We start from the raw sequence: 72,089 nt of genomic DNA, 5'->3' as shown, positions 1-72,089 counted from the left end.
TCTGAACAACCATCAACATCCAGGACTGTATCATCCGATGCAGTAGTAGTAGAGCCTCCTGCTGCTACTCCAATGATGTTTGATGGTATACCAACTGTCCCGGCAAGTTATCAACAACAAGCCGGAGTCCAATCGGGGACTGTTTCGACGTCATGGTCAGTTCCTATTTCTTCATCTGGATTATCATCTGGTATTTCTTATGTTGCAACTCAACAAGTTGATCCAATGTGTCTTCAAAGGCCAATTTACCCTTTAAGTACTGGATTTCCACCATATGGAGGGCAGTATGCCTTTTCATTGTTCCCTCCCGGAGAATAAACATATGGGAGTTTACAACAAAGTTCAGGTCAAACTGGAATTACATCCAGTGGTTGGGTACCAATACTGCCTCAGCAACCAAGGGTTGTATATTCAATGCAACCAGTCCACCCTGTGTCGAATATTCCCACTATACCTGCTATGGTGACTGCATCGCAAGTACAAGCATTACCTGTTGTATGTCAACCCCAAGTTTCTCAGGTTGCAATACAATAGCCTCTTGTCTCAACGACTCAATCACAACCTCAAGTTAGTGCCTCCTTATCTGGAGCGACTCAGGCTTAGACAAGTACTATGAATCCTCATCTTGGTCAATCATCCAGTATTGGACAACAGCAAATGGTCCAACAACCAGGGCTGGTTCAATCTCAACAACCGCCAGTCCAGCAATCATATCAAGGACCTGAGCAACAAGTATTTGTAAGTAATGGGCAACCGCATTCCCAAAGCGGTTATCAACAACCATATTATAATGGTTATGCACATCAACCTTGTCAAAGTTTCCAACATCAAATAAATTATGCTGGTATGCAAAGACCCATTTCTCAGGCGATTCCATCTTATCCTGGGTATGCTTCGCCTAACCTGAATCAACAGTTTCCCTTTGTAGCAACTCTAGAATTACCAGATCTAAACCGGCTGACGAATGATCCAATTGCTTATGCCCCTTGGTGGCCAGCGATTCCGCATAAACATCCATCAGATATTCCTAAATTTAATGGAAATCCGGGTGAAGATCCGTCGAATCATGTGATGACATTTCATCTGTGGTGTTCATAAAACACCCTAAAAGATGATTCGATAAGACTTCGCCTCTTTTAGAGGACGTTAACGGGTCCGACGGCAAAATGGTACATCGAATTGCCTAGAGCTTCGTTCGACAACTTCAGTACCTTAGCCACAACCTTTTCAACCCATTTTCAGTTACCAATAAGGTACGAAACGGGAACCGAACTTCTTACCAACTTCAAACAGACAACGACCACTCACATATCTGATCATATACATGAGTGGCGACGTCGTCGTAGGATGGTAAAAACGTACGTCCCTGATCAGCTCTTAGCTGAATGGTTTATCAAGTCATTACTACCTTCCATCACAGAAGATGTGGCAAAGGGGGGAGTTGTAACAGAAGAGCAAGTTATCGCTCGTGCACAATATCTGGACTTGATTTACACTCAGTCCGACACGCTCTACGACAAAATACCTGACGCCCCTACACCGGAATTCTCAATTCCTCCTCCTCCTAAATCAAACAATGACTCTCATGCCGGCGATGGCGTGATTGGCACGACAGACACGAAATCGACAAAGGCTACATCTAAAAAGGCCTGTAAGATTTCTAGTCATAATGCAAATGAGGAACTTCTTGCCTCGGAAGTAAATGTCGTGTCGGCCGACAAGGGAAAACAACTGAAGCAACCAAGGGGAAAGAAGAAAAAGAAAGGGAGAAAAAGGAAGAAGGATGAGTCATCTCCTGGAAAAGCTTCTGCAAACCCTTCTGGGCAAAGAAAACCCCTGCGGGGTGTCATATATGCGATGAGGATCATCGGACGAGAGATTGTCCACATAAAGCTGAAGTTAAGAAACTCTTTAAGAGTTCAAAAACCTCAGCAGTATTGACTGATCCGTTTCCAAACCCGAGAACCAAACTGGTTGCTAATCAAAATGATTCCCGATCCCAAGTGCTTATGTTGTCTATCTCAAAGCAGCAAAGTGATGCTTTGACAAGGAATAAAGATTACGGGAATCCACAGCTGTCGAATAACAAGGCTAATGAACAACCTAGTAGTTCGACAACAACTTTGACTGAAGTTGTGCCACCCATCATTACTGAACCAATGATAAAGTCACCAAAGGGAGTAGTACACAAATCGACATTTAATCCTCGTGCAAAAGTAGCACAGAATTATAATATAATAGAGGACCTGGCTCAATCGCCGTCCGCTATGTCGACACTTGAGGTATCACAAAATTTCCCCTCCCAAAAGCAAGCTTTATTATCAACAATAGGTGGGATTGGCCCAATGGATTCAAATCTTGTGGCCTTTGATCATAAAGGATATGACCCTCAGTTACCAGCTCAACTAGCTTTCCTTATTCAAGTAAAAACCCTCAACAAAACTGTTCATCGAACAATTATTGATGAGGGGGCATCTACATGTATTATGTCGATGAGTTGCTGGAAAAATTTAGGGTCACCACCCTTGTCGAGATCATCAACGACATTAAAAGCATTTGATGGACGATCATACACTCCATACGGGATTTTAAGTAACTTGCAAGTTGAACTGGGGGGCAAAACAGTAGAAATTGATGTGAAAGTAATCCATGAAGACCTTGATTACAACATCCTACTGGGTAGGCCCTGGATATATGCCATGGCCGCAGTTGTGTCGACCTACTTCAGGAAGATTGCATTTCCCTTTCAAGGAAGAATTACAATCGTCGACCAACAAACATTTCTCCCCAACAGTTCACAAGTTAGAGGAAGCATTCCAATGATCCATGGAAGCAATCATTCGCTTCAAAATATTGGAGTAGGCCTCCTAAAAGACCCTGCCTTAATGGGTACTTTTTCCCTACCGCCTCCGAGTAATTTGGCGGAAGTGGCCACAGTGGAAACCTACAATATGAAATCTTCTATATCTAATGGATTCAAAAGATTCCTAAACATTTTGTCAGAATGGATCATTACCATTTTAGAAATATTGTAGCAATCAATTTTCTTGGCCTGGGGGGCAAACCCAAATCAATGCTCATCGAGTGTTTGGATAGATAGGTCTAAAGAATATGATACCTCTTCAGATCCTTGGTCGCATGTACATTCTACAGACGAAGGAATCAATCAATCAATGATGATAGGAGAGGCACCATGGGAAGATTACCACCATCTCTCCCGTCTTCCCGATTACCACAAAGATTATTCCAGCAACCTTAATCATCCATCAGTTTTTTGATTTCCTATCAAATACTGTAAATATGGTGGATTTCGAGGATGGTTCTTATCTCGTGTCAACCTCGTTAAAAAATGAAACAAGGAATCATGAGGATAGTTCTTTTACTGTGTCAACCTCATTAAAAAATGAAACAACTCCCCTATCCAAATCTCAAAGGTAAACCTTCATTCCAACCACCGAGTTGAATGCAATGAAGCTTGGGGGGAATGTACCTCGATTTGTGTTATTATGCTGGGGGCATGCAAACTCGCCACGAGAAGTGTTACTGTAGGGTTCAAGCTTGTTAAAAAATAAACCCGCATCGAGCAGTTTTAGCGCATAGTTCAAGCTCATTAAAAAATAAACATAAGCCATGAGCAATTGTTTCCCCCCGCGTTTAAGCTCATTAAAAAATGAACTATTCCCCGATAAATAACCACCGTGAATGCAATACTTCAACCATTAAAGCCTTGGTTGTGTTTGCACCGTCACCTCCACTTTTTCATTGGCCGATCATTCACCTCCACTTGATTGTTTACCCATTTTGAGGAACAGCTGCGAAGTGTGATTTCACTAGCCATCCTTGTGACACTGTCGTGATTGGAAAATTCCAAACCTTACCTGGAATCAGCTGCTACCTGTTTTATCACTCGTTCCTCAAAAGACGAGTCTTCTTTAAGCTCTTTTCAACTGACTCATAAAATATGAAAAGATTGCTGAGTCCTTGGCCTTCCAGCTCGTTAAAGGGACAGGAAGTGCTATCCCTCCTCTAGATTTTAATCTTTTTGGACCTGAGGGATTATTGCAAAAAAAGATCGAGCGCTTGTTTTGTTCGGCTCGTTAAAGCTATCGAAAATTCATCCCTTCTGTATTGTTTTATACTTTTTCGGACTTAAGGGATTAGATGACGAAAAAGGAATTTTGGAGTTACCTTTACGTACCTTTCCAGACTCTCTAAAAATGAAAAGGACCGAGTTATCTTTGTCATTAAACTCGTTAAAAAGGTTAATAGCGACAAACTTGTCTTTAGACGAGAACGAGTTTCACTATTGCTAGGCTCGTTAAAACATAGTGATGGGTTTGCCCGAAGGGAAAATTATAGAACAAGCATATGTTATCCTCCTCAAGCTTCACAAAAATAAAGAGGTACTGGTCAGTAATGACTGGGGACAAATTGGGAAGAAAACTCAAAGAATCTTTATTGGTCGCAAGTCGCTCTTGAACATGACACTTCCACTCCGTGCCCGAGTCGGGTTGGGTTGTTTCATTCACCGGTCACATCGCCATGGTCACACCATACCATCCACATTTGGGGTTAATGCTACCAATCCATCACATCAGTGTCGCCGACATGTTCAAGACAAGTCATCCAGAAAGGCCACCTGTGTCCCGCCCACTACCATACATTATACTCCATTCTTTCATGACCGCCACCCTAAACCATATATCATCAGATCGTTTTCACCTCCATCAAAATCATTTTCTCTGTTCCGTGTCATTGATGTGGGATTCATCAAGGCCCTCCTATGACGGATCACTTCTTGTCGACATCAGCTCATTATCCAAGAAGTTTGTCTAGGAACACCCCATTCAGTACTTTGAAGCTTGCATGCCTCAATGGCAAGTTTCTCACTTCCGGTGACAGGTTTACATCAATGACCTTCGACCGAAAGATTTTGTGTGGTGTTCGACGCCAAGTCCTTTATTCACACCACGTGAATTGTACTGCAGTACCTTGAGGATCATTATCATTATCGGTGATTCCTCTCGCACTTGTTAACAATTTACATCATTGACTGGTAATCAAGCGATGTCCTTCCATGTTCGACTTCAAAACATTTCTCACATGGATCGACTTGTACTTCGAGTGAAGATCAGACGAGATTGAAGACCCCAGATCTAGTTTCATCCATCCGAGCTGCGATATATATTCAAGGAAATAAAGACATTGAAATGTACAGCATTGCAGCACAGATAATCATCCTACCAAAAGGATGATGGCTCTATCAGAATCATCAGTCTACCATCAGATGATTGTCTGTCCTATGTACATGAAAATGAATTTATAAAGCTGAGCATGGGAATGCCCGCCTCAGCTAGATCATGAAAACAGTATGAAGATAATGTATTGTATTGTATCTTATTACAGGTCTCCTCCCAGCATTGAAAGAACTTCGGATCCTCATAATAAATCATTTCACCCGATAAACGGCCTCATACTTTAGGGGGCAACTGTTATAGACATTTTTGTGCCTTACAGCTCTAAGCATGAAATGTCCATAAACCAAGGGCTCCTAAGTCCCTAAAAGTGTTGTTCTAACCCCTAAAGGAACAAGGTCAACAGATTACAGCTTCTCCCAGAAGTTCTCCATGAAAAACTACTCAAAATTGGTCAAAACTAGATCAATGCACTTGCTCCATGGCCAGGGTGCGATGCATCGCACCTTGTACACACGGGAAGTGCATTGAAGTGCACCTAAATACACTGTGAGGGTGTGATGGATGGGAAAAGACAAGTGGCGGAGATAGTTTGCGAGGTGGATGATCATGGAATCTTCCAGAAACTTCTCCTGGGACACTTGCCTCTCAAAATCGCCCAAGGATGAGTAAGAGATCAATGAGATCTCCAAGTGGCATCAAGAACTATCAGAGAGAAGACACTAATCAAAAACCCAGAGCTGACTCACACCTCTGCAGATATCTATATATAGATCTCTCATCCCAGAGATCCAGAGGTTAGAGGCTGGAATTTTGCACATTGTAAGGAATTGCTGTTGGTTTTGAGACAAATATCAGAGAATTGGGTGATCTATGCTTTGTTGGAGGTGAAGAGGGGATTCTTTGCTGGGAGGTTGATGTTGGGTCAGGAATCATCAGTTGTAACTCCTCCTGGATCTTCTTGTATATCAATAAAAAACTATTTGAGTTTCTCCTCCATGCTTTTGTATCATTGATTCTTGTTACATTTGTATGGTTAACTTAAATCTGATCCTAAGTTATTTATGAATATAAATCCATGTCTTTGTATAGTTTTCTTCTTCTGTGATCTTACAGGTACTTGGTGAAGCCGGGCAAGTAAGGGAGCAGATAGCTGGAAGCTGTCAAAGAGGAGAGAGATTGGATCAAAGGACTAGCACAAGACACAGGTTGGTTCTTCCTATTCCTCTTTATTTATAGTTCATAAAGGAGATACAAAAGTAGTTTTCTCTGTTTGTTTCTAAGGCAGTTGTCACACCTTAGTGGGATAGAGCAGTTCTAAATAGACACTTTTCCTGGTAACAATACCACTCTTAGTCTTGATTTTCAGCTATCCAATAAGATTCCAAATAACATAATATTAAACCAAAATTAGATTCTTACAACAATTTAAGTTTCTACATTTTATTTTATGCTAACGCTATACTATAAGTTTAGGACAATAAAAATTATACTTGAAGATATACTCAACTCCAATCGTTGAGAATATGATCTATCTTTGGTCCCTTAACCAACTCATTTGAACTATCTAGTTTTCCACCCAACCATATCCAGGGAGAATTTCCCCCCTATAACCCCTGAGTTGTAAGAGCACACAAGAAGTACTAGAATATACCAGTAGAGAGATATACAAGGCAAGTTGAGGAAGATAAGTTTTGCTTCCTCTGAATACCACTCATGTTCAACTCCATTGGGTAGATATACTTATTAATTTGGATTAGCATTTGGCTACTCTCCAAATCACTCCCTCTCACAATATTCTTCAAATCTCTGAAACTCTTCGTATCACCATGCACCTCCCCAAGTGAGAATACATGAGACACATATATAGGAGGAGTAACAAATTATTATCATAAAGGAGGAGTAATATGCATGCCTTGTATTTCATTTAGAAGAGTGTCACTCATGCCATTAAGGAGAGGTATGCATGCCTTAGTTAAGGAGAGTGTAACATATGCAATAAAGAGAGCGTAAGAGGAATCTTTTATGACATGTATTTAATGAGTGTAAGAGTAATATGCTATTATTTTATGAGTGCATAAAAGCAAGTGTAATGTTTCATTAAAAGAGAGAGAGAGTTACATAGATCCATGAAAATCATCAAGGAGAGAGGAGTGAATTGATTGAGGAGATGAAGGTGACTTATAATTCCTTTTTTAATAATAATATGATAGTCTCATAAAACATTATATTATATTAATAATATTGAGGATTAAGTCGAGATTGAAATATTAGGATTAATTAATGATAAGTTAAGTGATTTTCCTTTAATTGTGCTTGATTACCCATTGGTTGAAGGTGATTTACTATTTTTGTAAAGTCATACTTGAAGCTAGACATGACTTTCTATTTTTACAAAGTCACTCCAAAATTGTTAGAAATGAGATTTTATTAAGGAAATCCCTCTCTGAGTTGCCCATGGGTGGTATTTTTTTCTTTTGTAGAATATGGATTCTGCATCCCTATTCTATACATTGTTGGCTCACTAATATGTCCTTTTACATGCAATCTTAATCCCTACATTAGTTGTCAACCCGAGGTAAGTCTTTTTATCTCAAGAGTGCCAACATAATATATGTAGTGAATCTAGAGGTCATCTAATGATGAATCGTTGCAATCACTAATGGTTAATTCTTCAATTCAATTAACACAATTCTGGAAAGAATTATCTATGGAAGAAATACTCTTAACACACTATGCAATTCTATGCAACTTGTTCTGAAATCAATTGAAACTGAATACAAATAAGAATTATACTTGGAATTGTTCAAATAAACTTAAGGCTAATCATACTCAATCAAGTAAAGAAACTATAACTATCTAACAACACTGTTAATTTATAACAACCCAAATCAACTTGCAATTCCCAACTGAACAACAATAATAATTGAACAACAATCGGTAATTGAACAACAATAGGTAGTTGAACAACAAATAGCGGTAAAGGATTCCTAAATAGCAAACGATCTATTTTGCAATCTGTAGAAGTTAATCAGTCTTATCTCCAAGATCTATGATGACATCTATTCAAATGAACAACAATCTGCTATTAACACTAATTCACTCATTCCAATCAAAGTGCTACTTAAGTATGTCACACGACTTCACTCTGAATCTAATTGAACAGCAGTATGAATCAATATCACAAACCTTTATGATAAATGAAGTAACTGAACATTAAATCAATAGAAAAGACTAAATATAAAAACTATAACACAAGGGAGCAGTAGAACTTCTTGTGATTGGGCCCAGAGTTGCCAGAAGCCTCTGCTTAATAAGAAATGAGAATATGAAGATGTATCAAATACAAACTCCTTTCATTAATTGCAAGTAACAACTGACAAAGTCACTGATATAACAACATATATGTTTTCAAAAAGAATAATTACAAATTATCAAAGTATGCAATGTATCTAATTGCTCTTCGACCTTATATATAACATAAAAGAGTAACTGGATAAAAGCAAATCCTCGGGATTAGGGGATCCTGAGGATTTCACAATACATAATCTGATCATGTGATAAAATATCATTGTTTGAATTTATCTCCCGCTTCCTTGTCTGCCTAAGACGTTGTAGCTTTTCCCTTTTATAGCCTCATGCTTTTCTGTCAACTGAATGGCTTTTTCCCATTCCACATCTCTGCACACAAAGATAGCAAAAAATCAGTTTCTTGTATTAGATTTTCCTATTCTATCACCAAATGATTTCATCCAACCTTAGCCGATATTTTCCTCATTTTAATCTATAAACAGAGATAATTGTATAAGGGTGAATGGTAAATGAAGCATTTTAGAAAGAGAAATCATACATTTTTCCTATCCCAACATACTCCCCATCTTACCTTGTTGTGCGTCCTCATGCAAGTGAATAATTTAGATGCAACTGAGTTAGGGAATAATCATGATATACTTCCTGCTTGTAATTCCCAAAACCATTTTTTTGCTTGAGGACAACAAAAGCCTCAGTTACCTCATGATCCTTCAAGTTATAGTCACTGTGATATTGATCAGGAGGATACCACATGATTGGGGTTCTGTAATGACATCCTATCCAATCTGGCCCCATTGTTAAAATCATATTACTATATTTATAAAAACGAGAAGAGGCAACTTCGAAGTTTCAATATCCAAATGGCTCTCGGCCCCTCACAGTGTTACTGGAGACTTCCCACCTTTGCCTTGATGCAGATAAGGCTTCTTCCTTAATGTGCTAGAAATATTCCTTTTTGGCCTGAATAATATTAGTATGGAGTGGCCCCAATTTTCCTACAACACATGTTCGTTGCATAAACTATTTATGCCTGACAAATAGGAGTAATGGATATGTAGGCTCCCCTTTGACCCATAGGTCAATGCCATACTCACGTCTTCTGAAAGTGTTGCGAGCCTTGGCCCATTTTAGGTGGTTGGAAGCGAATGAGAGGAACACCTGAAATTAGATGTCTCCTATAAAAGGGCCAGGGTGGCTGTCCCTGTCATCTTCTAAAACAAAATTATGCATATAGAGTTCATAAAGGAGGCGTTGAACCTTCTCATCGTGCTCTCTAAAGCATTTGATAAAGTCAGGAGTGGTTTTGATCTCTATCGGTTTGCGAGCCCTAGTGGCCTTAACTTTTAATAGGAGGTATCTTTCCATGAGAAATAAAGCATAATTTGTGGCAGGGGATCAACAAGATAGAGTGTCTGAAATAGAGAGCAAATAGTCTCCATTTTCTCTCTAGCTTTTTGCAATTGACCCTTTAATATTTCAACCTTCTTTTTCTCAACCTTATACTGAGCAAAGGTCTCATCTTCAGTCCTGGTAAGTGCTTCAAACTTCTTCCTTAACCCTTGATGTTCATGCAGAGGGACCACCTTTTCCTTGTGCTGATCGAGTTCCTATTGAACCATCAGTATCTCATTCTGCAATTTTCTGATGATGGCCTCTCTTACCAAGGGGGTGTAAAGGGATGTTTCATCTGTTTGGGCCTCTTCATCCTGGGTCTCCATAGGGTAAATTTGCACAAAAACTTCAGCTACTTCTTGAATTATACAATCAAATCAAACATCTTCTTCAACATCTGTTTGGACAACAACATCTGCAGTGGGGTGGTCCGATTGAGTTCCCTACAAAAAGATACATGGGTCCTTAGTTTTCATGGCAGTGTCTTCTATCATAGCTGACTTTGTCTGGGTTTCTTTTGGATAGACCACAAGAAACTTTGTCTGAGTCTCATCATCCTTCCCAGAACATTGTTCTGTTTGCGTTCCTGTAGTTTCCATTTCCACTTTCAATTTCTTGGTTCTGGTTGCCTCTTTTAACCAACATTTCAGTTGCCTGATTACTTGCTTTTGTTTTCTTTACTTTCTGAGCATCTTTCTAAGCCTATCTATGTAGGACTTATCTACTCCATGGCCTTCATCTGAATTAGGTTAGCTATGTTATCTTCTATTCCCTATACAGGCTATACTATGTCATCATCAGGGATTTTCCAAATTGGAACCGTGTCTTAGGGTGGATTTTCTCCTTCTAACTCATTGTTATTATGTATTTCGTTTCAGGAGATCCCAATGAAATGGTATCTCCTAAAAAATTATCATTCTCGTGGTCTTCTCCTTGGTAGGCCTTGTCCGTAGGGGACTTCGAAAAGGGAGTATCACTTGGTTGATTGGCGTCTCTCAATTTTTCATCTTCACGGTTTCCTTCTATTAGGGGGTCCACTGTACCGGTGCCTACTATCTAAGTTTCTTTTCTGTTGGCTTCTCCTTCATGTAGCTCAGCTTCAAGGGGTGTTTCCATAGAAGGAATTAACTCCCTATGTTCCTCCATGGAATCAGTGCATGGCTGGGTTTTCTCATGACTAGGGCTATCAGCAAGGACCGACCGGTCATAGGTACAATTCTGTGTTTTGATGCTCCCTAGTTGTTCTTTACCTTCAACAAAAATTCCCATGCTTCCCAATACTCTGGCCACTTCCTCCTCATACTCTTGTAAAGTAGGGTCTTGCGGACTACGAGGAGGTGTGCAGGATGGTCCAGATTCCTCTGCTTGGATTGGGATGCGCCACTAGGCTTTCACTTGCACAGAGTGCCTACGTTTTGCTGATTCTAAGGGTGTAGAGGGATTCTTTCTCTTTAGTGTTCTCTTTGGGCCTGGGGTTCTTGGCCCTTGCTTCACTATTTCTACATTTTTTGGGGTGGAGCCAAGGTAGGATTTATGATATTGTCCCATGTTAATTGTTGCTAGGCCAATATATTTGTGATAATTAATTTCATTAACCCATGATGGCTGACTACACTATGTAGGTCCTTGGCTGTCCTTACTCGTTGGGTGACATCATGTAACAGGTAATTTAGATAAAATGTTAAATTAACTGAAATTATTTGCTTTAAAATGGCTAAAAGTTTTAGTTGTTGGGGCTTTACCACATCGTGTTGGCTATCGCAGGTGATGTATCTTTGGACGATGACTGCCAGTTCTTGCCATGTTTATTGTAACACTTAAGGATGAATTCCTTTCCCTATTCGTACCAGCCATTCACCTAAGTCTTGGAATACTTTAATTGCGCTATATAAAAGGATGCATTTATCTACCCATTTTACCCCTTCTGCCGGAAGTACGGTGACTTCGACTAGGACTTTTTTAGAAACCATCATGCTTATACCTTTTACCACTGTGCTATTGTTCTGCAGATTCTGCAGAAATTCCAGCATTAACTCATCATGAGATCCCTGCAATCTGTTTAAATATTGCAGCCAGCAAGTGTGTTCAAGGATTTTTCGAGCTTGATCTGACACCATCAACACTGGAGGTTCACTTTGGATAGCTCTTCAGCCCATCGCTATTGCACCTGAGGCTGGTTCACCTGTATGCAATTGTGTTTTACCTATGTAATTGAGGACAATAGCAATCCATGTTACAACAATTAATAGGGAAATGATGTTTTTTGGACAATTATTATCATTTTCAGTTAAGTAATTCGTCTTGTCAGCCATACTTAATGTAGGATTGTAAGTTCACATGCCCACCATAATGGTTTCCATTCTTCGACCAATCAGTAGTTCCTGCTAATTATTACACATTCATACTCATCATGCATTTCGTACTTCGGAGGTAATCCGAATGATTGTCACACAATTATCCATAACTGTGATATGTGTCGTGCATATGTAGGCCATCCCCCATGTGACAAGAAAAGGGCATCCACGTCCTTTCAACATGCGAAAAGCAAGAAAATATACTAATGCGAAATAAATGCTAACAACCAATCTAAAAAAATACAGCACTCAACTCAGTAAATCATTTAAGAAATATTTGTCATAAGATGTGAATTGGCAAAATCAAATAAAAACAACAGTTTTAATTCATTATGTCAGAGATCTTCACCGTGAGCCGAATTAATCACATCAACATAATCGGCGGTATGTGTTTAATGACTATCATTTAATGATTGAACGTATGGAATATAATGAATATATATTAAAGTCACCATGCTATTCGGCTTGTAAAAGTGCTACTCAAATGGGAAGTGTCGTTAGAAGTAAATACATAGCTTATAAGAGCTAGATGACATATGGCAATATAAGATGATACTCCAATACCACAAGCAGAACCACTGCTACCAGCAAGTGTTCATAGCCTTGGTAGGGTTGCTTTTTAACCCACCCCCCCAAATGAGCCAGAGTCCTTCTTATAGTCCATTCTTCTTTTCTTTGTCATAAAGAGACCACTATGTTGGCATGGTGACAAGATAACCATAGTGCCACTCACCAGGGTGTAACAAAGTGATCAAGCTGGCTAGTGATGAGACCCCCTATTCTTCTAACATATTAATTATCAAGAAGGTCATTGCCTTGGTTTGATAGCCAAATTGGAATGTCACCTATTACATCCTTATGATCATGGTAGGTTGGCTCATGATGAAACCCCCTATCTATTTTAGACAATGTTTTAAGAATTTTCATATTCTATTTTTCTTTTGGAATTCTTATTGTAGAAAAAGGGCAGCTCATTTGCTCCTTAAGAGTCAGGGATGGTGTAAGAAGTAAAAAGATGCCAATGAAAGTGTTATACTCTTATCCCCTTATCATTATATCAATGAGTTTTATCCATTTGGGAGTATAAACATAAGCCAGCATGGATTAAGGATAATGAATCATTTCATGATATGTCCAAAAGAAAAGGTGTTTAGGCAATCATTCTAAAGATACACCGTATTACCTTATGAATAAAGATAACCATCAAAAGGCTTGTAGAAGCCATAATGATATTATTATTACCATTTTTCCTTAGAAGAGGCAAAAATAGATTCAAATGGTGCTTATTTGCAATACAAAAGAAGAAGAGAAAATGGCATAATGATCAAGAAAGAAAGAAAAATGAGAAAAATTCACAATTTAGCTTCTTAAAAGGTGTTGTTCAATCGATTGAATGGAAATTGTTCAATCGTTTGAGCAAAAAAATCAAAATAGAAAATGAAAAGTGTTGTTCAATCGATTAAACGACAATCGTTCAATCATTTGCAGAGCGAAATCAATAAAAAAAAAGTGTTGTTCAATCAATTGAACGACAGTCATCCAATTGTTCAAATGGAAAAATCAAAATAACAACAAAATGTGTTGTTCAATCAATTGAACGATAGTCGTTCAATTGTTTGAACAGTGAAAACAAATGAAAACAAATTGTGACGTTTGATCAATTGAACAACAATCGTTCACTAGTTCGAATAGCAAAAATAAATGAAAACAAATTGTGTTGTTCAATCAATTGAACGACGGTCGTTCAATGGTTTGAACAATGAAAATAAATTGTGTTGTTCAATCAATTGAACGGTAGTCATTCAATGGTTTGAACAACAAAATCACTCAAAAACAAAAAGTTCTTTTCAATTAATTGAATGACAATCATTCAATTGTTTGGGCAACGAAAACAAAAAGAGGAAAATGTGTTGTTCAATCAATTGAATGACAGTTGTTCAATAGTTTGAACAACAAAAAAGGAAATTGTGTTGTTCAATCAATTGAACAAAAACATTAAATTTCTTGAACAACGAAAAAAAAAACAAGGAAAAAAATGTGTTGTTCAATCAATTAAACAGAAAACGTTCAATTGTTTGAATCAACAAAAACAAAAAAGAAAATGTGTTGTTCAATCAATTTAATGGCAAACATTCAATTGTTTAAATAACAAAAACAAAAAATAAAATGTGTTGTTCAATCAATTGAACGACAAACGTTAAATTGTTTGAACATCAAAAAACAAAAAAGAGGAAAATGAAACTTCCTAAAAAATCATATTTACATGGTAATGCCTACAGAGGTATGTACATTATTTTCAATTTCTTAAGAAATTTCAATTTTTTAAAGGAAAAGTTGTTGGGTTATCATTCCCTGTAGCTAGAATTTTCATGGAGGGGTCCTCACGTACCTACTCGTAGAAAGACTCCTTGGTAAGCGGTTGATGATAGAGGTGCACTCATTGCCTGTTTACCTTAAAACAATGGTCGGATATGTCTATGGTAGTCAAGGTAAGAGTACCATTATTATGCACTTCTTAAATCTCATAAGGGCCAAGCCATGTTGTTTGCAACTTGCCCGGGAAGTCCTGGAATCTGGAATTGTACAAAAGTGTTGAATCCCCTTTTAGAAACATTTTTTTCTTGATAAGGTTGTCATGCCATTTTGCCCTTTGTTGCTGGATTATTGCAGTTCATTGCAAAGCAAGCAATTGAGCCTCATCTAGTTTGTTAATCTGTTGAAGATGCTTGGTTTGGGTTTCTGTTAAATCCAACCCCACTTCCTAGGCTATTCTGTTATGAAACCAACTCAAGAAAAAATAGAAAAGATAGATCAATGCCTTAGAATTCAGCCTCTTCGAGGGGGAAACCTCCTTTACATTACATAAATGAACAATTCTTGGATGATTCAAATGACAAAACCTCCTTTCTGTATATAGGAGTCTAAGGAGTCACAATATAATCCAGCCGACCTAACAATAATAATATAAAGCCACAAAAATAACAATAGAGGGATTCTATGGGGCATAGAAATAACAATATGGGGGTAACAGGGGCACAACAATATAAATAAGGGGTATAACTACAATAGTAATGGGGTAATCACTAGTATTATAGGGACCCAACATGCCCCTCTCCTTCAAAAAAGTGTTGTCCTCAACGCTTGAGTAGTTCTGGATACTTCTGCATAAAATTCTCATCCTCCCATGTGGAATCTTCAGCGGATAAGTTCTTCCACTTGATAAGATACTCTAAAATTGATCGATTTCGTAGCTGTCGAATTCTTGTTTCTGTGACTGCTTCCGGTTCCAATATAATTTTTCCTTCCTTGTCAAGTTCTGGCAATATTGTTTGAATTGGGAGCTTGTTGCCTATAACCTTCTTTAAACATGAAACATGGAAAACTGGGTGCAATCGAGAAGATGCAGGAAGCTCCAATTTGTATGCCATAGTACCAATCTTTTGCAACACCTTGTACGGACCATAATACTTTCGTGATAATTTATTATCCTTCTTAGCTTGCTTTAGGGACATTTTCTTATATGGTTGTAGCCGTAGGAATACCCAATCACCTACATCAGAACTTCTTTCACTGGGATGTTGATCTGCCTGTTGTTTCATTCTATTTTGTGCCAACACGAGGTTATCCTTTAAGAGTTGGAGGACTTGTTGTTGATGTTCGATGTGATGTTCCATTGCCTGAACCTTAGAATTTTCTCTTAAATATGATGTGATGGATGGTGGTTGATACCCATAAAGTGCCATAAATGGGGTCATTTTTGTTGCTGTATGGAAGGAAGTGTTATACCACCATTCAGCCAGAGGCAACCATTTGACCCATTGTGTCTGTTTATCAGATACAAAGCAACGAAGATATCCTTCCAAACATTTGTTTACTATCTCAGTTTGCCCATCAAATTGAGGATGATAAGATGAGCTATGAGCTAACAGAGTACCAAGACAAGAAAATAATTCTGTCCAAAAATTTCCAGTGAAAATGGGATCTCTGTCACTTACAATAATCTTTGGGTGTCCATGTAGTTTTTGAACTATTTCCATAAATGCAGTAGAAACTGTACTGGCTTTAAATGGATGTGATAATGCACAAAAGTGTGCATACTTGGTAAGTCTGTCAACTACCACCATGATGACACTCTTTCCCTCAAACTTGGGTAAACCTGTGATAAAATCCATTGAAACCTCCTCCCAACATTGGCTTGGAATGGATAAAGGTTGTAATAGACCCGGTGTCTTAATTGTTTCAACTTCATTTTGTTGGCAAACCAAACATTCCGCCACAAACTTTTGAATATCTGATTTAAGGCCATCCCAAAAAAATTCCTTCTTAACCCTGTGGTAAGTTTTTAAAAATCCTGAGTGCCCTCCTAAGGGAGAAGTGTGAAATTCCATAAGAATCTTTTGTTTTAGTTGGGAATTCTTACAGAGGTATAAGCGATCTTTGTACCATAATGAATCATTTTTCCAGTTAAATGTATCAGAAGTACTGGAATCTTGTTGTAGCTTTTGAATAAGTGCCCACACTTCTTCGTCATTCTTCCATTCCTCCCTTGCTTCGTTTATCCAATCTGGTTGGATAATAGAAATGGCACACAACAATGCTTCCACATCCTCATCCTTTCTTGAGAGTGCATCTGCCACCAAATTTTGCTTCCCTTTTTTGTAGATGATTTCAAAGTCATAACCCAACATCTTTGTGACCCACTTTTGTTGCTCTTCAGAGGATAATCTTTGTTCTAAAAAGTATTTAAGGCTATCATGATCCATTTTTACCTTGAAGTGTCTTCCCATTAGGTAGGGTCGCCATTTCTTAAGTGCATGGAGTATTGCCAACATTTCCTTCTCATAAATAGCTTTGCTTAAAAACTTTCCCTTGATTGGACGACTTTCAAAAGCAATGGGTCTTTCATCTTGCATTAGAACAGCACCAATTCCATTTCCTGAAGCATCACATTCCACAATAAAGGTTTTTGTGAAGTCCGGTGTAGCTAAGAGCGGTGCTTGGCACATTGCCTCTTTAAGATGTTCAAAGGCCTTTGTTGCTTCCAGAGTCCATGAAAATGAATCTTTCTTCAATAATGTTGTTAGAGGTGCTGCTATTCTCCCATAATTCTTAACAAACTTGTGATAATACCCTGTCAACCCAAGAAATCCTCGCAGATGCTTTATGGATGTGGGGATTTTCCATTCCTTAATGGCTTTAATTTTGCTAGGGTCTACCTTAACTCCTTCATGAGATACAATATGACCCAAATATTCCACCTCCTGGACTCCAAAGAAACATTTGGATCTTTTTGCATATAATTGTTTCTCCTCCAATAGTTGTAGCACCCTGTCAACATGTTCAACATGATCCTTCCAAGACTTGCTGTAGATTAGTATATCATCAAAAAATACTAACACAAATTTTCTAAGGAATGGTTTGAAAATTGAATTCATCAAACCTTGAAATGTTGAAGGTGCATTGGTAAGGCCAAAAGGCATGACCAAAAATTCATAATGACCCTCATGAGTTCTAAATGTCGTTTTCGGAATGTCTTCAATCTTCATTCTGATTTGATGATATCCCGAACGAAGATCCAACTTGGTGAAGTAAATTGATCCATGCAATTCATCCAGTAATTCATCAATGACAGGAATGGGGAACTTATCTTTAATAGTGAGCTTGTTGAGCTCCCTATAATCCGGACACATGCGCCATGATCCATCCTTCTTGTGCACCAATACTACTGGAGTTGAGAAAGAACTTTGACTCGGTTGAATTATACCATCCTCTAGCATTTCTGCAACCATACATTCAATTTCACTTTTTTGGACATAGGGATATATGTACGGCCTGATGTTTGGAGGAACACTTCCTGGAATCAGATGAATAGCATGATCATGATCACGCATAGGTGGGAGACCTTTGGGAGTCTCAAATACCTTGGAATGATTGTCCAGGACTTTTTGGAGATCTGGAGAAATAGATGATTCCAATGTGGAAACATCTAGCGAACATAATTGTGCAATTACACCTCTTTGCTCCTTTTTTAGAAGCTTAGTCATGCCATTGGAGCTGATTATCTTTCCTGGTTTCCCTGCAATACCCCTTAATTCAACTTCCTTTCCTTCTGTAGAAAATTTGATGAAAAGTTCTTGAAAATTAAAAGCTATTGTACCCAAGGATTGTAGCCATTGGACTCCTAGTACAACATCAGCACCTCCCATTGGAATGGAAAGCATTGGGCTAGTCAATACATATTCTCCCATGGATAGCTTGATATTATGGCACTTTCTAGAGCAATTTATTGTTCCTCCATTTGCAATCATCACTTGACACTCTGGTGCTAGATATAGGAAGCAATTCAATTCTTTTGCTACCCTACAATGAATAAAATTGTGGGTGCTTCCTGAATCAATCAACACTATTACCTTTTTCTTCTTGATTTGTCCTTCTATCTTGATGGTTTGAGGAGTGGTAATTCCCGCCAATGCATTACAAGATATGGTCGGATTTATTTGTTCTTCATCTAGGATTTGTTCCTGGAGTATATCCTCTTCTTTTGACCTTTCTTGCTCCTTTTCTTCTTCCTCTTCACAATCTATGTAGAATAATTTCTTCTCAACACACTTATGACCTTCTGTGTATTTGCTATCACAACTGTAACAAAGCCCTTTTTCTCTTTTTTCTTCCAATTGTTTTGGTGTCAACCTTGTAGGTTGTGGAAGACTAGGGGCAACAACACTTCCGTCTTTATAGTTGAGAGTGGTATGCTTCCTAGTTGCCATAATTTTGCTTTCCACTTTTCTTGCTAACCTGAATGCCTTCTCTAATGAATCAGGTTCCCAAAGGTGAACATCATGTTGGATATTATCCTTTAAAGACCCTATGAACACATCAATCCTATGCTCCTCTGGAATATCTTTTACCCTTATGTTCAATTTTTAGAACTCCTCAATGTGCTCCATTATTGAACCCTTTTGTTTGAGACTTATCAATTGGCTAAAAAAAGTGTTGCTTTTTGTATCCTCATAATGTGCTATCAATTATTCTGTAAAAATTGCCCAAGTGATAAATTGTTTACAAGAACAAAGCCATTGATACCATACAAACTGATTTGGTTCCAAATATACAGTTTCCATACGTACCTTTTGTGCATTTTGCACATTATTGAGATCGAAGAATTGCTCCATCTGTAATATCCATGTGGCGGGATCCTTGCCATCAAACTTCCGCATATCGATTTTTGGAACATCGTGAGTCTTTGACCCAACATTAGAGTCTATGGAATCATGATTAACATTTATTTTGTTCTCATCATGAGTTTCCTTTAGTACCCTTTCACCCTTAGTGACCATTTCTTGTAGCAACTTATTCATATTTATCTTCAATTCTTCCATCTTATCATCCATGCCTTCAATTTTAGCATCCATGCCATTCACCTTAGCTTCCATGCCATCCATATTAGCTTCTACACCTTTCTTTAAACCATCCATCTTAGCTTCTACATCTTTCCTTAAACCATCCATTTTAGATTCTGTTGCTTTTTGTGCAAGTGACACTCGTTGCACTTGTTCTTGTAATTTTGATATATCATATAGCATTTCTTCTTCTTCTTCATGAGTCATGCTAGATATTTCAGGTTCCTTACTAGGTGTTTGCATTTTCTTTCCTCAGGGCATCAGTTATCGATAATAATGCTCTATTATGCCCTTTGAATTCCTTCAAAATAAATTTTCAAACCAAGCTTAAGCAAAAATTTAAGAAAATCTACACACCTTTTTTCACTTTGTAGGAGCTTGATATTGCCTCTGATGTATCTCTGTACTTTTCGATCATCTAGTTCTTAATTTGTGATCTGCAGTAGCCCTTTGTGTCCTCTTTCTAATGCCACAAGTCTGACCCAAATTGGATTCTCCAAGGAAGAGTTATGCGAAATGTCCCACAGTGACCTGATTACAGACTAGTTCAGTAGAGCGAACTTGTACGACGTGCCACGAGTCACTGTTTCGATCTTTGGATCTGAAAAATGCATACAAGAAACTACAGTCTGTCCTCTTTCTGTACCTTCTGACTAAATTTCAATCCGATCCTCAGAGAGAAAGTTATGACGATTTTCCCCAGGTCACCTGTTTTGAATGTAATTCAGGAGTCTGCAAAAAGACCAACTTCCTCAGATCATATCTCCGCAAATATCGCGCGAAAAACTCTGAAATTCGGACCCAAGGTTCAACGCGATTTCTTCTCAAATGGATTTTTTTTTCGAATTCTGAAACATCATAGAAAAAAAGTTATAGCGAAAATTCCACCATGACCTGTTTGGAGTAGCGAAACCCTAGAATCCAAAGCTCTGATACCAAATGTTATGAAACCAGCTCAAGAAAAGATAGAAAAGATAGATCAACGCCTTAGAATTCAGCCTCCTCAAGGGGGAAATCTCCTTTACATTACATAAATGAACAATTCTTGGATGATTCAAATGACAAAACCTCCTTTCTATATATAGGAGTCTTCACAATATAATCCAACGACCTAACAATAATAATATAAAGCCACAAAAATAACAATATGGGGGTAATAGGGGCACAACAATATAAATAAGGGGTAGAACTACAATAGTTATGGGGTAATCACTAGTATTATAGGGACCCAACATGTTCTTAGAGTCTTTATTTCCAATTCGATTGGAAAAATTGGTTATTTACCAAACACAATCTGGTATGGAGAGTATCCAGTATTATTCCTCCAAGTCATACGATAGGCCCACAAGGCCTCTAGTAATTTCGTAGCCCAATCTCACTGATGTGTTGAGACTGTCTTAGTCATAATTTCTTCTATAACCTTATTGGTGCTTTCAACTTGCCCATTCACCTGTGGGTGATACAGAGAAGTGATTCTGTGCATAATATGATGGTTTCTGAGAGTGGCAATGATCTTGTGCCCTGTGAATTTCTTTCCCCAATCTGCAATCACTTCTCGTGGTAACCCATACCACACAAATAGCCCAAAAAGGAAGTTAATCACTGCTTCCTCTTTGGCTCTTGGTAAATCTATTGTTTCCACCCATTTTTTCACATAATCCATGGCTACCAGTATGTAAGATTTCTGATTGGATGGTGGATGGAATGGAATGAAGTCTAATGCCTAATTCTTGAAGGGTTCTATGACTAATTGGGGCTACAGAGGCATTTCATCAGATTGGCCAAGCTAGCCCATCCTTTGGTAATTATTGCAGGCCTAGGCATATTTTTTAGCATCCTTAAAAATAGTGGGCCAATAATAACCCATTTGTAATACCTTATGTCATGTCCTTCGAACTACGAAATGTCCCCCGCAAGGTTTGTCATGGAAAGCCTTCAGAATGTCATCGATCTCATCCTCACGGATACATATACATATACACATGTCGGCCCCTATATGAAAAAGATATCCGCCTATCCAAGAGAACTAGGCATTGCGCTAAACAATCAATTTTCTTTCTCTTGTCATTAAATGTTTAGGTAGCTTCCCTACTGCCATATAATTTTCCACATCTGCGTACCATGACATCTTAAGTGCCACGAAAAACAAGTGTTCATCTGGAAATTGGTCATCTACCAGCAATGGATCATTCACCTTCGGGATTCAAGATAGAAAATCAACAACTGGATTTTCCTTCCCTGGATGATCTTTAACGGTAATGTCGAACTACTCCAAAAGAAATAGCCACTGTGTTACTTGACCATTTGTGATTGTTTTATTAGCTAGATACCAAATGGAAGAGTGATCAATGTACAAGAAGACTTGGTAGTCAGTTATATAGTGTCTAAATTTGTTTGTTACATAAATAACAACTAAGAATTATTTTTCTGTCACTGTATAATTAAGTTCTGCAGAAGTGAGATTTTTGCTAATATAATATATAGCATAAGGTTTCGTGTCCTCCTACTAGTCAAGGACAATGCCTATAGCTACATCTGATGCATCCATGGAGATGTGGAAAGGAAACTCCCAGTTTGGTCCATGTAATACCGGTGTTGTTGAGACTAGTTTCTTTAAAACTACAAAAGTTGTGTCACACTTGTCAAACAAGCTGAAATCAACATTTCCAGTTAGGTCATATAAGGGTGTCGCAATCTGTGAAAAATTCTTGATAAACCTATGATAATAACATGCATATCCTAGGAAGTTGCATACCTTTGTTTGAGTGCAGGGGGTAGGCAGTAAAAGAATTACATGTATTTTTGCTAGATCTACCTATATTCTTGCTGCAAATATGTAATGTCCCAAGATCACGCCCTCAGTCATCATCATGTGATGCTTGACATTGTTTAAACATAAGCTGGTAGCAATGCTTTGTTCTAATACCTTTTCTAGCATTTATAATGCTTGATCGAAGTCATCCCCATATCGAGTAAAGTCATCCATATATACCTCCAGTCCTTCATTTATTAGATCAACAAAGATGTTGAGTATAGCTCTCTGGAACGTGGCTTGGGCATTACACAAGCCAAATGGCAATACCATTTATGCGAATGTGTCCCAAGGATAGGTGAAGGTTGTTTTATCCTGGTCTTCAGGGGCAATCTGAATTTGATTGTAACCATTAAAGTCGTCTAAAAATGAGAAGAACTACTTCCCTGCCAACATATCGAGGACCTGATCAATGAATGGGAGGGGGAAGTGATCTTTTTGTGTTGCCTTGTTCAGCTCCCGTTAGTCTACACAAATACACCACTTCCCATTTTTCTTAGGGACAACCACCAATGGAGAGACCCATTTACGGTCTGAGATAGGATAAATAAAATTTACATCTAGCAGCTTCTGCAATTCCTCTTTCACGATATCCTTGAGGTGTGGGTTCAACCTCCATTGAGGCTATCAGATGGGTAGAGCATCCTTCTCTATATAAATGTGGTGTGTACATAGTTGTGGGTCTATCTCTTTCATATCAGGATAATCCCCAGCAAAAGCCCCTTTATTTTTTTCTAATACCTAGATAAGCTTTTGATGTTGTTCACTATCCAGATTATCATTGATATTTAGAACTTTGCCTAGTTCGATCTAAATTGGTTTGTTGTTATGAACAACAGTCATCTGAATATGATGTTCATCTATATCCTTCAAGGGATCTTCCATGGCTTCGTTATCAAGGATTGCTTTCAACATCTAACATTGTACATTACTCACATTAGCTGGCTGATTTATAAAATTGTTGATAATGTCATCTTTAGTCTGATCTTTAAATTCCAATGCCTCTGCTACTGTGAGTGGTGAACGGATGCTCTCTTCTAGGTGCGCTGGTGGCTGCTTACATATTTTTGCAATGGGAAAACTTGGCCTGGCGGGAGGATATAACACCAGATTTTTTATAGCATCACCCTTTGTAATAGTCATGTTGTCTTCTCAGTAACCAATATATGCATCAACTGTTGCCAGCCAAGGTCGGCCCAGAATCAAAGGATACCCATCCAACCTACTCCTTGAGTTTATAACCATGAAATCTATTGGATATTCCCATGAGTCAACAAGAACTGTGATATCTTGTAAAGTCCTTCTGGTCTTACCACTAATCAGTCAACAAGTTCTAATAAAGTGGTGGTTGGTTCCAAGGCTGTAATACCAAGTGCTTGACAAGTTTCTATTGTTAATATGTTAATGGTGGCTCCTAGATCAACTAGTGTATTTGGAAAAGAGCAACCATATATCTAAGCTCTTAGTATGGGGTTTCAAGGATCTTCGTACTTTATTGGAGTTTCCTCTCCTAAGAGTAAATCGGATAAGGTTCCTACAACATGGATAGTAGGTGAGTTTTTTACCTTCCTCACAGGCTTCCTTACACACAATTCTTTGATTGCTTTGGCATAGATGGGAATGTCTTGAATGGCCGAGAGGAGAGGGATCTTCACACACAATCTTTTAGTTCCCCTACAAGATCGAAATCAAAGTAGGCAATCAGTTTAGGTATCATTAGTCTTTCGGGGAATGGAGGAGAAGTGACTATAAGTTTTTTAGGGTCATCATGCTCATCTGTTTCTTCCCCTTGCTTTGGTTCAGCATTATATACAAGCGGTGGAATATGTATAGGTGGAGTTACATTTTCAATTGAAGGCTGGTCCCTGTTTTCCTCAGGGGTGATGACACATCCTGACCTCAATCTGAGCTCACTACATTTTTTCTGCTCAATGTCATACTTTGGGTTTTCAATAATCTGTACCAACTAGACTCATCTGTTGTTAGGATTCGGGTTCAACTGAGCTGGTAACTGTGGTCGTAGAAGAGGTTGAGAATTTTGTTGTAATGAATAAGGAGCTGACAATGTAGGCTGAGGCTGAGGGCCTATCCCCATAGGTACATTAGATATCCCCAGAGGTCGCTGCTAATTTGTAGACCAATTCGGATCTTGAGAGGTGGAAGCAGACCACTGGAATTGATAGGGATTGCCTTTCCAAACAGAAGTAAAATGAGAATTCAGCCAGCCATTTCCTGGAAAAGATGTCTTGGCCAGGATGTCATAGGGAATGGTGAGCTCTGCCAATTTGGGTAGGGTGATTGGCCTTGCCAAGCTGCCCCAAGGTTCTTCTGTTTATTAATCTACAAGGAAGGAAAGAAATGGGGTGTGTCTTGTGACATACCTGTAGGTTTAGCTTGCCATTGTCGACATCGGTTCATCAGATATAGCGGTTTTGTTTCTTCCTCTGCTTCTTTGAATACTACTTTCAGCCCAAGTAATGATGTACATTGTTCAGTTTCATGATATTTAGTATAGATGGCGCACGTTTGAACCATGTCTAATGGGAATTCCTGTTGGTTGTGCTTCTTTCGATAACATGGGTAGAAGATGGCCAAATTTTATTCTCCTAAAGGATGTTTTTGTTTAGCCTATAGGACATCCAGCTATGTTGTAAGAGTGCCTTGGATGTCTCTCTTAAAATCTTCCAGGAGGTTACCGATCTACATCTGTGTTACACCTCCACTATATGGTTTGCTTCCTCTGCTCATGGGATCTCGACTAGTTGCTCTTGTGCATGTGCCTCCCCACGAACACCTGATACACAAACGAATAATTTCATCATAATCTTCCTGAAAAATATCTCCTTGTCCCATTAAGTTTAGAGTTTCTACCCATTCCTCTTTCATTCCTTTAATTAAGATAGCTCTTAGGACTTCTTTTGGTAAGGCAGTGTGTGGAGACTTCTACAAATTATAATTAAATTGTTCAACATATTCTTCTAGTGTTTCATTATCTTTTGCAGTCATCTTGAAAATCTCATCTTTCAGTTCCCTAGTTTTACAAAACTCCTGGTATCTTTTGAGGAAGGAGGTTTTCATTTCATCCCAAAAATTGATAGTTCGCCCACCTAGACCCATAAACCATATTAGAGCTACCCCTTTCAGAGTGGAAGGGAATAGTTTTAGCTTTTGGGGGTTGGTGGTATAGTCATACCCTCTATAGAGGACATCAAACTCAAATAGGAAAGAATCGGGATCCTTTGTGATGATCCCATGGAAGGTTGGGATGCTCTACAGAGGAATAGCCTTCACAGGAGCATTGGCCACCTAGTCGACTATGGGGTACTCTAATGTTGAGGTTTGACCTTTGGGTGGCTGGTTTGCCATTTGATCAAAGATGTGCGAATAATCTTCGGGGATTTCAAGGGGTGCTTTTGGAGTAAGCATAGAGTTAGCAACCTGATCTGGCTTTACATCACTACCTAGGTTTGGGATCTCAGGAGATCCTTGTTTAGACAGTTGTGGTTCTGATTGAGTAGCCCCACTAGTTTCTCCTTTTCCTTCTCTTAAGTTACAAGATTTTCCCTCCTGTAGAGGATTAGAATGTAAAATTATTGTAGCTTGAATACTCTATTCCAATCCTCCTACTTGGTTTTGAATATTAGTGTAAGCTGAAGATGGTGAGCCTGCTGCTTGAGGGATAACAGTAGAACTTTTTCCAGGTATAGCCTGGAGTCTTACTGATGCTTGAAACTCTGCTCTTCTTACGATTTCGACTAGAAAGGTAGTTCTCCCAAGGTTCACTGATCCTTTGGGTTTTGTGGGTTTTGGTGGAGGATTTTTCTCTCTTTCTCTTTTTCTATTTCTAGTCATTCATATAAACAAATCCCTATTTAACCTCTAAGGTTTTGCTGTAAAGTGGGCAAGTAAGAACGCACTTTAATTGCTAGGTATTCAGGTTCTTACCTTCTATTTTTAAAACCCAATTCTTCCATAGAAAAATTAAAAAAAATCACTTGAAACACTCTCCCCAGCAATGACACCAAAATGTTGGCTCATTAAGATGTCTTTTTACAGGCAATCTTAATCCCTACATTAGTTGTCAACCCGAGGTAAGTCTTTTTATCTCAAGAGTTCCAGCACAGTATATGCAGTGAATCTAGAGGTTATCTAATGATGAATCATTGCAATCATTAATGGTTAATTCTTCAATTCAATTCACACAATTCTAGAAAGAACTATCTATGGAAGAAATACTCTTAACACACTATGCAATTCTATGCAACTTATTCTGAAATCAATTGAAACTGAATGCAAATAAGAATTACACTTGGAATTGTTCAAATAAACTTAAGGCTAACCATACTCAATAAAGTAAAGAAACTATAACTATTGAACAACACTATTAATCTATAACAACCTAAGTCAACTTGCAATTCTCAATTGAATAGCAACAGTAATTGAATAACAATTGGTAATTGAACAACAATCGGTAATTGAACAATAATTGGTAGTTGAACAACAAATAATGGTAGAGGTTTCCTAAATAGCAAATAATCTATATTGCAATATGTAGAAGTTAATCAGTCTTATCTCCAAGATCTATGATAACATCTATTCAAATGAACAACAATATGCTATTAACACTAATTCACTCATTCCAATCAAAGCGCTACTTAAGTATGTCACATGGCTTCACTCTGAATCTAATTGAACAACAATATGAATCAATATCACAAAGCTTGATGATAAATGAAGTAACTGAACACTAAATCAATAGAAAAGACTAAATATAAAAACTATAACATAAGGGAGTAGTAGAAATTCTTGTGATTGGGGCCAGAGTCACCAGAAGCCTCTACGTAATAAGTACTCAGAATATGAAGATGTATCAAATGCAACCTCCTTTCATTAATTACAAGTAACAGCTGACAAAGTCACTGATATAACAACATATATTTTTTCAAAAATAATAATTACATATTTTCAAAGTCTACACTCTATCTCATTTCCCTTCAACCCTATATATAACATAAAAGAGAGTCCTCAGGATCAGGGGATCTTGAGGATTTCGCAATACATAATCTGATCATGTGATAAAATAACATTGTTCGAGCTGATCTCCCGCTTCCTTGTCTGACCAAGGCACTGTAGATTTTTCCTTTCATGGCATCGTGATGTTCTATCAACTGAATAACTTTTTCCCAATCCACATCTCTGCACACAAAGATAGCAAAAAATCAGTTTCTTGTATTAGATTTCCCTATTCTATCACCAAATGCTTTCATCCAACTTTAGCCGATATTTTCCTCATTTTAATCTATAAATGGAGATAATTGTATAAGGATGAATGGTAAATGAATAATTTTACGAAGAGAAATCGTACCTTTTTCCTGTCCCAACATACATCTCCATGGCTTAGTAGATTGAGGACTCTGCACCCTAATCTACTTCAAGGATCCAAGGTTCCACACCTTGATCTTTTAAATATTTAGGACTCTGTGTCCCAATAATTTTATTATAGATCTAAGACTCCGCATCTTTATCTTTCATGGATTTTGGACTCTGCACCCTTAAATTTTACTATAGATACAAGACTCCACATCCTTATACTTCATGGATTTTGGAATTTGTGCCCTAATTTCCATGGCTTCTCATCTACTCTGCTTTGAAACTTTGTGCTTCACCTTAAGGTGCTGATTGTGATATCATACCCATCTAATTGTTCATTTGTAAGGCCTTGTTCTAAGATCTACACACATCAAAATCTCATAGATCTAATGAATCAAATGAATTTCATAATTAACTTATTCACATTTTACCAAAGATTGTGCATGACTTCCACAATCATTTTAGTTCTAGAGAAATGAACTCTGCAACCATTTATAAATTGAATATCCTTGTTTGCAAATAACTACATCCCCTGTCACATCCCGCTTAATACACGATTAAGCATATATAATCATAAAAATCATGTATCATGACTTCCACAATCATTTATAGTTTGAGAATCCTTGTTTGCAAATAACCATGTACCCTCCCACATATTTCTCAATACAAGATTAAGAATATATAATCAAACAAATCATGTATCATGACTTCCACAGTCATTTATAATTTGAGAATCCTTGTTTGCAAATAACTAGCTCCCCTACCACTTCTTGACCAATACAAGATTATGAATATATAATCATACAAATCATATATCATCCATAAATCACAATTAAACATATGCTCTACATAACCATGATCATCCATGGATATTTTTTTCTCAATCCTGGATTATCGTCTATGTCATACACATATGTCCAAACTAAGACACCAAAAGAGAAAACATTGATAATATGCTCTTAACCAAAATCAGTTCTTATACACGCAACCATAGATATTATTAGAAGCACATAGAAACAGTGTGACCTAAACCAAGTCTATAGAATACAATCATATACATAAGTATAACATGCATAATATTTATATCACTACATCAAAATCACCCTATCCAAGTGTCATCAATGTTATCTCACCAAGAAGGGACACTACATACTCCCCCTCTTGGGCTAAACTTGGCCCGAAGTTTTTCCTACAATCATAAGATACTTATTTCTTTTTTATTCTCCTATCAACAAGGTGTTACCCTTATGTATATTTATTTGATTTCTTTTTCTTCATGCCAATCCATAGTTTAATGTTTGCTAAATTGGAAGCAACTCCATGAAAACTAAAACATACCATTCTTGAGAAACTGAGTTAAGATATTCCACAATCTTCATCTTTAATTTGTTGATATTTCAATTCTAGACCAAGACTCATCATCAGGACTGATTTACAAAGAAGAGGAGCGGGGGCCACAAATATGGTTAGGTGAGTTTTCAAGTTAGGAAGCCGACGATTCTAAATGATTTTAATTTTAATTTTAATTTTTTTTTTTTTTTTTTATTATTATTATTATTATTATTATTATTATTATTATTATTATTATTATTATTATTATTGTTAATACATTTACTCCTAATATTTAATTGTTTTAATGAATTATTAAAATTTCTTTGAATTTCTCCATTTATATTCTTAGTTTTAATTATAATGATTTTTTTTATTTATAATGATTTTTTATTCTAATTAAATACAATTCTTCATGTTTATAAATTGATTTTGTTATTTTTGAATTATTGCTTAATTTAACGTTATTAGTTTGTTTATTCAACTAATGCACTTCCCTTTCTTTCTACCTTTCATTAACCCCTTTATAGGTCAAACCAACTCCTCTCCTAACCATGAAAATACCATTAAGCATTGTAAAGAATAAATTCGTTCTTCAAGATAGTAACCAGACGTCATATTAAACTTAGGTAAGATTCAATTTAGAACACTTTAACAATAATCTAGAAACATAGACACATAGGAGGTTAGAATCCAATTATTGATATTACACCAATCTCCTACAAATTAAACTATCAAAATTAATTAAATAAAACTGTTGTAAAACAAAAAACTTATTACAATAAAATAAAAAAAACTAAAAAACATAAGAATTTCAAAGTAAACCTAGAAACAAGCCAATTGCATAAATCAATGATCAAAGTATTAAAATAAACTATTTGCTCAAACACCTCTCCCTTAAAACATAGATAAATAAAAACTTAATTAAAAATAATCAAAAATAAATAAACATATTACAATAGTTGAGGTAACACTCTAAAATACAAATTAAACTATTAGAATTAATCCCTTACAAATTAAACTATTAAAAAAATCAAAATAAAAACTTATTAAAATAAAATAATAAACCTAAAAACATAATAATTTTAAAGAAAACCTAGAAACAAACTAATTACATAAACTTAAACTAATTAATAATCAAAGTATTAAAAAACAATTTACTAAACCCCTCTCCCTTAAAAACATAGACAAATAAAAAACTTAATGATTAATAAAAATTTAGAGTAAAGTAAATATACCTATTACATTAGTTGAATAAACAAACTAATAACATTAAATTAAGTAATAATTCAAAAATAACAAAATCAATTTATAAACATGAAGAATTGTATTTAATTAGAATAAAAAATCATTATAATTAAAACTAAGAATATAAAGGGAGAAATTCAAAGCAATTTTAATAATTTATTAAAATAATTAAATATTAGGAGTAAATGTATTAACAATAATAATAATAATAATAATAATAATAAATTTAAATTAAAATCATTTAGAATCGTCGGCTTCCCAACTTGAAAACTCACCTAACCATATTTATGGCTCCCACTCCTCTTCTTTGTAAATCAGTCCTGATGATGAGTCTTGGTCTAGACTCGAAATGTCAACAAATTAAAGATGAAGACTATGGAATATCTGAATTCAGTTTCTCAAAAACCACACCACAGAAATCTGCAAACCATTATCATACCATTCTTAATTAGATAGAGAATATATCCATGCCATATTAGGCATGTTTTGATATAAAATGCCAAATATTTCTATATAAAAACCAGCCATATGATTTATAATACCACATCAAAATAGTATTTTATGTAATTGATATGACATCTACTTAAGTTGTCTATAATAATTTGATATTCTACATGTTTTTCTTTCTCGTAGTCAACATGAATCCTACATGTGTCATCTTCTTTGTTCTATAGTATGTTGAGCTTTCCAAGCTATAAATAACTCACACATTGGTTGTATAAACAACAATTATGGTGCATCCGATCTCACAATAAAAGTTTCATACAAGAAGCATAAAGTCATCCACATACAATTACCAATGAAACTACACAACAAAAAATGATGTCATGTATAAAACCCACTCTTACATCCCACTTGATTTATGTATTCCCAATCCAAGTTTTCCCTTCTCATTCCATAAGACATCCTTTCAATCAAAATATTTAGGATCTACCTATAGTTTTTACTAAATGTTTAATCTTTAGGAAAAATCACAATTTGAGGTTCAAGACACCAATTTTTTAATTTATTTTTAACTAACAAGCTAAAGTTCCATACAATCCTCATTGACCCACTTATGTAGTATAGATCATTCCTTTGTTCCATAGTATTCATTATTATTCACTTCTCTTACTAGAGAAACAACTATGAATGACTTTGTTAGAAGGTCTTCATTCTCAAAGGACATTAATGATATATTTTCGAAAGTGGCTTCTAATAAAGAACAACTCTCATAATTATGCAATTGTAGTATTTATATTATTGAATCTACCTTGATAACTATAAGTCAATTTGTTTTCCAACTATAAAATCGCTCATGATTTCTATTCATTACATAATCAATTCATTTGGTTTCAGGTCTTATTCCTTACTATTAATACACACGCAAAAACAAGCTATGAAACCATACATTTCTCAAAATATGAAGAATCTTGTTGAATTTGAATAAGATTTAGACTATCACAAAGGAATTTCCAGCCTAAAGCTAAGCCCTTCTTTTAAGGATAATTACCACCCTCTCAAAACAATACAACCATTTGTAGGACTAATAACTACTCATACAACTATACATCCAAACATAAATTACTAATTCCAACATCTCTTCCATTACACATATAATACAATCATCTTAGGTTTCTAAATCATGAAACAATTCCAATGCATCAAAATCTGATCTTACTCTCCTTCAATTTCTCCCTCAAAAAATTTCATAAGCACATATTATTGTAAAACAAGAACTCAAATAAGCTTTTAATTAGTCACATACCATTTTCCTTTAAGTTCAATTAAAACAAAGTTCTCACCACAAAAAATGTTATTACAAGTTAATCGAATTTCAAGAAAGAAGTACATCAAGTTCATAAACAATATGAATTTTGACTTGATCGCCTAACTAACAATAGTTTAGAGCAGTTCATGAGTTCAATCCTCATAATTTCTCAGATTAATTTAGTTAAATATAATTCCACCAATATGAAATTGATAAATCATTAAGGAGACTATTATGGCATTTCCTAGACCTAATTTGTCTTAAGCCAATAGAAAAGATATTTCATCAACTTATCACAATAATATTTTTTCTACATTTCAAGAATTTGAAAATTAATTTAATTCTACCTAAATCCAACATACACAAAAGAATTACAATACTATAGGATAGATACCTAGTTCACACTTGACTCCATATATCAAAATCATTTATTCCAAACATTCTAAACCATCTAATGGTGTTCATTATACCAATCTTAGTATATTCATTTGTAATAAAATGAAAATAAGGGATTTAAGTCTCAAGCAAATTCATGATACAAACCTCTATCCATTTAACTTTAATTACACATAATCTATCCTCCTTAATCATTTCTATGATATTTCATCAAAATAATGTGTTCATTCTAACTAGAAGAAATACTTAGCTCATAGATATATGTTAGTATGGACTCCACACACATACCTTACTTGATAGATATATGCTAGTACAAATTCCACACCCATACATTAGCTCATAGATATATGCTAGTATGGATTCCACACCCATACATAACTTGAGGAAAACATAACCTTCAAGTGTTCCTTAAAATGGCTTCCACAACCATTCATGCACAAGTCATTTAAGCCTCTTGTTTATTAGGAAGGCCATACCACAACCTGGTATCTGAGTAATTTCAAGTTATATAATGTCAACCCAAACTACACAAAATCATGTCAAAGAAATCATAGGAATTTCATTCTTACTCATTAAGAATGTATTCCCAAATCATATTTTAACACATCAAATTAATGCACATACATTACTCGTGAATCTACATTCACAGTTAAAAGTGACATCCTTCAAGGTAGCTTATGTTAAGTTTCCATTAGTGTAGATAAGAAAAGATTCAAAATTAACATAATGAACTCAATCATCATGTTAATTGAATCTTAGCCTTCCACTTGTAACAAATTCCCAAAGCATACACACCAAGTTCATCATACTATAGTCCAGATTAAGTGAATATTTTTCTTGGTAGATATGATTTCAGCTAGTAAAGATGGCTACTAAGCCCATATCACATTGATAATTATGCATTCAACATATATGCAACCATGCATGCACTCAACCTATCTCACCCATTGATTGAAAATCAATCCATTCACATGCTTGGGTTTAACCACAACTTTCTCAAGCACATCCTTTCCCAACTTTTCTTTAAGTATTTTAACATAATTATAATAATTTGTCTTAAAAATATATAAAGGAATATAAGAAAGCATTATTTTTCTTTCATGAGTTTCTAAATGACATAATAATAATAATATCCCCTATGCAACCAATATGCGTCCAGGTCAACATATAGAACAGTGCAACATGCATGCAAAATCAACATTCATACATCATCAAGCTACAAGTAAGGATGTTGGCCCATTAGGCCCTAGTGTTGTAGCTTGCTCTGATACCATATGCAAGGTATCACCTTACCAACCATCAATAATTTAAATAAGTAGGATAAATTTCAATATAAGAATATCACATAAGAAGTCAAGGATAAATTTCCCTTAGAAACAATTCCAAAACACATTTCCTCTCAATTTTAAAAGATGATAACATGTGCTCTTTTCATACTTATACATGAGATCTACGTAAGGCTAGAAATAAATTCCACCATAATTCCATGTTGGGTCCATATAATACTAGTGATTACCCCATTAATATTGTAGTTATACCCCTTATTTATATTGTTGTGCCCCTATTGCCCCCATATTGTTATTAATGTGCCCCATAGAATCCCTCTATTGTTATTTTTGTGGCTTTATATTATTATTGTTAGGTCGGCTGGATTATATTGTGACTCCTTAGACTCCTATATATAGAAAGGAGGTTTTGTCATTTGAATCATGGAAGAAGTGTTCATTTATGTAATGTAAAGGAGGTTGCCCCCTCGAAGAGGCTGAATTCTAAGGCGTTGATCTATCTTTTCTATCTTTTCTTGAGCTGGTTTCATAACATTTGGTATCAGAGCTTTGGATTCTAGGGTTTCGCTGCTCCAAACAGGTCATCGTGAAATTTTCGCTATAACTTTCTTTTCTGTGACGTTTCAGAAGTCGCAAAAAAAAACAACTTGAGAAGAAATCGCGCGGAACCTCAGGTCCAAATTTCAGAGCTTTTCGCGCTATATTTGTGGAGATATGATCTGAGGACGTTGGTCTTTTTGCAGACTCCTGAATTACATTCCAAACAGGTGACCTGGGAAAAATCGTCATAACTTTCTCTCTGGGGATCGGATTGAAATTTCGTAAGAAGGTACAGAAAGAGGACGGACTATAGTTTCTTGTATACATTTTTCAGATCCATAGGTCGAAACAGTGACTCATGGCACGTCGTACAAGTTTGATCTACTGAACTAGTCTATAAGCAAGTCACTGTGGGAGATTTTTCATAACTCTTCCTTGGAGAAACCAATTTGGATCAGACTTGTGGCATTGGAAAGAGGACTCAGAAGGCTACTACAGGTCAAAATTTCAGAACTGGATGATCCAAAATTACAGAGATACATCAGATTCAATATCAGGCTTCTACAAAGTGAAAAAAGGTGTGTAGTTTTTTTTTTTAATTTTTGCATAAGCTTGGTTTGAAGGAATTCAAAGGGCATAGTAAAGCATTATTATCGGTAACTGATGCCCCGAGGAAAGAAAATGCAAACTCCTAGTAAGGAACCTAAAAGTTCTAGCATGACTCATGAAGAAGAGGAAGAAATGCTACATGATATATCAAAATTACAAGAACAAGTGCAACAAATGTCACGCTCACAAAAGCTAACAAACGCTAAGATAAATGGCGTGGAATCTAAGATAAATGGTGTGGAATCTAAGATAAATGGCATGGAAGCTAAGATGGATGATTTGAAGACAGATTTGAGGACAAATTTGAAGACAGACATGGCAGATTTGAAGACAGATTTGACAAATTTTCTACAAGAAATACTTACTAATGGTGAAAAGGTTGTAAAGGAAACTCATGATGTGAACAAAAGAAATGTTAATCATGATTCCATAGACTCTAATGTTGGATCAAAGACCCACCATATTCCAAAAATCGATATGAGGAAGTTTGATGGCAAGGATCCCGCCACATGGATATTACAGATAGAGCAGTTCTTCGATCTCAATAATGTGCAAAACATACAAAAGGTACGTATGGAAACTTTATATTTGGAACCAAATCAGTTTGTATGGTATCAATGGCTTTGCTCTCGTAAACAATTTATCACTTGGGCAATTTTTACGGAAGAATTGATAGCACATTATGAGGATACAAAAAGCAACACTTTTTTTAGCCAATTGATAAGTCTCAAACAAAAGGGTTCAATAATGGAGCACATTGAGGAGTTCCAAAAATTGAACATAAGGGTAAAATATATTCCAGAGGAGCATAGGATTGATGTGTTCATAGGGTCTTTAAAGGATAATATCCAACATGATTTTCGCCTTTGGGAACCTGATTCATTAGAGAAGGCATTCAGGTTAGCAAGAAAAATGGAAAGCAAAATTATGGCAACCAGGAAGCATACCACTCACAACTATAAAGACGGAAGTGCAGTTGCCCCTAGTCTTCAACAACCTATAAGGTTGACACCAAAACAATTGGAAGAAAAAAGAGCAAAAGGGCTTTGTTACAGTTGTGATAGCAAATACACTAAAGGTCATAAGTGTGCTGAGAAGAAATTATTCTACATAGATTGTGAAGAGGAAGAAGAAAAGGAGCAAGAAAGGTCAAAAGAAGAGGATATGCTCCAGGAACAAAGCCTAGATGAAGAACAAATAAATCCAACCATATCTTGTAATGCATTGGCGGGAATTACCACTCCTCAAACCATCAAGATAGAAGGACAAATCAAGAAGAAAAAGGTAATAGTGTTGATTGATTCAGGAAGCACCCACAATTTTATTCACTGTAGGGTAGCAAAAGAATTGAATTGCTTCCTATATCCAGCACCAGAGTGTCAAGTGATGATTGCAAATGGAGGAACAATAAATTGCTCTGGAAGGTGCCATAATATCAAGTTATCCATGGGAGAATATGTATTGACTATCCTGATGCTTTCCGTTCCAATGGGAGGTGCTGATGTTGTACTAGGAGTCCAATGGCTACAATCCTTGGGTACAATAGCTTTTAATTTTCAAGAACTTTTCATCAAATTTTCTACGGAAGGAAAGGAAGTTGAACTAAGGGGTATTGCAGGGAAACTAGGAAAGACAATCAGCTCTAATGGTATGACAAAGCTTCTAAAAAAGGAGCAAAGGGGTGTAATTGCACAATTATGTTCGCTAGATGTTTCCACATTAGAATCGTCTATTTCTCCAGATCTCCAAAAGGTCCTGGACAATCATTACAAGGTATTTGAGACTCCCAAAGGTCTCCCACCTATGCGTGATCATGATCATGCTATTCATCTGATTCCAGGAAGTTTTCCTCCAAACATCAGGCCATACAGATATCCCTATGTCCAAAAAAGTGAAATTGAACGTAAGGTTGCAGAAATGCTAGAGGCTGGTATAATTCAACCGAGTCAAAGTTCTTTCTCTGCTCCAGTAGTATTGGTGCATAAGAAGGATGGATCATGGCGCATGTGTCTGGATTATAGGGAGCTCAACAAGCTCACTATTAAAGATAAGTTCCCCATTCCTGTCATTGATGAATTACAGGATGAATTGCATGGATCAATTTACTTCACCAAGTTGGATCTTCGTTCGAGATATCATCAAATCAGAATGAAGATTGAAGACATTCCGAAAACGGCATTTAGAACTCATGAGGGTCATTATGAATTTTTGGTCATGCCTTTTGGCCTTACCAATGCACCTTCAACATTTCAAGGTTTGATGAACTCAATTTTCAAACCATTCCTTAGAAAATTTGTGTTAGTATTTTTTGATGATATACTTATCTACAGCAAGTCTTAGAAGGATCATGTTGAACATGTTGACAGGGTGCTACAACTATTGGAGGAGAAACAATTATATGCAAAAAGATCCAAATGTTTCTTTGGAGTCCAGGAGGTGGAATATTTGGGTCATATTGTATCTCATGAAGGAGTTAAGGTAGACCCTAGCAAAATTAAAGCCATTAAGGAATGGAAAATCACCACATCCATAAAGCATCTGCGCAGATTTCTTGGGTTGACAGGGTATTATCGCAAGTTTTTAAGAATTATGGGAGAATAGTAGCACCTCTAACGACATTATTGAAGAAAGATGCATTTTCATGGACTCCGGAAGTAACAAAGGCCTTTGAACATCTTAAAGAGGCAATGTGCCAAGCACCGGTATTAGCTACACCGGACTTCACAAAAACATTTATTGTGGAATGTGATGCTTCAGGAAATGGAATTGGTGCTGTTCTAATGCAAGATGAAAGACCCATTGCTTTTGAAAGTCGTCCAATCAAGGGAAAGTTTTTAAGCAAAGCTATTTATGAGAAGGAAATGTTGGCAATACTCCATGCACTTAAGAAATGGCGACCCTACCTAATGGGAAGACACTTCAAGGTAAAAACGGATCCTGATAGCCTTAAATACTTTTTAGAACAAAGATTATCCTCTGAAGAGCAACAAAAGTGGGTCACAAAGATGTTGGGTTATGACTTTGAAATCATCTACAAAAAAGGGAAGCAAAATGTGGTGGCAGATGCACTCTCAAGAAAGGATGAGGATGTGGAAGCTTTGTTGTGAGCTATTTCTATTATCCAACCAGATTGGATAAATGAAGCAAGGGAGGAATGGAAGAATGACGAAGAAGTGTGGGCACTTATTCGAAAGCTACAACAAGATTCTAGTACGTCTGATACATTTAGCTGGAAAAATGATTCGTTATGGTACAAAGATCGCTTATACCTCTGTAAGAATTCCCAGCTAAAACAAAAGATTCTTATGGAATTACACACTTCTCCCTTAGGAGGGCACTCAGGATTTTTAAAAACTTACCACAGGGTTAAGAAGGAATTTTTTTGGGATGGCCTTAAATCAGATATTCAAAAGTTTGTGGCAGAATGTTTGGTTTGCCAACAAAATAAAGTTGAAACAATTAAGACACCGGGTTTATTACAACCTTTATCCATTCCAAGCCAACGTTGGGAGGAGGTTTCAATGGATTTTATCACAGGTTTACCCAAGTCTGAGGGAAAGAGTGTCATCATGGTGGTAGTTGACAGACTTACCAAGTATGCACACTTTTGTGCATTATCACATCCATTTAAAGCCAGTACAGTTTCTACTGCATTTATGGAAACAATTCAAAAGCTACATGGAAACCCAAATATTATTGTAAGTGATAGAGATCCCATTTTCACTGGAAATTTTTGGACAAAATTATTTTCTTGTCTTGGTACTTAGTTAGCTCATAGCTCATCTTATCATCCTCAATCTGATGGGCAAACTGAGATAGTAAACAAATGTTTGGAAGGATATCTTCGTTGCTTTGTATCCGATAAACAGACACAATGGGTCAAATGGTTGCCTCTGGTTGAATGGTGGTATAACACTTCCTTTCATACATCAACAAAAATGACCCCATTTATGGCACTTTATGGGTATCAACCACCATCCATCACATCATATTTAAGAGAAAATTCTAAGGTTCAGGCAGTGGAACATCACATCGAACATCAACAACAAGTCCTCCAACTCTTAAAGGATAACCTCGTGTTGGCACAGGATAGAATGAAACAACAGGCAGATCAACATCGCAGTGAAAGAAGTTTTGATGTAGGTGATTGGGTATTCCTACGGCTACAACCATATAAGCAAATGTCCCTCAAGCAAGCTAAGAAGGATAACAAATTATCACCAAAGTATTATGGTCCGTACAAGGTGTTGCAAAAGATTAGTACTATGGCATACAAATTGGAGCTTCCTGCAACTTCTCGATTGCACCCATTTTTCCATGTTTCATGTTTAAAGAAGGTTATAGGCAACAAGCTCCCAGTTAAAACAATATTGCCAGAACTTGACGAGGAAGGAAAAATTATATTGGAACCAGAAGCAGTTATAGAAACAAGAACTCGACAGCTACGAAATCGATCAATTTCAGAGTATCTTATCAAGTGGAAGAACTTATCCGCTGAATATTCCACATGGGAGGATGAGAATTTTATGCAGAAGTATCCAGAACTACTCAAGCGTTGAGGACAACACTTTTTTGAAGGTGAGGGGCATGTTGGGTCCCTATAATACTAGTGATTACCCCATTAATATTGTGGTTATACCCCTTATTTATATTGTTTTGCCCTATTTCCCCCATATTGTTATTAATGTGCCCCATAGAATCCCTCTATTGTTATTTTTGTGGCTTTATATTATTATTGTTAGGTCGGCTGGATTATATTGTGACTCCTTAGACTCCTATATATAGAAAGGAGGTTTTGTCATTTGAATCATGGAAGAATTGTTCATTTATGTAATGTAAAGGAGGTTGCCCCCTCGAAGAGGCTAAATTCTAAGGCGTTGATCTATCTTTTCTATCTTTTCTTGAGCTGGTTTCTAACATTCCATGTGTGAACCTTAAGTTATATCAATCTATTTCATTTCCTATATTATGCTAAATAAGATTCATCTATTGTCTCTTGATATCATAACTACAAAAATATCATGCTTCTATTACAAAAATCACATATAAGTGTATGAGTACTAACCTACCTATAACAAGGTAACTGAGGGAAGAATATGCCTCTCTTCATCAGTAAATCTAATAAATATGATATTTTTATGAAATGGAATCACACAATATGTTAACCCAACAAAATTTCCAAATTCATCATTTAAAAATTCTCAATATTAATTATTAAGGAAATGCTTCAATCATGACTTGTGTAATGAATGTTGCAGCACGAGCAACTATTGTTACCAATCTAGAAGCATATTATTTTGAAAAAGTGCCAAGTAAAATAATGGACCTACATAAATTTGGCACAAGTAGTTGTTTTCTACAATCATTGAAGCACAAGAATTCACCCATGTATATATGCATCTTAGATGAAACTTATTATGCTCACTTGCACAAAATCCTATAGAATTACTCACTCTAAAATTGTTTCTAGCAACCAGCCCGTTTTTTTCATGAAAGCTTTAGATAATAAAAGTAACAATTGTCCCATTCTCTATTCACACTTCAAAAAATTATTAAATTCATTTTTCACATTCATACCAAAAACTTATAGACATAGGAAGCTACATCCATTAAATACTATACTCATAGATTTCTTATACATAAAAAGAAACTACGGTAGTAAAACTTTTACTCTAACACTTTATATGCACAAAATATTCAACCCTTCAGGCCTTTTGACAAACACTTATCAAACACACAATCTGCATCCATTGCAGCCTTTTGAAAAACATTTTGCAAGCATGCAATCAAAAGTCATTGAGGCATTTTGTCAAAGACTTGGCAACAATGAATTTGAGATTGTTCTTCAACCTATTTATCTCATAATATTCAGAGATTGAAACTTCAAATATTGGCATCTTCAAACAGGGAATAAATAATCTTAGTATTTCATCAAAGCCTCGATAACTTGTGCACATAACTAACCATGAAAATCTTCAAAATCGCCTAGATTTACGATGATCCAAATTTAAACAAGAACACAACAAATTACAACGATAACCACAAATATAGAGATGTAGCAGAAATAATACTTCATTTCATTAATATAAAATACTGAAATATGCTTACAAACAGAAATGGAAATAAAGTAGCTTGGGCGATGGTAGCTTATCTCTCAGAATAGATGTGGCAGCTACATGCCTCTGAACTGTGTTAAAATGAGGCTCAAGGGAATTTTTATTGTTGAACAATAAGAGAAAACCCTAAACAACCAAAAACCTAACCCGAGGAGATGTAACACCAAGAGTTTATGGGCCCTGTTGTAGTATACCTAGGGGATAATATGGGGTACAAAGGGAGGTAGCCAAGGGAATAATGTAATAATGGGATGGGCCATAGTAATAAATAAGGTGGTTAACCCATACCATCGTTCCCTCAATGCCATCTATAATGTAATAAGCCCATGGTATTAGATAGATGGTATTGAGGGAACCATGGTATGGGTTAACCACCTTATTTATTACCATGGCCCATCCCATTATTACATTATTCCCTTGGCTACCTCCCTTTGTACCCCATATTATCCCCCCTAGGTATACTACACCCATTGGGGTTAGTTGGAAAGCCAACTTCCCAGGGTCGTGACTTGGTCATATTATCTCTATTTGACGTGTATGATACACTATTGGAAAGGTTTCCCCGATGAATACAAGGGAAAAGACATTTTTTACAAAAAAAAGTTGGCGGTAGATTTCCAAAAAAACATCGTTTAGGGCCTCAATACGGCTTCGGAACTTTAGGACTTGAAAAACTGCTAAAAATTAGTAAATTGTGCTACAATTAAGGAAACTGAAAAAATAAAAGGGAAAGTTGTGGGGTTCCAAGTGAGATAGGCGGGTGGCCACCAACATCCACCTGGATAATTCCTCCCCCCTTAGGAAGTAATGGTCCCCATTGCTTTGAGTGCCTCCATAAGATGGGGAAACTTTTGCTGAACTTGGCCCCTGGTGAGCTGTTTTACAATATCTAATGGGTCCAATAATGGTGGGAAGCACAATCGATGGCATTCCACATTGAACACTCGGTGCAAGCCAAGGAATGGGGGAATTCTATGCTCCAAAGCATTGCTTCCCACAACCTTGGTAATGGTGTAAGGACCATATCGGAGTGGTCTGAGCTTTTGATGGGCTCTTGTAAGGCATTCTTTCTACAGATGCAACTAAACTTTGTCGCCCACTTGAAACTTGTGTGGCACCGGATGTTGATCGTGTCGCTGCTTGAACTTGGAATTTTCTAGAATGGAGTGGCAATATATCGACCCGTTGCGTATAGGTGCTCTAGGAGTCAGATCAAACGAATGCTTGACCTGACAATGTAAAGCTACCCCTGTTAGTGAGGAGAAGATGTCCATGTATCCTTTCATGATTGTATCCACCTGTTGCTGTTGTGTGGAGGAACCCTTCTCGGGGGCCATGGATGTGGCTACGATCTTCCCCTTACTTTGAGAGCGAACCAGAAAGAAAATAAATTTCCTAGTCTGGGAGATGATCTTACTGCCTTTCTTAGCAGAGATCAAAGAAGTGGCGGTAGGTGGGGCTACCTCTGATATCCTGCATAATGTATTACAAAAGGAAATAATAATAGTGCGAGGCCGTGACTCATACACAACATGTCAATTCCACAAGTAAGTTTGGCCTAATAATACATCACAAACATCTAGAGGTGCAACATCACATAATACCTCAGCTATGAAGGGCTTGATGTTATAGGGAAGGCGACACTACTGGTGGACTTAGAGATCTCGTCCCTGGTGAAGCCACCTAATGCTATATAGTTGCAGGTGTGGTATGGTTAGTAGTCTCAGCTGCTTCACAACCTCTGCTGAGATGAGGTTATTTTGGCTTCCACTATCAACAATGAATTATAGTGGCAAACCCTTCACCCACATCTGTGAGTGGAAAAGACGCCCCCCTCCTTTGGATATTTAGGCTCATTATTTTGGATCTTAGCGGTGGCAACAGTGGTGCTAGGATCCACATCAATGACCTACTTCCCTTTGTCATTCGTCTTGTCAGGTTCTGACTCAGGGTTAGAACATGCATCTGATTGTGGGGCCTTCAACTTGGCCACCATTGACTTCTTGGTCCGACACTAACTTGTGTTGTGAGTGTGGCTCTTATGGAACTCGTACCACTTTCCTGTGTCCTTCTTGGACTTCATGATGCTGTTCTTTTCTTGCAACTTCAACAGGTTGTCTTCGCTCACCCTGCCTTGGCTTTGTCCTTCGTTCTTTAGATTCACAGATCCAAAGTCTCACTTCTTTTGTTTAAACTTCTGCTTGATCTTGACAATGTATTGGTACATCATGCCAAGCAAGGAGATGTCCAGGAACTCCATCTTGTCCTTGATGTATCTATGGAGGCAACCGCAGTGCTTGAGTACCAAATGTTTCTCAGAATCCTTGATGCCCAACTTCGTGTGTAGGGTATGAAAAACATTGGTAAACTTCGGCACATCTTGGTCCCTTCCCTAGCGCAGCATGGCCCACTTTATGTATTTGTCCTCGTAGCTCTCGAAAGGGTAGTACTGCTCCTTGATGGCATCCTAGAATGAGTTCCAAGTGGGAATGGTGAAAATAGTGAGTTTGTAATTTCATCCTTCTGCTCGCAGTAGGTTTCCCACCAGTCCTTGATGTGGGGGGCTGCTTTGAGAAGAGTGAAAGTAATATTTTCCCGGTTGGAAAAATCATGAACAAAAAAATACCCTTCTAGCAAATTTAACCATTTATCTAGGACATCTGCATCTATCTGACCATTGAATATGGGGAATTCAAAGTTAACTTGTACCTTAAAGGGTGTGGCATTTCCAGAGTAGTTAGTAGATGCATCGCCCCTTGGTAGCCACTAAAGGATTTGGGCAAAGTTGTCCATCATCACATTCCTTTATCGCTCGAGGGCTTCTTCGAGCATGATTTTGATAGGATCTCCTACCCCCTCATCTTTCTTTTCATCTGCCTTGGGAGGTCTTCGGGATTTGCGAGGCTCATCTTGCAAAGGTTTGACCAGTTGAAGCCCTAACTACTTATATCTTGACCTCTTTGGGGACATGTAAAGGAAAACAGAGAAAGAGCAGACTGCCTCTCATACCACTGATCCGAATTTAAACAAGAATGCAACAAATTTTAGATATAACCATAAATATAGATATGCAATAGAAATAATACTTCATTTCATTAATATAAAATACTGAAATATTGTTACAAACAAAAATGGAAATAAACTAGCTCGGGTGATGGTAGCTTATCTCTCAAAAGAGATGTGGTGGCTACATGCCTCTGAACTACATTACAATGAGGCTCAAGGACCTTTTTATTATTGAACAATAAGAGCAAACCCTAACAACCAAAACCCTAACCCAAGGAGATGTAACACCAAGAATTTATGGGCCCCATTGGGGTTAGTTGGACAACCAACTTCTCAGGGTCGTGAATTGATCATATTATCTCTGTTTGACACGCATGATACACCGTTGGAAAGGTCTCTCTAAGGAATACGATGGAAAAGGCAATTTTATTGAAAAATTGTTGGAGGTGGATTGCCAAAAAAACATTGTTTACAGCATCAAAATGGCTTCGGAAGTTGAGGACCCAAAAAAATGCTAAAAATAGTAAATGGTGCTACAATTAAGGAAAGCAAAAAAATGAAAGTGAAAGTTGTGGGGGTCCAAGTGGGATAGGCGGGTGGCCACCACCATCCACTTGGATCTTATGATCTCAGTTTTGAAAAGTGATTTTTTGGAATCAAATCAGGGGTTACAGGGCCATTTTGGCACGGATACCCCGTGAGGTTGTCCCGAGTCGGTACAAAACCACACAGATGCATTTTTAAAAACAAGAAAATATGTTAACTCCAGGAATTTCATTTACAAATTTTCTAAAACAGATGGCATACAAGCTTCAATATATCACTATGAAAAAAAATTTAAAACCTATAATTAAATTATAATTACTTATGTCTAAATGCCTTTCTAAATCATTTCATCCACTGTAAGCAAATTGAAGGGCTTAAAGATTCATCAAGCATTATTTTCATTCAATCATTTCTACAAACACATGGCCAACATCCTAACTTATTGCAATACATAATGATTGAAAATTGCCTCGATGAATCTCTTTGAAACTCTTGGCTTCCATCTTTTTTCTTTTAGTATTTTTATTTTGACGACTGATCTAGTGAACCATCGAGCTATATTTCGGGTATGCGTCCATTTCCTACTCTAGTAGGCTACAAGTTAACACTTATTCATGAATAATGATTAAAAAATAATATCATTTCTCGTTAACGGATTTTTTCAAACACTTTGAAAAATATCCTGAAACCCTTTCTAAAACATGCCTCTAATTACCTGAAACAAAAACATAACTAATGAAACTCTTACCCAAGTCCTTTGGAATTTCTTTATTGAAATTACCTTCAGCAATATTTGGCTTTCCTTTGTCAAATTATATAATACCAATGTTAGTATAATAAACTACACCAATAATAATTCCATAACATCTTGAGATATAAGCATCCATTCATATAGACCACTCTTAGTCTTTATTTTCAACTATACAAGAAGATTCCAAATAACATAAGATTAAACCAAAATTAGATTCTCACAACAATTTAAATTTCTAAATTTTATTTTATGCTAAAGATATACTATACTTTTAGGACAATAAAAATTATACCTGAAGAGATATTCAACTCCAAGCACTGAGAATATGATTCATCTTTGATCCCTTAACTAACTCGTTTGAAACATCCGGTTTTCCACCCAACCATATCCAAGGAGAACTTCTCCCGCTAGAACCCCTGAGTTGTAAGAGCTCACAAGCAGTACCAAAATATATCAGTAGAGAGATATACAAGGCAAGTTGAGGAAGATAAGTTTTACTTCCTCTCAATACCACTCATGTTCAACTCCATTGGGTAGAGATAGTTAATAATTTAGATTAGCATTTGGCTACTCTCCAAATCACTCCCTCTCACAATATTCTTCAAATCTCCCAAACTCTTGGTATCACCATGCACCTCCCCAAGTGAGAATACATGAGACACATATGTAGGAGGAGAAACAAATTATTATCATAAAGGAAGAGTAATATGCATGCCTTGTGTTCCATTTAGAAGAGTGTAACTCATTCCATTAAGGAGAGGTATGCATACCTTAGTTAAGGAGATTGTAACATATGCAATAACGAGAGAATAAGAGGAATCTTTTATGACACATCTTTAATGAGTGTAAAACTAATATGCTATTATTTGATGAGTGCATAAAATAGAGTGTAATGTATTATTAAAAGAGAGAGACAGTTACATAGATCCATGAGAATCATCAAGGAGAGAGGTGTGAAGTGATTGAGGAGATGAAGGTGACTTATAATTTCCTTTTTAATAATAATATCATAGTCTCACCAAAGATAATATTAATATTAATAATATTGAGGATTAAGTTGAGATTGAACTATTAGGATTCATTAATGATAAGTTAAGTGATTTTCATTTAACTACGCTTGATTACCCATTAATTGAAGGTGATTTACTATTTCTGGAAAGTCATACTTGAGATGTTAAGCATGACTTACTATTTTTAGAAAGTCTCTCTAGAATTGTTAGAAATGAGATTTTATTAAGGAAATTCATCCCTGAGCTGCCCATGAGTCGTATTTTTTTCTTTTGGAGAATAGGCATTCTGCATCCCTATTGCATACATCTTCATTCCTTAGTAGATTGAGGACTATACTACACACCTAGATCTACTCCAAGGATCCAAGATTCCACACCTTGATCTTTTAAATATTTAGGACTCTGCGTCTCAATCCTTTTATTATAGATCCAAGAATCCACATCTTTATCTTTCAAGAATTTAGGACTCGACACCCTAATCCTTTTATTATAGATCCACGACTCCACAAATTTACCTTTCATGGATTAAGGACTCTCTACCCTAATTTCCACGGCTTCTCATCTACTCTACTTTCAAACTTCTCGCTTCACCTTAATATATTGATTCTGAGCTCATATCCATCTAATGGTTCATTGGTAAGGCCTTGTTCCAAGATATACCCACATCATAATCTCATAGATCAAAGGAATCAAATGAATTTCATAACTAAACATCCCATCAATACAACATTAAGCAAACATAATCATAAAAATTATGTATCATGACTTCCACAGTCATTTATAATTTGAGAATCCTTGTTTGCAAATAACCTTGTCCCCTGCCACATCTTTCTCAATACAATATTAAGCATATATAATCATACAAATCATGTATCATGACTACCACAATCATTTATAATTTTAGCATCCTTGTTTGCAAATAACCAGGTCCCCTACGACACCTTTCTTAATACAAGATTATTCATATGTAATCATACAAATCATATATCTTCCATAATCATAATTAACCATATTCTCTACATAACCATGATCAACCATGGATCTATGTATCTCAATCTTGGATCACTGCCCATGTCATACACCTATGTCCAAACTAAAATACTAGAAGAGAAAACATCAATAATATGCTCTTAACCAAAATCAGTTCTTATACACACAACCATAGATATTATCATAACCACATAGCAATTCTGTGGCCTAAACCAGGTCTATAGCATACAAACATATACATAAGTATAACATGCATAATATTTATATCATTGCATCAAAATCACCCTATCCAAGTGTCATCAAAGCTATCTCACCAACAAGGGACACTATATATATTAACTTCTTGAAACGATTAACTTCAATAAGGGTAATAGCTGCTATGTAACATAATCCCTGCATCTACCGCTCTTTAATTGATTTTTTTTTATATTGTTTTCTTTGTAATGACGTATTCATTTTCCAATAATAAAATAATTCCACGAAATGAACTAAGTTTCACACAATAGGCTATAATCTCTATATAATGAGCTAAGTTCCACACAATAGGCTATAAGCTACGCACAATGAGCTAAGTTCCACATAATAGGCTAAGTTTCTCGCAGAAAAAGTTATTATTTATTTTCTTGATAATGATGTATTTTTTTCCAATAATAAAGGTAATGATGTATTTGTTTTCTAATAATAAAATAAAATAAATAGCTCCGTACAATGAGCTAAGTTATGCAAAATAGGCCCTAAGCTTTGCACAATGAACCAATTTATGAACAATAGGCTATAAGCTTCGCACAAGGAGCTAAGTTCCGCGCAATAGGAAATAAGCTCCACATGAGTTAAGTTCTACATTTTTTTTTGCATATAATTTTATGAGTAATGATGTATTCATTTTAAAATAATAAAATATAATAAATAGTTCTACACTATGACCTAAGTTCCTCACAATAGGCTATGAGCTCCGCATAATGAGCTATGTTCCACACAATAGACTAAGTTTCTCACTTTCGTGCAATAGGCTAAGTTTCTTGCAAAAAATTATTAGTCATTTTCTCGGTAATGATGTATTCAATTTCTAATAATAAAGGTAATGACGTATTCATTTTCCAAAAATAAAATAAAATAAATAGCTCTGCACAATGAGCTAAGTTCCACACAATAGAACCTAAGCTCTACACAATGAACTAAGCTCCACACAATAGGGCAAGTTTATCGCACAAAAGTTATTAGTTTTTTTTTGGTAATGATGTATTTGTTTTCCAATAATAAAAAAATATAAATAGCTCTACACAATCATTGATAATATTTCAATTATGAATAAATATGCATATGTGCAAAAGAGCGAATGAGTTATATTGTTATATATAACTTTCTCCACACAGCTAGTCATTTTCTTCTATATACATTATTGAATCCTTATTTGAGAGTTCTTTTTTCACACTTGCATTTTCTTGTTATTACCACCTCTGCACAATTTATTTCGCACAATTAGCAACTATTTTTGTATGTGTGGAGAGAGGTTTGTATTTCATCCAGATTTCTTGTTCAACACTGCTTTCTCCACACAATGATGATTTCACAACTTCTTTTGTAATCACTATATCAGGGCATGTAACTCTATTGTGTAGAGAGGCCACATTTCGTCTACTAAATGATTTTATTGCTAATATTTTATCAAGCAATTGAATTTTATGATATTATTGGTGATATTCATATTTATAAATATGTTTTCGTATTTTCATAGAAAGGTTTGTATTTCATCCACATGTCTTGTTTCGTACTACTTTCTTTGCATGACTGTGACTCCACAACTTCTTCCGTATGCGCTATATCTCGACACGTAACTCTATTGTGTAGAGAGGTTCACATTTTCTGCAGTTCTTGGTCTATCCATTTTTTTCATAGACGCTACATGTGGCGACTTAACTAGAGAAAATAGTCATTTTAGTAAAGAGTTAACATATACGAAGTTATTGATAATATTTTGTATATTTTGAACATCTGCGTTTGTGGATGTGCTTTTTATATGGTCCAGAATTTGCACTAAGTGTTAATATTTTAGTTATAAATATTGCATGTTAAAGGTCAATTTAGTAAAATTTATGCAAATAATAACATTGTTTATCTTCATATTATTGATAATATTATTATTGTAAATAATGTTTCAAATATCTGTTTGTTTATGCTCTTGTGCAAAAATGTTTTTTCTTCGGATGTAAGTACTTTGAATCAAACACTTTTGTTGCTAATATTATTGCTGATACTTTAGTTATAGATAATTCATATCAGTAGTCAAGTGAGTAAAACTAGAGTGGGGTGCACACAAAGTTGTGTATAAAACCATATTTTATTGATCATAAGATTTATTTTTAGTAGAAGTAGCTTTCAATTTTGCATTGTATGGATGATAGCATTGTTTATACAGATATTATTGATAATATTTTAACTGTAAATAGTTTTTTAAATTAGAATATGTGCAGAAGTGCATGAAATGTCCATTGTGCAGACAAAGCTTTCAGTGTTCAAATCATCACACTTGGTAATTTAGTATTGAATAATTGAAATACCACCAAAGCAAGCGGTGGAATTGTATGATTGTTTCTAATATTTTATTCATAAATGATGTGTATCTACTTGTCTCTACAACTAATTAAGTGGGGTCCATATTTCACCCACATTTTTTTCTTAACTCATGCTTACTTTGCATTTCTTGCTCTGCACAACGACATTGCACAACTTCTTTCACGTACACTATGTGTGGACACAAGATTTCATTATGGTTATGTGGTAGTCTAGTGCATGGAGAAATCTTTTAAGCTTTGATTATGCAAACGCTCACATTTCACGTTAAAGACTTTTGTAGATTTTTTTTCTAGGAATTGATACACAAGTGTTGAGTTTAGCTACGAAAAATTTCAAAGCTAACGTGTAGTATCAATTTTAATTTATAAAATTTGATATCATATATTATAATCGTTATCTCTGTAGTATAACATTAGCGTTTATAACATATTTTATTATGTGGTCACTATATATTATGTCTGGGTAGTTGGAAGTGGCAGCGATACATAAATGAGACAAATTACTTATTTCAGTGAACAAAGTTCATCTATTATTTGAATAATGTGAGAAAATAATAAAGGAATTCAAGTGGAAAATTGACATCACGGTTCTGAAATTACTTATGCAAAGTAAAATTTGGTCGGTAGCATGGAAAGTCTACATAGTAAATCTTCTAGATACACGTTAGTTCGGTGAATAATTATAGAAAATACTTTTATTTATTGGCAAAAGAGCTTTAGTTAATGAAAATAGAATGTGATTTATGATTTTAATAAAATAGTATGTCGACACTGATTTCTAAACCTTGTAAGGCAGATTAATCATGAAACATAATCGTGTCATTTGCATTATGTGAAATTTAAATTTGAGTAAAATGTATATGATTTAAAGAAAATGATTTTACAACAGTCAATTCTGATTAAAGATCAGGAAAATTAGTACTATCCACATTGATAATGATTACTAGTTAATGGTTATCATTGAAATGGATAGTAGTTAAATGTCATTTTAGAAATTAAATGTCAATTCATGATTTAGATGACTTATTTCCTCTTACACATTATATATATTCATGTTGCTTCTAAAAATAATTTGTCAATGTTCATTTTATTCTAAAATTGTTAAGTGTTTTAAGGTATTTCTTTATAATTTGTCTATTGTTTTATGCATTTGTTACTGACACCGAATAAATGGCTCAAAGAAATAATGGAAGTGGAATAGAGGACGATGTACATGTAGTAAGCAAAGATATTTTAATGCTCCACCAAGATATTTTAATGCTTAGTAAAGATATTTTAATGTTAATGCATAATATACTAGAACTTCAACAAATGCTTCAGCGTATCGAAAATGAAATACATACCGTAAGATGGTTATTAGAAGAGTTATTTAAAATCATTAACACATGAATCGTTTCTCAATTCTGATAACATAATCGGTATAATAATTAATTCCTAGAAACAATTGTTAATTAATAGAGAAAATGTTATGAGCTTTTATGTTATTTGCTGAATATATTTTTAGATTCAGTATATGCTAGAGGTTATGTATTGTAATATTGTCGACAGAGTTAATGCAAAGAAACTTATCAGACTATTATGGATTACATATCTATGTATAAATTCAATATGTTTTATAATCTATATCAGTTTAGAAAATAATTTGAGCTTTGTATGATGAGTTATTTGGATCTTTGTTTAAATATTGTATGGAATAAATATTTAAATAGGAAAAAAATACTAAATTTGTAAATAAAGAAGACCATTATTGTAAAGTAATGTTACCAAGCATGAGTAGTTATAGAACTTGCAAATTTGATAAATCAAGAATACAATGCAAGAAACGATAATGAGGAACAAAAAAAAACAACATAGTGTAATATAAAACATAGAGTCATAACAAAAAAGAAATTCATTGGATTACATTTATGTCTAATGTCATAGTAACATTTGCATTGGTAGAAAAAATTGTCTTGTTGCTGAGATGAGTAGATTGATAATCTTGATTACATGGGTGTAATAAATTGATTGATAATGAAAAATCAGATCTCCAATGTCTAGTAAGAAAAAAATAGCTATTTGGTTGTCTCGCAATGCGACGAGCGAACACTATGTCATTGATGCATTGCTTGACAATGTAAAAAAATAAGCCTATCGGTGTGTACGTACAATTACGTTTTGATGGTATATTGTAAATGTTCCATGTATTTCAAAGTTGATCAAGATTTCAATAGAATTTTTTTTGTCTACACAGTATTGGTCCTATGAATTTTGTTATAGTGTAGGTAATACTTTTTCCAGTTGGCGCCCCTCACAATACACTATTTTTCAGTTCTCTGAGTTGCATTTATGATGGAATTTAGATGATGGAAATAAATAAAGTCAGAGTGATACTTGCAAACAATGCATAAAAGCATAATATAGTTGATATTTCTAGCAGTTGTGATTGGAGTACTACATTTTGCAGATATAGTTTCAAATGAAATTCTATATACGCTAACCACTTTTAGACATCCTTGCAAATGTAGTAAAATTAATATAAAAACTAGATACTTAGTAACACGAAACCAATTTTCTTGTTTTTTGTTCCTTATCCATGTCTGTTTAAACAACATGATATAACTTACTGTGAATATTCTGTTTGGCAACAAAAGCAGTTTCCTTAGACTACCGTTTTTTTCACTGCACAAATGAACGTTGATTATGATGTACGGAAATTTTCTTCTTTATTTTTTAACTACATTTTTTAGCAATATCAATAGAAAAATATTTGTTTCAAATCTCTTTGAATTGTAACACATTTTGAAACAAGTTTATCATGTACTTGAACATGTTACATATGCAACATTTGTATAACAATGCATGAAAATCGTACAATAGATGATGAATAATTTGTAACCTGTTTTTCTTTCAATAAACTTCATAACAATAAAACTTTTAAATAAAACAAATCTTATTGTAGCTCTATCATATTCTCCATTGTCATCTTTGATTTCCAGAACATATTGTGTTGCTATTTACATTGTCGAAATTGCAATAACTACAATTATGCCTACTAGAAAGGCATTTCCATTGAGTGACATATTTACAATTGTTGTGTTTGGAAAAAAAGGTACTCTACACAAATAGGACAGATGTTTTCTACATTGCTAAAACTATTGAGATAAATAGTTTTCTCACAATCATCACAATCATATTTATGCTTTGGAATAATTTCAAAATCTTTAATAGAAACACTGACATTTGCAATAAGATTTGACTCATGCTATTTGATTAATGGTGTTGGAACAAAGCAATTTGATTGTCGTTTCTTCTTTCTTATCTATTAATTATCCATGAATTATTGATTTTGACTTATTTGTTTTGTCCAAAAAAGTTCGATATATGACCAAGATAATGTCATGATTTTTTTTCCAGTTATATTGTTATTGATATCCTTGATCAACAATGGCATCGACTCAACATCCTTTTGCCTAATTATAACCACTGAATTGAAATAATTAAAAAAAAAGTAAAATAAAGAAAATAATAGAAAATTGAAATAGGTAAAAGAAAAGGAAAAAAGAAAAATTTTGATACAAAGTTAATTGATTTTGCATAGAAGTACCTATTTGCGTTGATTTCTTTGATAGTTTTCATTGATTTTGTTTTGTTTATTTCAATATATGTTTATGTGGCACTACTCATTCCTATGTCCACATTGTCGTCCATGTCTGTTGTGATATCCTTCAAATTCAATAACTTTTTCATGTTCACAAATATTATAGTAAAAACAATGCTTAAAAGAACACTATAATTGAAACTGAGTAACAATGTCTAATTAAAATTAAATAGGATAAAACAAATTTGTTAGTAATGTACAAAAATACTAGATGGATTTTAGTTTTAGAAAATACAAAAGCCTTATAGAAATGTTCAAAGTATTTTTTTCCTTGTAATTGTTGTCCTGAATCTTAATTTCTACGTGTCATATGTTCCTGGAAAAAAAAAAAAAACCTTAAACTTTTATTCATAGTATGTTAAAAAATATGGCCCAAAATAAATGGGAAAGCACACAACAAAAACACAAATAACAAAAAAACAACAACAAGAATTGCGTTGTATAATGCAAACATAAGCGAAGTGAAATGAATAAAATAAAAACATCCCTCTTAAAAGAGTTATGATTGTCTTTAACGGTATATGTTATGCTTGTATTAATTTTGGTTGCTATACCTATATGAGTTAGATCAAATATATAAATATATATATATATATATATACAAAAAATAAGAGTTTCTAATTCCATATTATGGAAGTATTTCAAAAATAAGAACTTTATGATAGTAACGTATTTTGTCCAAATTTTTTTTAGTAATATCACATCATATAGTATTTAAACTTTGTACATAATTACCACAGGATTGTCATTAATGCTACACATTTTGAAGTTTTGTTCTAAATGAGAGTCACTCACGATCTATAATTTCGAGAACAATATCGTACAACCCAAACAAGGATTCAATTTGTAACCAGATCTTCTGACTTTTGTTTGTAACGTGTATGCTAAAAAGATTACATGATGAACACCTAGCAATGTTTCTATGGACAACAAAATGAAAATTAGTCAGTGGTAATTTGACATTAGCATATGAATATTAAACATATGTATTAGAGATTTAAGACAATTAGACTACTATATAACATAATTTGTAATAATAATTATTATTATAATAGGAAAAAAAATATTTTGAACTACGAATATATAATTTTAATGTCTTTCCTTTAAAAAATAAAAGAAATAATCAGTGCCAAATGTTCCTAGATGAATTTACATAGTTGTTTTGTTTTTTTTTCCTGTTAAGAAAAAAATAATAGTTTAGAATAGCTTTTATAACCTAATTGTGAAGAGTATCAATGATTTTTCTAACTTTTGAACATTAACTTTTTATATGCAAAATTAAATCGTTAGTGACTTTCCTTTCTCATTAACGCAAGCATGTATTTGGTGAATTGACATCGACGCGAGGCATATGCTTCCCTAATTCTGATGATTATTCACAAAATCAAACTTGTAATTAATGTTTTAAAGTATCATAAGCCCTTGTTGATGCCCCGAAAATCGTTGTATCAACATTGGGGGATAACCACCCGGTCCGGACCTTAATACATCTCCTTTTCCGTTTGGAATGGTGGCTCCGACTGGGGATAATGGGACCAGTTTCCCAGCAATGAATAAACAGAATGAATGAATTGATTGACTAATCTAACAATAGGTGAACTACTTAATTTATTAGCGAAATAAAAAGAACTACTACTAATCCCGGGAACTATTGTACTTTGAAGTGTAGCGCTTGATGATCTATGTTTATTAACAGGCATGTAGATGACTCCATCTAATAAACATGGACGTTTACTCATTCAAGGATTACTTTGCTTAAGTCGTTAAACAAAGTGATTAGCGCAGTATTTCTACACTTATATATCATCGATACATATATGATCAAAAGAAAATCATCCCATAAACATCCAATAGTGGAGGGAATAAAGAAATGTTATTAAAACACATACATATATTCGATAATAGCAAAGGCGATCAAATAAAAATTCATATGAAAAGAATGAATTCAGACATAGATAATAGTACCATATGAGCTGCGAGTCACTCTTCAACATCAATCGCTATTTGAAATTCTTCCTCTAACGTAGAAATACTTTCAAACAAAGACAGTAGTGCACATTTGCATAAAAGCTTCTTTGCCAAAATCAGAATGATTGGTCCAGTTTTATAAAAGAATATGCCTGAAGTACAGTAGTGCAACTTCAGGTTTTAAGTCAAGTACAAAACTTTATAACCCTTTCCAAAACAATGAAAGGGTCTATAAATACTTAATTAAGCTAACTATCTATGAAACTGAAATCCTACTTAATTGGTATCAATTGATTTTGAACATATTCTTCTCAGCAACCTGGCAGTCGATGGCATGAATCATCAAGTAGGTTGTTTGCCTTTAAACCTCAGCTGACTTATTGCAAGCATCGGCTCCACTTCGGGCGTCTGTTGAGGCGAGAGTTAAGTTGGGTGGCATAGGTGGCATCCTGAATATTGGGGATAATATACCTGATTGCATTTGTAAGGCATTTGAGGGCGGCTCTTTGACTGTGTGGTTTTACCAATAAAAGCCAATAGGTGTCCCATGTTAAACTGTTAATTCCAGCAATTAATCTCCCCTTTTCCTCTAGATCTGGATAACATGATTGCTCCAATGTTCTCATCGCTGTCAATTTACCTGGAGTGCATTGGGAAATCATGTTTGACAAGTAGAGAGTATTATTAACCAATTCAACCAAATTACTTGTAGTTGATTTGCACCTTGAAATTTCCCTCTTTGCTTTCATTAACTGGGACTGCCATTCTGTAAACAATATATCTTTATGCGACTCTAAAATTCTTGGTAAATTCGCCGCTTGTCCCTAATCAGTATCTTGCCAGTCAAGAAATTGAGCTATCGTTTCTTCAGCTTGATCTAATTCTGTTCTAGCCTTTTCTATTTTTTCACTTATTGATGCCGTCAATTCGCATAGTGGTTCCGCCTGGGCGATTTGTTGACATAAAAGCTTAATCTGTGCTATTAACGCCTTATTTATCTGTAATGCCTCTATTCTGAATTCAGTTACCTGTGGAACGCCCTTTGTCTTCTCAAGCTGTGCTGATAGTTGAGCAATATGCTCATCTTTTGTTTTCAACATTTGTTCATTTGCTGCCCTCAGTTGTGCCAAGGCTTCAGACAACTCTTTTAGCTTCTGGATTGCACTGTGATCAATCCTTTGTTTCTCTGCCTGCAATTGTTGAGTTAATTGATTATTTATTTGTTGTTGTGTTAACAATTGATGTTCTGCTTGCTTCGCTTTCTGCTGTGCTTTTGTTAGCTGTGCCTGCAATAAAAAGATTTCCTGGTCTTTTGTTTTTAATAAAAGACTCACCTCTGATGCTTTGTCTATTGTTGCTGCCGAATAGGCTCCAGCATATTGTGATAGTTTTGTTAGGTCATCAGAGGGGTCAAATTCCTCCTTCCAAACCACATTGCCCGTGACCGTCTGTTCTGGGAAAAGGGAAGGTTGATCAGTCCTTCTTCTCTTCCTCTGTCGTTTTACTACAGCTTTATGCCTTGGGCTATAGAAGACATCCAAGGGAGGAATCTCTTCTACCTGCAAAATGATTTGATCAGAGGGGTCCTTTGGTATTATTTCTACTTCCTTTGAACTGGGTAGGCCGCTGGTTCCACTTGGAACCTGTTGTGAAGTGGTTTCCTGTGTGTCTGCTGCTTTCGAAGTTTCGGTGTCCTTTGAACATTCCAGACCACTGATAATAGAATCAACTTGCTGCCATTCCTGGAGGAGTTTTGGATCAATATGAGTATCCACATTTACTTCTATGTTGCTCTGTTTCTGCTCTTTAGTCTGGGTCTCCTCCCGCACTTTCTCTTGTTCTTTTGTTGTAACCGGAGGTTCCTTTGAATGTTGTTGTTCAGGCTCGCTTGGTTTTGTTGCTGGGGTTGTTGCTAACAGATCTAGAGGAAGAGTTTGCAACCTCTGTTCTCTAAGTCTGTTGAATTCAGTTAACCCTTCATCTTTGTATTGCATTATGGCCAACGATCTAACCTGATACATTGATTCAGCTGAAGAGAACAGGTCATCAAACTGGTCTTCTACATGATCAAACTTTGTTAATTTGGCCTGTTCAAGTGCATTATAGGCGACTTTGTTGGGATCAAATCGCCTACTTGGGAGAGTTGCCAGAGTTAATGATTTGATTTTTGTAGCTTCTTTTTCTGCATGTTTGAAATCATGCAAAGTGTAGACACCACATCTCAGAGGAAAGGAGGGCCAGACCTGCTTCTTATTTTTCCTGAGAGTCTGTGTAACTCCCTCGGCAATGATCTGATAGGCTATCTCCCTTGCCAGCAGTTTGTCAGGCATGTACAAAGGAAGGACATGAGGTTCGGCATGGCTGCCGAAAATTCTTACATAAGTAAATTTCTCCTCTCCGAACCATCTTCCTATTGATGTTAAATCAATCCCTGCTTGGTAAGAAATTTTGGGAGCAGGTTTATTAAAAATAGAATAATGAATGGGTAACATGAAGCCGTTACAGACTTGGTACAAGTGGAAGTCTTCCACAATTTCTGATGGTATATGTGAATAGGCATGGGGTCTTGTGGAGTCCACCTCCAGCCGAGTATAGGAAACTTAGAATTAAAACACAGGGTATCTAGAATATAGGCACTGTAGTAGAATGGGGGAATAATCCTTTCTGAGACGGAAGTTTTAGTTCTAAAACTAAGAACTGATTTCGCTAGCTTATCTGATAGTATGGTTGCCCAATCCATTATCTCGCTATTACATGCCGCTTCCATCAAGGGAACCATTTCTATAGTGAAATTAGCAGAATCATGCAACCCCCACAATCTACACATCATTATCCCAGCATAACAATACGGAGAACAAAGAGAATCCACAGAGTACTTACCGGAAGTTTCATGCTTGTGTTTCGCCGGATTTTGCCTCCATTCCCGAATGGGTTCGGATTCAGTTTCATTCTCATTTCGGAATTTCTCCAGAAATGCCTTGCTGTATTTCTTTTCTGGCTCAGGCAAATGATACATTTGCCTTAAATCATCAGCCTTGAATGAACCGAAGATTCTCCCATCTTTGGTGCAGAAAGTTCTATCTGTAATTGGTATTTCCTCAATTGCCCACTTTACTACATCTGTATATGGGAGAATTTTCTCCCGAGCCGCTATCCGATGAAGGAAAGAATCGGCCAAGTCTTTCAAAGTGCCATCAGATTTTCTACTGGAACCCGTTGTAGCTTGTACTCCCGTTACCTTTGGTTCTTCGGCTTCGATCAAATTATAGGTACTTTGCCAAGTGGTCTTGGCGAGTCCTAAGCATGTAGTATCAGATATTAATCCTTTCTTTTTATTTGCTGGATCAGCGACGGCTTGTCCTGTGGCTGGTGCAGTGGAAGTGACTGTGGTTTTCTTAGACTTCTTCCCCATTCTGCTTGAATCTATTACTTCGGAAGAATTCTGCACAGGAGTGAAAATAAGCGTAACACAGAGAATTGGTAGTGAAAACCAAATACGAGTGAGATATATTGATCAATGCATGATGAGGGATTAACTTTAAAGTGGCCGCGGATACAATCTATGAGAAGATTTTAAGACTTACTATTTCATTAAATGGCCGTTAAAACCTGCCAATCCTTTAAATGCCCATCATATCATTAATTGGCTGAATGATTTGTTTAAGCGTGCCTTGGATGTTTTGGCGGTTGAGCGCAAGTAAATCACTGTTCGAAAGATAAGGCCTTTAATATGAATAAATAATAATATCCCTCTGCTTTAACAGTTTTTTGAAGGTTGCGCTTTTGGCTTTATCGCAATCGGGCGTCGGGGAAAAACTTAAATCATTATATTGACACCTTTTGAAATCCCCGATCGCCGATAGCGATATCGCATCACATCGCATTGGGAGTATGGGCTCTTTAAAAAGCATGCATGGTATATTACCGATTGCCGATAGCGATTTCGCATCGCATCGGATCGAAAGACACTTTAAAAAGCATGCATAGTGTATCATCGCCGATAGCGATATCGCATCGCATCGGAGCGAAAGGAACTTTATCGCATCGCATCGGGAGTAAAAGGGCTTTTGTTATGCAATCTTTTATCATTACCGATATCCGATAGCCTATTGCGTGTTGTCGTGCCAGAGAAAACCAATGGGCCTTTAAAGTATGCCTCCTATGTCATTGCGATATGCGATCGCTTTATCGCTTTATCGCAATGATAAAAGATTGATTATTTATATTATAAGACCAAAATTGGTTTGTCAAAAAGGTTTTTTTTTTATAATGTTTTCATTTTGTTTTCGGACCTTTTTTGAATAATACAATGTTGATACCAATCAAAACTAAAAGGGACCCATTTCATATGATAGTTTTTGTGAATAAAAATGATATGAAATGGGGGGTTGTTGTAGAGCACAACAATTGGCGATTCGCTGGAAGAAACAATTATCTCTGAAAAGTATGGAAATACTTAAACTTTTTCAAAATAGAGTTCTCATTAAAGGGGAAAATTCTAATATAACTAGGTATATATGCATTCTAAATAAAATGAATCTATCTTTGTTAATTTCCTCTCTTGTATAAAATTAGATACATTCTAAGTTTTAAATTGGCCTTTATTGGTTTATAATGTTAAAACATAAAACCTTTCCAAATCAGCTTTTATAATTGACTCCTTTGTCATAGGTAGAGCCTCTGCTACCAGCAAACGTTCATGGTTTCGGTAGGGATACCTTTAAACCATATTATTGTCCATTGTCCCATCCATTTAAGAGTGTGATTAACAGAATGAATTCAAAACATGTTTTCATATTTTGTATTTCCTTTCTTTTTTCTGTTATTGCTAAGATAAAAAGCCATTGTCCTGGTTTGGTGGCCAGCTATTGACAATGCCATTCACTGGTAGTAATCTAACCGAACAAGCTGGCTCGTGATGAGACCCCTTGTCTTATAATTCTAAGCCATTACCCTGTTTTGGTATGCAGTATTGGTAATGTCGGTTAAACTATTTCCCTATGAACATGGTAAGCAGGCTTGTAATAAGACCTCTTATCTTTTATATCAAATATTTTAGAATTACACTCTGAGTAACCATAAACTTTGGTGAATGGGATGGACAATTTTCTCCTTAAGAGTAAATGGATGACAAGGTAAGAGTTAAAGATGCTGAAGTTGGATTAGTTTCTGTTTTGATATTGATAACCTTTTTGTGACCAATCTGAAAACATAAAATGATTTACAATAGTTCTAAACTTTGAGAAGGGTTCACAAAAATTGAAATGTGGTTTTGGAATGCAATTATACCTAGTTTCCTAGAAATTATCCCTTTTGTCTAAGACTTCTATTATTTTAAAAGTAAATATCATCACTACTTCTGTTGAGCAACTTTTAAGTACAGCAAAGGTCAATGGAAGATACCTTACAACTTTATTTTCTAATGGTCCTACAAACTACAAAATTCTATTAAACTAAAAAGGAGAAGGGGTTACCTCCTCAATTAAAGAATTTCTTTAAAATAAGGCCATTAACAGGGAGAGAATCTCTCAAACCTGATAAATTTTGTAATATGAAGGTCAAATGGCCTATCTTCTCACAGATCTGAAATGGCCCAAGCCACATCATCTGGAACTTGGTGTGTTTTCCCTTGTCCTCATGGGCTTTGTCCCATTTCAGAACTAAATCACCGACTTGAAATTGTTTTGAACCGGATGAGACTGAATCAAAGGATGACTTGATGATTTGCTGATGTTTTGCATGAATAACCTTGGCTTTTTCTCTTTCCTCTTCTAATTTTAGAATTTGGTCATGTCTAAGTTGAATAGAAGAAGAAGGGCTTTCCTCAATAAACTGAACTAGGGCTAGGGAAGGAAGGACAAGATTTGTTGGTAACACTGCTTCTTTTCCATACACAAGGTTGAACGGAGAGGAACCTATGGAAGCTTTATGTGTTATCCTATCAGCCCATAGTGAAAATATTAAGGATTTGTGCCATTTTTTATGATCCTGTTCGATGGTTCGCTTAATAATTTTAATCAGATTTTTATTTGTAGATTCTGCTAAACCATTACCCTGGGGATAGTAATTAGCATAATATTTTAATTTAAATCCTCTTTTAATAGCGAAATCAAACATAGCATTGCCTGAGAAGTAAGATGCATTATCAAAAACAAGAGCATTTGGGACACCAAACCTGGTAATGATGAATTGATCTATGAATTCAATGATTGCCTCAGAATTTGTTGTCTTCAAAGGAATTGCTTCAACCCACTTAGTAAAATAATCAGTGGCAGTAAGGATATACTTATGCTGTTTGGAAGAATGAGGAGTAATTTCCCCAATGATATCCAATCCCCATTGCTCAAATGGCTGTTCAATGTTGACCGTTGCAAAGGGAAAGCTGGTTTTCTTTGCCTTCCACTAGAAGTTTGACAATTTCGGCATTTCCTTACATATTCATGAGCATCTCTAAACAGAGTGGGCCAATAATATCCAGCATGAATGATTTTGTGGGTTGTTGTGTCAGCTCCAAAATGTCCTCCTGCTGGTCCATCATGTAATTCCTGCAACACCTTTTGTGCTTCAGGTTTTTCTAGGCATCTTAATAAGATTGAATCATAATTTTGCCTAAAAAGCACATCATCAATAATTGTGAAATTTTTTTCTTTTAATCTAATGGCCCTTTTCTTTTTGTAAGACAGGTTAGGAGGTGCATATCCATTTTTCAAATAAAAGATTAAGCCATCATATTGTGACTCAGAATCAGTAATACTTATCTGATTGATTTCTTCGGTTTGATCTGTATCACCTGATTCTGGAATGTTGGATGCTCCTGCCAATAACCTGCAAAAACCTTGGCCTCTAACAATCTTTGCTGGTTTAATTTTTAAGTCATATTCTTGAAGTGTTGTAACCCAATTTGCCCTTTTTTCACCTAGTTCCCTTTGGATTAATAGTTGCCTTACTGCAGGGAAAGGAACTATAACTTTTGTGTGGGCTTTTAAAAGGAAGGGTCTGTAATGTTTGACAGCTTTATATACAGCAAAGGCTTGTTTTTCTACTTCTGAGTAATTCAATTCAGCACCCTGAAGATTTGAACTATAGAATGAAATGGGTGCTTCCAAATTGTGATCATTAAGCTGTGTGAGTACTGTTGCATAAGACAAGTTGGATGCGATAGTATACAATGTGAAATGATTAGAAAAATTAGGAGTATTTAAGGCTGGGGCATTGATTATTGATTGTTTGATTAAATCAAACGCTTCCTTTTCTGCTGATCCCCACTTAAAGACTGAATTTTTCTTAATCATAGTTTGAAGTGGCAAAATTATTTGAGAAAAGTCTGGAACAAATCTTTTGACAAAATTGATTTGGCCTAAAAATGACTGCATGGATTTTTTATTATGAGGGAAAGGGATTTCAGAGATTTCTTTGATCCTGTCAAGATCAATATATATGCCATCTATAGACACAATAAAGCCTAAGAGCTTTCCTTGGTCAAGAGCGAAGAAATATTTTTTAGGGTTAAGAGAAATACCATATCTTTTGCAGCGTTGAAAGATTTGATTTAAATCATGCAAATGATTGGACTTCTCCTTAGAAAATACAGTAATATCGTTTAGGTAGACGACTATTGTCCTATTAATCAACCCTTTAAAAGCTATATCCATCACTCTTTGGAACGTCGCTCCTGCATTAATAAGTCCGAAAGGCATTTTCTGATACGCATATGTTCCCCATTTTGTTCTGAATGTGGTTTTGAGCTGGTCATCAGGATGGACCAAAACTTGGTTATATCCTGAGAAACCGTCCAGAAAGGACATTAACTCAGAGCCTGCTACTGATTGGAGTATCTGCTCCATGGTAGGTAATGGGAAATTATCTTTTAAGCTTGCCTTGTTCAAATTTCTGAAATCGATACAAATCCTAATGTCGCCATTTTTCTTTCTGACTGGCACCATATTGGAGACCCAGTTTGAGTGTCGAACGGGAAAAATAATCTTAGCTTTCAAGAGTTTATTAAGTTCAGATTTTATTTGACTCTCTAAGTTCGGATGTATTTTTCTCAACTTCTGCTAAATTGGCTTCTGTTCGGGAAGCATTGGAATGGTATGCTGGATGATGGATGTATCATATGTCTTTAAATCATCATATTTCCAAGCAAAAACATGTTTATTTTTCCTTAACAGTCTAATGAATGCTTCCTTTTCTTCCAAGGAAAGTCCTAATCCTAAATTAATGTTTTGAGGAGTTTGCTCAGTGCCAAGGTTTATCAACTCAAACCTTAGGGTAGAACTTTGGAGCTTTGCATTAGTCACAGGTTTAAACCTGTCATTAATATCATAAATATCCTCAAGCTTCACCACAGGCTTAGGGATTGAATTTTCCTCGGGTTTATCTCTCATTTGAAGGTCATGCTCCTTTTCCTCGATGATTTGATCATCATAGGACTTTTCGGAAGTTAAGAACTGTAAAATGTCTTCATCATGGTTGAATACTCTCCAACTAGTGACATTGTCAGGAATTGATGGCCTAAAAAGTAATTCTACTGAAAATCTATCTGGGCTGTAGTCTTCAGAAGGTAGGAGCTTGGAAGAAACATTGGCTAGCAGGTCAGCTGCCGAATTTTGAGACCTGGGAATAGAAGAAATATTGAATGCCAAAAAGTGGGAGGTGAGTTCCTGTATCAGCGATTGATAATGTTTGAGATGGGTGGAAAGACAATGAATTGTATTCCTTACCTGTTTGATAATAATTTCAGAATCTCCAAACACTTTCAAATATTGGACCTTGAGGCCAATAGCTTTATATAGTCCTTGGACTAAGGCTTCATACTTTGCTGTGTTATTTGTGCATTCAAATTCCAACCTACAGGACAACATTGTTTTTTCCCCTTGTGGGCTAATTAAAATACATCCTGCTCCTGAGCCCTCACTAGATTTGGACCCATCGAAATATAACGACCAAAATAAAGAAGTATTAACAATTTTATTTACAGTTTTCTCAGTGTCATTGAAACATCTTGACCTATTTGTTTGTGAAAAATTTTCAATCTGAGATGTAAAATGGTTTACTGAGAAAGGGGATGGCTGGCCAGCGAAGTTGCCAAAGAACGACTCTGATGAATAATTCCCCAAAATGTTGTTATTGAATGCTATTGGTTGGTTTTCTTGCTCAAATTCAGTAACTGTATGGGTCATATGCTTTTCCCGATCGATCCTTATTTCATTTGGCTTACCCTTATAGGGAAGCCACATATGTGACCAATCAGTAGAAATATACCCATGTAGTTTCTCAGACCAATCCCTACTCAAGATCAAACCATAAAATTCAGGTATATCGGCGATTAGGATATCAATCCTTTGTACTATTCTGGGATCAGCAGATAACCTGATAGTTACGGAATTGATCTCTCCCAAAACCTGCACTTTAGTCCTGTCCAACTGTACAATATGAATAGCAGACTTCTGGGGTTCAATGTTCAGTTTGGAACAAACTGAAGCTGGCATTATGTTAGAAGATGCCCCTGAGTCAATCAAGCAGTTGTGCAGGTTTCTATTGTAGATCTCATAGGTTAGAAGGAAAGGTGGAGTATGAGAGTTTGATCTATCTCCTATTAGGACTGCATCAGTAGCTTCGACCATACCAGAAGGTGGTTGGCCTGTATCGTTTGCAGCTTTAGCACTGGGAAGAGGTGAAGTAGGAACAACATTTAATTCTTTGAGAAGCAATTTTTGCTGATGTTTCAATTTACTAAGTTCAAGCATGGTAATGTTTGCCTTGGTCTTTTTCATGTCATCAACAATATTGTAATCCATTGAATCAGACACTACCAGTGTCTTAGATGTTGATGGGATTGTTGAGGTTGAAGGTTGGTTTTGTGGAATTGTTACAGGTGACTTCTTCGAGGGTACCTTTTCCTTTGTTATAGCAGCACCTGCACTTCTTTTCTTTGAAGTTGTCTGAATGGGTTCGGAGGTACCTCTACTCCTGGTAGTGACAGGAAATGCTTCTTCTTCATTTTCTGTATCGGAGTTAGGTAATATAAAATCCCACATTCCATGACATTCAACAACTTCCTCTTCTTCATCAGTTGGTGTAGTTGTTTCTTCTTCTCCTTCTTCAAGATCTGAATTTGCATTTTATATAACATTTGGTGGTTTTGATTCAGTTTTCTTATAATTTCTAAAGGGTCTTTTGGTCGAGGTTTCGGCTACTTGTTTTTTAATTTCAACCATTTCGTTTGACATAGTCTTGAGGACCTTTTGCAGACCCTCCATGTCATATGGATCTTTTGGGGTTTTCTTCTTTGAATCATCTTTAAAAGAAACTTTTTTGGCTTTTCTATCTTCAAGAGCAGCTTTCTTTTCTAGAGCATTAATACGTTTCTCCACAGCAAGTGCTTCTTTCATGTTTTCAGCTAAAGTAGGTTTTCCAGCCCTGTCTACAAAAATAGCTATATTGGCAGGTAGGGCAGTTATATACCATTCACTTCGGATTTTCTCACTTGGTTTGGAGGCCATTGGGATTTTATTCAAGAGTTTATTGAATCGGGCGTTAAATTCCTTAATTGGTTCCCTATGCTCTATCCTAAGATTGGAGAGATCATTTATTAGTGTAGCCAAAGACCTATCATCTCCATACTTAGTAAGAAACTGTTCTTGGCAAGTCGTCCAACTGGTAATGGAACCAGAAGGTAAAGAAAAATACCAGGATCCTGCTGATCCTTGCAAAGTATAAGGGAAAATCCTAACAACAACATCTTTCTCTGTTACTCCCTTCAAGTTGACTGCCAACATGAAGTTATTAATATGTTCCTCAGCTTGCGTTCCATCATCTGGGTTAAACTTGGGTAGCCATTTTTCAGGAGCATCAGGTAATGCATGCAATGGTGCAGGCATGTTGACTGCACCAGGCCTGGTCCATGGATCTGCCATTATAACAGCAGTAGTAGATGATACTACTGTTGAAATTCCAAATGTCTGGGAAGGAAATGATGTTGCGGAGTGAGCAGGTTGGGATGTTGAAGCTCCTAATCCCTGATGAACAACAATATGTAATGGGGGAGTGGATGGTTGACTTCGCACGGGGGAAGGTGAGATGGAGGATGTGGATGAAAGCTCTTCACTGTCAGATCCTTCAGTATATTTCTTCGCCTTTTTCCTTTTGGGTAAAGGGAACTCAGTGGGTTCAATACCGAGCTTTCCGCTCTGAAGTCTGGTGAGAGGGTGAGGTAAATTAAACTGCGAAGTCGCACTGCTTTGCGATACCTCAGATTTCTGTGGTGAAATCGAGAAGCTCTGAAGTTTGTGGATAAGAGACTGGACTTCAGGGGATTCAAGACTTAATTGTTCTGGAGTATGATGGGTTTGAGCAGTGGTAGTTGATTCCTCTTCTTCTTGTTTGGATACTGGAGAACCAACATGCAATTGGGAAGTACGAGGTGATGCGGAGGGAGAATTACTCTTAGAATGGCCTGCAGACTTGGGTTTACTTGCCATTCATAGTTGGTGCCCTCCTTCTAGCGCCAAAAATGTTGATGCCCTGAAAATCGTTGTATCAACATTGGGGGATAACCACCTGGTCCAGACCTTAATACAGCTCCTTTTCCGTTTGGAATGGTGGCTCCGACTGGGGATAATGGGACCAGTTTCCCAGCAATGAATAAACGGAATGAATGAATTGATTGACTAATCTAATGATAGGTGAACTACTTAATTTATTAGCGAAATAAAAAGAACTACTACTAATCCCGGGAACTATTGTACTTTGAAGTGTAGCGCTTGATGATCTATGTTTATTAACAGGCATGTAGATGACTCCATCTAATAAACATGGACATTTACTCATTCAAGGATTACTTTGCTTAAATCGTTAAACAAAGTGATTAGCGCAATATTGCTACACTTATATATCATCGATACATATATGATCAAAAGAAAAGCATCCCATAAACATCCAATAGTGGAGGGAATAAAGAAATGATGTTAAAACACATACATATATTCGATAATAGCAAAGGTGATCAAATAACAATTCATATGAAAAGAATGAATTCAGACATAGATAATAGTACCATATGAGCTGCGAGTCACTCTCCAACATCAATCGCTATTTGAAATTCTTCCTCTAACGCAGAAATACTTTCAAACAAAGACAGTAGTGCACATTTGCATAAAAGCTTCTTTGCCAAAATCAGAATGATTGGTCCAGTTTTATAAAAGAATATGCCTGAAGTACAGTAGTGCAACTTCAGGTTTTAAGTCAAGTACAAAACTTTACGACCCTTTCCAAAACAATGAAAGGGTCTATAAATACTTAATTAAGCTAACTATCTATGAAACTGAAATCCTACTTAATTGGTATCAATTGATTTTGAACATATTCTTCTCAGCAACCTGGCAGTCGGCGGCATGAATCATCAAGTAGGTTGTTTGCCTTTAAACCTGAGCTGACTTATCGCAAGCATTGGCTCCACTTCGGGCGGTCTGTTGAGGCGAGAGTTAAGCTGGGTGGCATAGGTGGCATCTTGAATATCGGGGATAATATACCCGATTGCATCTGTAAGGCATTTGAGTGCGGCTCTTTGACTGTGTGGTTTTACCAAGAAAAACCAATAGGTGTCCCATGTTAAACTATTAATTCCAGCAATTAATCTCCCCTTTTCCTCTAGATCTGGATAACATGACTGCTCCAATGTTCTCATCGCTGTCAATTTACCTGGAGTGCATTGGGAAATCATGTTTGACAAGTAGAGAGTATTATTAACCAATTCAACCAAATTACTTGTAGTTGATTTGCACCTTGAAATTGCCCTCTCTGCTTTCATTAACTGGGACCACCATTCTGTAAACAATATATCTTTATGTGACTCTAAAATTCTTGGTAAATTCTCTGCTTGTCCCTGATCAGTATCTTGCCAGTCAAGAAATTGAGCTATCGTTTCTTCAGCTTGATCTATTTCTGTTCTAGCCTTTTCTGTTTTTTCACTTATTGATGCCGTCAATTCGCATAGTGGTTCCGCCTAGGCGATTTGTTGACATAAAAGCTTAATCTGTGCTATTAACGCCTTATTTATCTGTAATGCCTCTACTCTGAATTCAGTTATCTGTGGAACGCCCTTTGTCTTCTCAAGCTGTGCTGATAGTTGAGCAATCTGCTCATCTTTTGTTTTCAGCATTTGTTCATTTGCTGCCCTCAGTTGTGCCAAGGCTTCAGACAACTCTTTCTGCTTCTGGATTGCACTGTGATCAATCCTTTGTTTCTCTGCCTGCAATTGTTGAGTTAATTGATTATTTATTTGCTGTTGTGTTAACAATTGCTGTTCTACTTGCTCCGCTTTCTGCTGTGCTTCTGTTAGCTGTGCCTGCAATAAAAAGATTTCCTGGTCTTTTGTTTTTAATAAAAGACTCACCTCTGATGCTTTGTCTATTGTTGCTGCCGAATAGGCTCCAGCATATTGTGATAGTTTTGTTAGGTCATCAGAGGGGTCAAATTCCTCCTTCCAAACCACATTGCCCGTGACCGTCTGTTCTGGGAAAAGGGAAGGTTGATCAGTCCTTCTTCTCTTCCTCTGTCGTTTTACTACAACTTTATGCCTTGGGCTATAGAAGACATCCAAGGGAGGAATCTCTTCTACCTGCAAAATGATTTGATCGGAGGGGTCCTTTGGTATTATTTCTACTTCCTTTGAACTGGGTAGGCCGCTGGTTCCACTTGGAACCTGTTGTGAAGTGGTTTCCTGTGTGTCTGCTGCTTTCGAAGTTTCGATGTCCTTTGAACATTCCAGACTACTGATAATAGAATCAAATTGCTGCCATTCCTCGAGGAGTTTTGGATCAATATGAGTATCCACATTTACTTCTATGTTGCTCTGTTTCTGCTCTTTAGTCTGGGTCTCCTCCCGCACTTTCTCTTGTTCTTTTGTTGTAACCAGAGGTTCCTTTGAATGTTGTTGTTTAGGCTCGCTTGGTTTTGTTGCTGGGGTTGTTGCTAACAGATATAGAGGAAGTGTTTGCAACCTCTGTTCTCTAAGTCTGTTGAATTCAGTTAACCCTTCATCTTTGTATTGCATTATGGCCAGCGATCTAACCTGATACATTGATTGAGCTGAAGAGAACAGGTCGTCAAACTGGTCTTCTACATGATCAAACTTTGTTAATTTGGCCTGTTCAAGTGCATTATAGGCGACTTTGTTGGGATCAAATCGCCTACTTGGGAGAGTTGCCAGAGTTAATGATTTGATTTTTGTAGCTTCTTTTTCTGCATGTTTGAAATCATGCAATGTGTAGACACCACATCTCAGAGGAAAGGAGGGCCAGGCCTGCTTCTTATTTTTCCTGAGAGTTTGTGTAACTCCCTCGACAATGATCTGATAGGCTATCTCCCTTGCCAGAAGTTTGTTAGGTATGTACAAAGGAAGGACATGAGGTTCGGCTTGGCTGCCGAAAATTCTTACATAAGTAAATTTCTCCTCTCCGAACCATCTTCCTATTGATGTTAAATCAATCCCTGCTTGGTAAGAAATTTTGGGAGCTGGTTTATTAAAAATAGAATAATGAATGGGTAACATGAAGCCGTTATAGACTTGGTACAAGTGGTGCTTGTAGGAAGTCTTCCACAATTTCTGCTGGTATATGTGAATAGGCGTGGGGTCTTGTGGAGTCCACCTCCAGCCGAGTATAGGAAACTTAGAATTAAAACACAGGGTATCTAGAATATAGGCACTGTAGTAGAATGGGGGAATAATCCTTTCTGAGACGGAAGTTTTAGTTCTAAAACTAAGAACTGATTTCGCTAGCTTATCTGACAGTATGGTTGCCCAATCCATTATCTCGCTATTACATGCCACTTCCATCAACGGAACCATTTCTATAGTGAAATTAGCAGAATCATGCAACCCCCACAATCTACACATCATTATCCCAGCATAACAATACGGAGAATAAAGAGAATCCACAGAGTACTTACCAGAAGTTTCATGCTTGTGTTTCGCCGGATTTTGCCTCCATTCCTGAATGGGTTCGGATTTAGTTTCGTTCTCATTTCGGAATTTCTCCAGAAATGCCTTGCTGTATTTCTTTTCTGGCTCAGGCAAATGATACATTTGCCTTAAATCATCAGCCTTGAATGAACCGAAGATTCTCCCATCTTTGGTGCAGAAATTTCTATCTGTAATTGGTATTTCCTCAACTGCCCACTTTACTACATTCGTATATGGGAGAATTTGCTCCCGAGCCGCTATCCGATGAAGGAAAGAATCGGCCGAGTCTTTCAAAGTGCCATCAGATTTTCTACTGGAACCCGTTGTAGCTTGTACTCCCGTTACCTTTGGTTCTTCGGCTTCGATCAAATTATAGGTACTTTGCCAAGTGGTCTTGGCGAGTCCTAAGCATGTAGTATCAGATATTAATCCTTTCTTTTTATTTGCTGGATCAGCGACGGCTTGTCCTGTGGCTGGTGCAGTGGAAGCGACTGTGGTTTTCTTAAACTTCTTCCCCATTCTGCTTGAATCTATTACTTCGGAAGAATTCTGCATAGGAGTGAAAATAAGCATAACACAGAGAATTGGTAGCGAAAACCAAATACGAGTGAGATATATTGATCAATGCGTGATGAGGGATTAACTTTAAAGTGGACGCGGATGCAATCTATGAGAAGATTTTAAGACTTACTATTTCCTTAAATGGCCGTTAAAACCTGCCAATCCTTTAAATGCCCATCATATCATTAATTGGCCGAATGATTTGTTTAAGCGTGCCTTGGATGTTTTGGCAGTTGAGCGCAGGTAAATCACTGTTCGAAAGATAAGGCCTTTAATATGAATAAATTGTAATATCCCTCTGCTTTAATGGTTTTTTGAAGTTTGCGCTTTTGGCTTTATCGCAATCGGGCGTCGGGGAAAAACTTAAATCATTATATTGACACCTTTTGAAATCCCCGATCGCCGATAGCGATATCGCATCGCATCGCATTGGGAGTATGGGCTCTTTAAAAAGCATGCATGGTATATTACCGATCGCCGATAGCGATATCGCATCGCATCGGATCGAAAGACACTTTAAAAAGCATGCATAGTGTATCGCCGATCGCCGATAGCGATATCGCATCGCATCGGAGCGAAAGGAACTTTATCGCATCGCATCGGGAGTAAAAGGGCTTTTGTTATGCAATCTTTTATCATTGCCGATATCCGATAGCCTATTGCGTGTTGTTGCGCCGGAGAAAACCAATGGGCCTTTAAAGTATGCCTCCTATGTCATTGTGATATTCGATCTTGTGATCGCTTTATCGCAATGATAAAAGATTGATTATTTATATTATAAGACCAAAATTGGTTTTTCAAAAAGGTTTTTTTTTTTATAATGTTTTCATTTTGTTTTTGGACCTTTTTTGAATAATACAATGTTGATACCAATCAAAACTGAAAGGGACCCATTTCATATGATAGTTTTTGTGAATAAAAATGATATGAAATGGGGGGTTGTTGTAGAGAACAACAGCCCTCAACCAAA

This window comes from Pinus tabuliformis, chromosome X (assembly GCF_031772625.1).
Source record: "Pinus tabuliformis cultivar Carrire ecotype Pingquan chromosome X, CPIR1, whole genome shotgun sequence".
Taxonomy (NCBI): Eukaryota; Viridiplantae; Streptophyta; class Pinopsida; order Pinales; family Pinaceae; genus Pinus; species Pinus tabuliformis.
Note: the sequence above shows the minus strand (reverse complement) of the source record.